At 37.3% G+C, this 72,089-nt stretch overlaps 1 protein-coding gene across 1 annotated transcript; it reads right to left on the reverse strand.

Moving 5' to 3' along the window:
* Positions 1-8,967: 8,967 nt before the first annotated feature.
* Positions 8,968-56,940, reverse strand: LOC114080725 (G2/mitotic-specific cyclin-B3-like). Its single transcript, XM_071606521.1, has 12 exons — positions 56,870-56,940; positions 52,320-52,431; positions 49,850-49,936; positions 43,985-44,115; positions 30,115-33,121; positions 28,766-28,861; positions 27,299-27,391; positions 16,216-16,353; positions 13,695-13,850; positions 12,794-12,943; positions 9,517-9,647; positions 8,968-9,288 (listed from the first exon to the last, which is right to left on the reverse strand). Exons 2-12 carry the CDS (start codon positions 52,413-52,415, stop codon positions 9,219-9,221), a joined length of 4,155 nt encoding a protein of 1,384 aa, XP_071462622.1. The 5' UTR covers positions 52,416-52,431; positions 56,870-56,940; the 3' UTR covers positions 8,968-9,218.
* Between the last annotated feature and the right edge of the window lie 15,149 nt (positions 56,941-72,089).

The following is a 72,089-nucleotide window of genomic DNA, read 5'->3' on the forward strand; positions in this document are numbered from 1 at the left end:
TGTATAATTGTGGCACTAACAATTACTGGCTTCTTTTGTATATTAGATGTATTGTTCTTCTAGTATAAAAGTCGTTGAAAATATAAAGCTTAGGAGAGCACATTACCAAGCTCTGGTATTCTCCAAACTAAACTTGTCTGTATTAGTATCTCTTTTAGACTTATAAAAATACTTCAAAATACAAATTTTATTGGGGATTGATTGATTGATTGATTTTTGGTACTGGGGATTGAACTCAGCGGCACTCAACCACTGAGCCACATCCCCAGCCCTATTTTGTATTTTATTTAGAGACAGGGTCTCACTGAGTTGCTTAGCGCCTCATTGTTGCTGAGGCTGGCTTTAAACTCATGATCCTCCTGCCTCAGCCTCCCTAGCCACTGGGATTACAAGGGTGTGCCACCATGACTGGCTGGGGATTTATTTATGCCATGTAATGTTCTGTAACTGGATAAAAGTAACCTGTTATCAATTATAACAATGTTATTTTTTACACTGGGATGGAAATTTAAATGTATTTTTGAAAGATAATAAGGAAAGCCTGATCTCTTTAAGGTTGCATGGAAGCATTTTGCCACTTTTTCCCAAAAAAAAAGAAAGTTAAAAGTTCTCTTAGTTTTTGTTTAACTCATGTTTCAGAAGTAATATTGTATTTTTTGTTGTTGTTTCTGTCAAGAGATTTGCCTTACGTGAGATAAGGCTCTGCCTCTCACCTTATTACATGTCAGGATGGCTCAAAAATAACTTAGGCCTAAGCTCATTTAAAGTTATGCTCAAAGGATGGATTTTTATTATAAAGATTATTGTGAGCTCAATATAAACAAGGAATATAATACATAACTAAGTAAAGGTTTAAGATTATAAAAATGCTTCTTGAATCATAGCTATTATACATAACTGAATATGTTTTTGCTACTGTTTGTTTCATTTTTATTTTCCTTGTAAACTTTATTTTTTAATATTTATTTATTTTTTTAGTTATAGGTGGACACAATATCTTTATTTTAGTTTTATGTGGTGCTGAGGATCGAACCCAGTGCCTCACACATGGTTGGCAAGCACTCTACCTCTGAGCCACAACCCCAGCCCCTCTTTGTAAACTTTATAACTGTTGCCTGTTAGTGTTTTGCAGGGGTATTCCTACTAATAGAACAACTGAGTTAATTTGAGATAATAAGCCATCACGTACAGGACAGACAAGGTATAAGGCTGAATTCCAGTACTAATGCTGACCCCAATGGAAGAGGTAACCATAAAATTATAAACATGGAAGTCAAAACCCATTATTCTTACTTCAACACTGGTAAAACTGGTCTGCTTGATTTTTTTTTTTTGTAATGAAAGAAATATGTATCTTTATTGGGTGGGGTGTTCTTTTTAGTTATACATGTAGTAGAGTGTATTTTGCAGATTATACATACATAGAGTATAACTTATTCTATTTAGGATCCCCCTCTTGTGGTTGTACATGATGTGGACTTACTCTGGTTGTGAATACAAATGCAAGACTAGGAAAGTTATGTCCAATTAATTCTACTGTCTTTCCTTTTCCCCACCCCCTCCCTTCCCTTCATTTCCCTTTGTCTAATCCAAAGGATTTCTATTATGCCCCTTCCCAACCTCACTTGCTTTGGGTTAGCATCCACAAATCAGAGAGAACATTTAGCCTTTGGTTTTTTGGGGATTGACTTATTTCATATTAGCATGATATTCTCCAGTTCCATCTATTTACCAGTAAATGCTATAATTTCATTCTTCTTTATGGCTGAGTAATATTCCATTGTGTATATACCCCACATTCTCTTTATCCATTCATCCATTGAAAGACACCTAGGTTGTTTCCATAGCTTGGCTATTGTGAGTTGAATTACTATAAACATGGATGTGACCGTATCATTGTAGCATGCTGTTCTTTGGGTATATACCGAGGAGTGAGATTACTGGGTCAAATGGTGGTTCTAGTCCAAGTTTTTTAAGGAATCTCCATACTGCTTTCCAGAGGAGTTGCACCATTTAGCAGTCCCACCAGCAATGTATGAGAGTACCTTTCTCCCCATATCCTCCCCAACATTTATTGTTACTTGTTTTCTTTATAATTGCCATTCTGACTGGAGTAAGATGGAATCTCAGTAGTTTTAAATTACATTTCTCTAATTGCTAGAGATGTTTAAAACCAAAAAAATCAGAGACTAAAGTCAAGGAAGTAAAAGAGTCAAGAAGAAAGCAGCCAATATTTGGCGGTTGCCCTCTAGGGTCAGCCAGGATCCAGGAAATGACAGGAACCCTCTCTAGGGATCAAGAGGACCCTAGTGAACAGGAAGCCAACAGTGTACTTCTGCAAAGAGGAAAAGCATTGGACAGGGAATGTCCCTGATGATTCTGAAGTAAGCAACATATGGACATAAAAACTCTGACCTATCCTAGCAGATGGCACAATTGGTAGATGAAGGCTATAGGAACCAAGAGCCTTTTCACATGTTCCCAAGAATGACCTGTTGAGGAATCTCAGATGACCTTTAACAGTAGATAGGACCAAGGTCACTTTTTACCAACTTTGTCTTAAACACTCAACAAGAGAATATAACCAAAGAACCAGCCCTACGTGAACATTTAGGAGAGACAATGGCTCTTCTAGTATCATTTGAGATGTACACTTGTGTAAGCCACACCAAAAGTAAATAAAGCTGGAAGCTATAAAGGAAGGATTCTTATGTGGGAGTGCCTAGTAATAACTATCACAAAAGAACTCTAGAGTCACAAGTTTGTCCTGAATTTCATAGACTGGCTAAACTACTTTTGTGTTAATTGTTTACAAAAATGTAATACTTTGCTGTCTCATTCATTGTTGTCCTAGCATGATCCCTTCCCTATGTATGCCTTGTCCTGTCACCTGCTAACTGATATCATGGACCTCTGGACTGCCCTGATGCTAAATACCCTTAACTGTCCATACCCCACCTGACAAAGAACAACCCTTCCAGCAACTTCACCCTCTCCTAGCAGGAAGCAGTTTGAAGTTGTTGTTTCTCATTTTTCCATAGAAATGGAATGTAAAAATTGACAATGGGGGAAATGTAACAGTGGTTTACCAAATGCTTCAAATATAACACTTGCTGTTTTGTCAATGAAGTTTATTTTAAAGGGGACATGTCTTTTTCTCTCTCTTTTCCCTCTCCCTTTCCCTAAAAAGATTAGGGAGACAGGGTTATCTTTTCTTCCCCATCTTAGGCTTAGTTATCTGTCCTTGAGAACATACCCACCCCAGGAAGGCGATATCCCCAAAAGATGTAGGAGGTGACTATCTCCCAAATTAACAGGTGAATTTCAACATACCATTGGGGCGTAGGTGGGATCCCTGCTCCGGGCCTGCAGGGCACACCTGAAATTATAGCTTTTGAATCCTCTTTAAAAAGCCTTCTGCTGTCCCTGATGGGCAGAATCACAGCCTCTAGGACAGGAATCCCCTGTGCTTCTTCTTTGCCAGCAAGCAATAAAATTTCTTTTTTTCCTTTTTTTTCAAAATTGTGTCCTCATTAAATTGGCATCCAGGTCAAGGACCAGGTTTTCAGTAACAAGAGTATTAGAAATATCCAGTGGCCCAGAAACTAAGAGATTAGAAAATGCCAAGAAGATACAAAAAGATATTGGTGTCAAATGTAGCAAAAAAAAAGAGGCCCAAGTGAGATTAAGAGCTGAAAGCTATCTGTTGGATTTGACAATTAGAATGTTATCAGTAGACTCAGCAAAAGGTATGTCAATGAAGTGGTGGGAGGCAAAAATGACTAAATAGAACATAAGTAGAGAATGTGAGTCTGTATACCTTTAAACAAAGTTCAGTAACAAGAGATGTAATGGACAGAAGATAGGAAAGGGATGAAAATAAAGTTTTATTTTGTCAACAATAAATGTTGCTGATTCACAGGGAAAAATACACTTTAACATTGTTGGCAGAAGTGTGAATTAATACAATCATTATGGAAATCAGTATGGAGATTCCTCAAGAATAGGAATGGATATGCCATATGACCCAGCTATTCCATTCCTCGGTATTTATCCCCCCCCAAAAAAAACTAAAATCAGCATACTATGGTGTTACATGCATTCCCAGGCTTATAGCAGCAGAATGCACAATAGGCACGTTATGGAACCAACCCATCAACAGATGAACAGATAAAGAAAATGCAGTATATATAGACAATTGAGTTTTACTGGGGTCATAAAGGATGAAATTATGTTATTTGATGGTAAATGGAAAGGACTGGAAGACATCATGCTAAGTTAAATAGGCCAGACTAACAAAGTCAATGGTCAAATATTTTCTCTCATATGTGGAAGGTAGAGAGAGGAAAAAATAAAGGAATAAAAAGGTATCTCACAAAAGCAGAAGGAAGACCAACAGAGTAGAGGAAAGGGATCTAGAGGGAGGGAAGAGGGGAAGGCAAGGAGAGATATTGGGAAACTAAATCAACCAAATTATGCTATATCCATGTACAAATATACCAAAAATGAATCCCACTTTGTGTATAATTATAATGAACTAATTAAAAGAATAATGGAATGGAGCCCAGTAGAGTAGTAGGAGGCATGGGGGAGGGAAGAAAGAAGAGAAGGGGGAAGTTACAGGGAATGAAATTGATCAAATAATGTTGTGTGCATGTATGAATATGTCACAATGAATCCCACTATTATTTACAATTATAATGCATCAATAAAAACATAAAAAGATAGTTTTGCTTTTCATTGTGTATGTGTGTACAGAGATTATAATTAAGCTAGGCGAGGAAACTAGAAAAAGAGAATGAAAGTACAGAAAATGGTGGCAGAAAAAAGCAGGAAGAAGGCTGAGAAAAGTGAGGAAAATTGATGTAGAAAAGTCCCAAGATAAATAGGATGCCTTGAACAGGAGGTGAGTCAACCCAAGACAGAAAATGAAGATACTTCAAATAGGTTCAGAGGTAAATATGTTTGGGGGGAATGAAGTAAGAAATTAAAAATGACATGAGACCGATGGCTCTATCACAAAACAAAATACTTAGGAATAAATGTAGTATAAAACTTATATTTTGAAAACCACAAAGCGTTGCTGAAAAGAATTAAAGACGACCTAAACAGAAGGAAAGATAGATAGGCAATATTCTTAGATTATAAAATTTGATATGGTTAAGATGATAATACTTTTCAATGACCTACACATTTCATGAAATCCTTAACACAATCACTATTGACTTCTTTTCAGAAATTGACAAGATGATACTAAAATTCAGAAGAAAACATAAAGTACCCAGAATAGTCAAAATTATCTTGAGAGGGAGAAAAAAATAGAGGACTCACATTTCCCAATTTCAGAACTTTCTACAAAGCTAGAGTAATGCAAATTTATATACCAATTTAAAAAATCTTTCTAAAAACATGTGGTACTGGCAAAAGGATAGGTGTTAGGAGTAGTGATTTGAATTACGGTCTCTTACTGTCCTATGGCAGGAGCTGAGTACCTGTGCTAGGTACTTCTTGTGCAAAGGCACAGGTCAAGACTGCCCAGTCGCTATGGTAACACCCTACTTAAAGGAGGTTCTGTGTTAGGTACAACACTATCAGTCTTGACCCTAAGTTCAGACACTAGCTCCTGGGGGTAGAGAATTATGAGTGCAAAAAAGACAATTATAATTGACTGTCCATTACTTTGTCCTTCAGCCTGCCTGCTTTGAAGAGATTTTCTCACAGAAAACACTTTTGATGATAATATCTATATAATAAACATGCTGAGCTAGCTCTGGGTCATTGTTCTCTATATGGGTATGATGTCCCACCTGGTCTCAGCTTTCTCTCTCTCTCTTTGTCTGTCTTTTCTAATCTCCCCTGACTCCTCACCTGTCGGTTGTGGCAGACAGGCATAACACAGGTAAAAGATACAGAATTGAGAATCCAAAAATCTCATATTTATAGTTAATTTTCTACACAGATGCCAAAACAAGTAAGTGGGGGGAAATATACTTTTTTTCAACAAATGCTGCTTGGCCAAACAACTGAATATCCACATGCAAAAGAATGAAGTTGGGCCCCTTACCTCATACCACATACCAAAATCAACCCAAAATGGATTTGAAATTAAATATAAGACCAAAAAAATCTTTGAAGAAAACATTAAAAATTTCAAAGATAGTGTCTATGTTGCCATATAGAGAATGTGTGGGCTCAAGTGATCCACCCACGTCAGCCTCCTGAGTAGCTGAAACTACAGACATGTGTAACCATGTCTAGCTTCTGCATAAATTATTATAAACTTGGATTGTGTGATGGTGTCTCAGCTATGGCATCAAAATAAAAATGTCAAAAAACAGGTAAAATTGGGCCTTATCAAAATGAAAAACTTTATGTTTCAAAAAACACTATGAGGAAAGAGAAAAGATAATCTATATTATCAGGAAAATATTTATAAATCATATGTATGATCTAGAATATCTAAAGAACTCTTACCATTCAATAATAAAGAGATAAATTACCCACTTAAAATATGCCAAAAATTGGAATATACATTTCTCCAAAGAGGATACACAAAAGGCCAATGAGCATATGAAAACAGATTCAACATCATTATCCATCAGGGAAATGCAAACCAAAACCACAATAAGACTCCACTTCAGGGCTGCAGGTATAGCTCAGTTGGTAGAGTGCTTGCCTCACATGCACAAGGCCCTGGGTTCAATCCCCAGCACCACACACATAAAAAAGATCCCACTTCATACCTACTAGGATGGCTATAATCAAAATTAATAAGTGTTGGAGAGGATGTGGAGAAATTGGAACCTGAATTGTACAGTCTGTAAATTTTATCTTGATAAAACTGTTAAAAACACACACAGCTACAAAGAAAATCAGTTATATTGAACTAGAGTCATCAAAATATGGAAACAATTACTTGATAAAGAAATATATGTGCTTCTTTAATAAGACAAAAAATAACAAGATACAGTTCTAATAGCTATCTTAATTTTGAAGTAGTGATGAGTGTAAAATAAATTTTGATGCATTTGCAATAACAACAAAAATGACTGATGTTTTCCAACCTCTAAAGAACAGGGATGGAAGGCATGGTAACATACACTTATAATCTCAGCAGGTTGGGAGGCTGAGGCAGGAGGATCACAGGTTTGAAGCCAGCCTCAGCAACTTTGCAAAGCTCTAAGCAACTTAGCGAGACGCTGTCTCAAAATATAAAATTAAAATGGCTGGGGAAGTGGCTGAGTGGTGGTTAAGCACCACTGGGGTCAATCCCTGGTACTAAAAATAAATAGATAGATAGATAGACAGACAGATAGATAGATAGATAGCAGGGTTGGAAAAGGGGGGGGGGAGTAATTCAATTAGTTAATTGTTTCCCTGATATGAAGCTCCAGAATTAAAAATCAAGTAAAAGATACCTTCTTTTTAGTGAGGATGGAGATGTTCAAGTTGGCTTATAGTCCAGTGCTTTTGGGACATTTACGCAAAATTAATTATGTTAGCAGACTGAACTACCAAATGGCTTGGTCCTATCTGAATAAACCCTTTAGTCATCCTGAAATGTAGTGAAATTTGGCAGGAGGGAAATAATTGATGCCTGGTTTCTAAGGCAAAGCAAGTTGGGAGGGGGAATGGGAAACAGATTCAAAGGGGGGAAAAAAGGCAGGGAGATACCTAAGGGCTTGTCATGCTCACACTCCTGTCCCCAATCCATCAGAAAAGGTGATGTGATCAGAATAGCACAGGAAGTCTCAGATCAGAATCGAGGAAGCATTTTCCCCATAACATCTTCATTGATTGTCCCTTCCATCAAATGTCTACCCCAGGACTGATATTCAAAATATCTGACAAGTGGTAACAAATGGCCACAGATCATTTAGGGCAGTTGCCTGCCACAATACTAAAATAGAGTTCTGGATGTCTGCTAATGTAGCAGACATTACTTGTAAGATTACAGGGAGGCCCTAGACGTGGAATTGAACAAAAGTTCTTGGACAATTGTCTCAGAAGATGCTCAACAACTCTAATAACACATGAAACAACTTCCCAGTACACATTACCCCAAAGATAGGATACAGAGAGGAAGAGAACAAAAGTTAGTAAGGTTTGATGAATGAAACATTGGGCAAGTGGTTGATACTGCATTCATCTTACTGATTTTGCAGCTAGAAATTTCTTCTCTTGGCAGATTAGAGTCAAAAAAGATTTCAATGGGGGCTGGGGTTAGAGCTCAGTGGTAGTGCACTTGCCTGACCTGTGTGGGGCACTGGGTTCTATTCTCAGCATTGCACATAAAATAAATAAAATCAAGGTCTATTAACAACTAAGAAAAAAATATTTAAAACAAAAGATTTCAATGTACCACTTCAAGCAGTATCTTTTCATGTTTACACTCTGAAGAGCTACCTTACTATGAAAATAGGGCTATATTTGGGTTAAAAGTCTTATCCCTACCTTTTCATCATTTAAGAAGCAGCAAATATTGGGCTGGGGATGTGGCTCAAGCGGTAGCGTGCTCACTTAGCATGCGTGGGGCGCTGAGTTTGATCCTCAGCACCACATAAAAGTAAAATAAAGATGCTGTGTCCACCAAAAACTAAAAAATAAATATTAAAAAAATTTTCTCTCTCTCTCTCTCTAAAAAAAAAAAAAGCAGCAAATAAAGCAAGGAATTTGAGATTGGGACCAAAGGCTATTAGCCTGCACTATCGGCTGCCCCAGCTCTGAATATTGAGGTCTGCCTGGGGGATAAGGGACTTTCTCATTCATGTGGGCACCACTCCCCAGTTTCTTCCTTCCTATACACCCATCCCATCAGTTCACAATTCCTTTTCACATGAGGAGAAAACCTTCTAAGAGAGGAAGAAACTGATTAAGCTAGATGCTGAGACACAGCCTTTACTAGGCAGGAAAGAAAATGTCTTGGGCTCTGCATGGAGCTTCTGAGAGAAGAAGGGAGGTAAGCCATTTGAACAACAACCATTAATTTTTTATTAAGTTTCTTGTTAAATATAACAATAATTTCTTCTCTTTCATAAAAACAACTTAAATTTTTACAACATTATCAGTTTGGAAAAAGACGAACAAAGAGAAGTAAAGAATGAAGAAAAGTAACCAAAAGACAAATTCAAGCACAGAATAAATACAGCCTATTTTCTTTTCATGCTTTCTTAGCCCTTGTGGCTACTGCCAGAGTGCCAGACCCCTCAGCCTCATAATTAAGAGCCCAAAATCTCCTCCAGCTTCGACGTGTCCAAGGGTGGAATTTTGGCGACTTCAAAGAAGATCCTGCAAAAGGAAGAGTGGGTCTGCTCAGTGTAAAATAGGTCAAAGCCAAACAGACTCCATGGAACAAATAGGACTTAAGGCCCTTAGTTTTCTCTTACTTTTTAACCATAGAGTAGAAAGGAATATGAAATGTGTCTGAATTCTTTTTTCTTTTAAGTGAGACTAGTCTGGGCCTGGCATTTTAATGTGTCCCCATGAATGAACACGAGCCCAATATCAGTTACTTACTGGTGAGAATACTTGGAATACACAGTCTTGAGCCTATTGTAAGAACTGAAAGTCAGCATGAAGTTCAGCCGCCTAACCAGGGGGTGGAGCTCAGAGGACTCGTAGCCACTGTAATACTCCAAGATAGGAATCTAGAAGAAGAAGCACGAACAGTTGACTTTTACCACAAGAAGCATAACCTTCCTCCATCCCTCCTACCCTAAATCCAAACTCTCCATCTATCATTTAGGCAGGAATAATATTCAAAGATTTATACAGTACAGTCACCAACCAATAATTATAGGGTACTATCTAGAAGAAAAGTTTTCATACACAAAGTTCTAGGATGGCCATATTTACATGTACCTCTTAGATGTTAGCCCTGGTCACAGGCATTCACATAAGCTGAAAACCTCCAAAGTCATAAGGAATAAGACTGATTTTGTAATTTACTATGAGGCCCAGAGCCAATGGCCAAGTAAAACCCCAAACAAAATCTGACTCCCAACCCACCAGCCAACAGGAACATAACATTGTTTCTCATCTCTGGCTCTAATAACTGTCATTCCATATATTCATTTTCTCACTTGACTTTAAGAATCCTCTGGCCAAAGCAATATGGCAATGTTTAAGAGCAAAGGTACTGGAGACAGTACCTGTTTAAATTCCAGCTCCATTAACAGCATGGCCTAGAGAGTTCTTTAACTTCATCATGGCTCAGTTTCTCAGTCTGTCAAATGGAGATTTTTATAGTACTTTTATTACAGGATTAAATGAATGTGTAAACACAAAGAGGGAGGGAAGGAAGAAAGGAGGGGGAGGGAGAGGGAAAGGGAGTGAGGGAGAGAGAGAGAAAATAGAGTCTAACACATAGGAGATGCCCATATAATGCTAGCTAGGATTAATATTATCAAGCCCCATGTAAGATGCTGGTAATACCAAGATGAATAAGGGACCCATCTCCCTTGATGAGTTTAGTTTAGAGAAAGAGACAAACATGCAAACAGAGAGTTGCAAAATGTATGCTAAGTGCTATGATGGAAGTGAGTACAGGACACTGGAGGAACAGAGCAGCAGAACCCATGAACTCCAACTCAGAGAGTCACAGAAAACTTCACAGAGGAGGGCACATCTGCAGTGCATGCTGAAAGTCAAGCAAGAGCTCAACAGGCAGAGAAAGGAAGAGGATTTATCTGTAAGCTGGTGGTTTTCTAAAAATATCTTCAAGTATTTGACATGAACTCCTTTGTTCCACAAATAGCTTACCTGGAAGCCCATATTTGGGGTTACCAGGAAGTCAGGGTGGGGTTAAGAAACCTATCAATTTAGAACCCTTTACCATTTACATGGTCCCTTAGATACTTCTGCTAGAAACCCAGGAGTCCCCTGAGTACTATCTGGAAACCACTGCCACAGACAAAAGGTAATCACGAAAGGTGCCAATCAAGGGACTAACACAATATTTGGGCATGTTAAATAAGATTAGAAAGTTGGACTTGGGTTGTGGCTCAGTGGCACAGCACTTGCCTGGCACATATGAAGCACTGTGTTCAATCCTCAGCACATAAAAATAAATTAAAAAATAAAGGTTTTGTGTCCATCTACAACTAAAAAATATTTTTAAAAATTACATAGTGCCACTGCCACTGTCAGTTCAGGCCCTGGATTCTTCCCCTTGACTATTACAACACCCTACTCACTGGTATTCCCACCTTTATAGTCTCCCTCACTAGTATTCCTTCTATACTGCCATACAAGGATTGTTTCCAAAACACACAAACAAGAGTATGTTATTTCCCTAAAAAATCCTTCAATGCCTTAATAAGAATTGGGTCTCTTAGGCTGGAGATATAGCTCAGTGGTAGTGCATTTGCTTATCATGCCCAAGGTCCAGGGTTCAATACCCAGTACTACACACACACACGTCAAGTGGGTTCCCTGAGCATGGCATTTATGACCACAACTTACCAACCTACCATTCTGGTCTCACCTTTCACCATTCCCTTTTAACACACCCTTTGCTGTATTCACAGGGGATGTCTTATTCAGACCTAAGCATATCACACTCCTTCCTTAGCACCTTCACATTTTTTCCATTATTTCTCCCTCCACCTTGAATGTCTCCTATCACAAGTTTCCACTCATCTTTCAAGACACAACTCAAAAGTCACCTCTTCTGTACTGCATTCCTTTTCTGTAGGAGAGGCAGTGTATATAAAACAGGATTATGAAGATTGTAGTCCTCAGCTGATGCTCATTGGTTTAGCCACCAAGTATGAAAACACCAAAATATTTCTAGCCTAGTTGGTACACAGTTTGCTACCCTGAAACCCCTCAATTGCCCCCTTTAAGAACTATGAACTTCAGCAGGATCCATGGATCAAAGTCTGGCTCAACAGGGGCCTCCAGGACCACAGTTCCAGAGCTATGGCTAATACCCATGCTGATTATATAGTAGATTTAGATTTTTAACCCCCTGCTAGACATTATTATTGCTTATTATTTTTCATCATGATCACTTTATTAAATACATTCTCTATCCTCCCAAAATGTCCCCCATTTCATTATGACTTATCTGGGATTACACAATTGTTGTGCAGTTCTTTCTCAGCACTCAGAAGTTTCCCCATCAGTCGTGGCTCAGGATTTCTACATAAGAGGGACTTAGAGGTGACTGAACTGACAGTGGGTGCTTTATTTGTAAGCATAATCTCTCTATGAATTGCATGTAACACAGCAGTAAGAATTTAAAGCTCTCTAAAGCTGTCTTTATCTACAACATTTTATAATATTGAAAAAGCATCAATTATGAGTTTTACTTGTATGGGGGTAGATGGCTTTGAGGGCCTTCCTCTTTTGAAGACCACACTGCTGATATGCCTCTGAGTACCCTGTTATACACACAGTTACTTTCACTACTCTATATTCTCTGGGCCAGGGCTTTTCAAGTCCTATTCTAACAAATTCCCTCAGGGGCCAGCTTTGCTGAGGGGACTGCAAAGAACAGGGTTGGAATAGGGTCAGGGATAAGAAGTGGGCCCACCCCAACCCCTACGACAACCTGAATAACTTCTCATTACTCTGTTTTGTAATACCAGAATTTTAAGGAAGCTTTCTTTGTAATAAGGGGTACTATGACTAAGAAAAAGGAAACAAGTATTTCAAAACCCATGTCCCTAGGTTGTACAGGTATGAAATAAATCAAAACTATGGATACATGGCAGCTTTGTCACCAAGAGTTTCCCACAGCCCTAATTTTCACTCCCCCCTACCCCCAACCCCCATCACAAATATTTACACAGTGTTCAAGCTTCTTCATGTAGAGGGCCAGGAGGAAGGAGCCAGCTGCTAGTTTGGAAGCTCTCTCTTGGACATAGTCATATTCCTGCAGGGTCATCTCACAGATGAAGCGAGACAAGGTCAGTGTCTTCATGCTGGCATGGACACACTAAAGACAGCAAGAAGACTGGTTCAACAATCAATTCAGAAAACAGTACCAGGTGGAAGACCTCCTTTCCAGTTATCCTATCCCCAGTCCAAATAGCTTTCTGCTTGAGCAATGTATCTCTCCTGCCATCATGGCTCACCCTAAAGTTGTACACTTACAAAAGCACAGGGCCAGCAGTCTGTGTCTGCAAAAGCAGACTTTTTACAGGGAAATTCTGAAATTGGCAGTGCAATTTGCTACCTTTAGGATTTTAAATGAAATTATCAATTGTGGGTTCTCCCTCCTCCCCTTTCTGTGGGAGTCATCCTCCAAAGAGTCAGTCTCACAACTACAACTATGCACCTGGTTCTACCCTAGAAGATGTCCCACTCTCCCAAATAGCCCCTTCCCTTTTTTTATTTGAAAAAAACCCAATAATCTATAACACAGAGATAAAAGTGCAGAACACACACTTGTAGGATACAATGAATAATTATAAAATGGCCTCCTCTGTAACCAAAACTCAAGAAAGAAAACATTGCCCACATTCCCCCAAAATGTCTCAGGTGTCCCTTTCTGATCAAATCCCCTGATTCTATCCTCATTTCAAATCTTATAGGTACATTGGGTTAATCTGCAACTTGCCCCCCACCCCAACTCCCTCATAAAGATTACCAAACTTTAAGCCAAGAAGTTGTCAGCCAGCCACTCTGCTTATAGAGTGGCTATAACCCAGAAGTGGAGGAACAAAGATGTTCCTCCTCCCTCTTACCCTAGCATATCTGCGCAGAAAATGATAAGCAATGGGAATGTTGATGTCAAAGTTGAGGGCTTGCAGGATACTGATTTCCATGGCATGCAGTTCATCTCGCTTGTAAATATCATCACAGATGTACAGGAAGTCATCTACACAAGGAGGGCTGGGTTCCTGTGGGTGGAGAGGACAGTCAGTCACAACCAGACAGATATCCCTCTCCTCTCTGCTTATAAATGAAGGCAAAGGGGAAGAAGGGTGAAGGGTAGGAGGCAACCTATCCTTCATGTTAGTCTTTTTAAATTTTGTTTATTCGAATTTATTAGTTTTATGAAACCTTAGGGTTTGGGAGCAGAGAAGTAGCAACTTTCATTAAGGAGTTCAAAGAACTTTATAACTATGGATTGCTACAAAAATCACACAGCACAATGCTGGCTCCCTCACTCCCTTCCCAGTTCCTGTCTCCTGGCAGAGTTCTTACTACCTCCTTCTCTTCTTGCTCCCTTCCCTCTCCTCCCTTCTCTCTCACTTCCCCTCCTTCTCTGGTCATGCCCCTTTCCTGCTTACCCTCAGAGATACCCTACACCTTAGCTTCATTTGGGCCCTGGCCAACAAAGAGGAAGGGAGAGCAGAGGAGGAAAAGAGGAGGAACGGGAAAGGGAGGGGCACCTCTTAGCAAATCTTAGAGCCAAGAACACCCATCCTCTGGTGGCCAGGACAGAGAGTCCCTACTAAGTGCTATGGAGGAGGGATATCTTTTCCTCACAGAATTGAAAAGTACAAAAGGACTTTTGTGAGGAGACCTGTGGAGATGGGATGATGAGAGAAGAAAGAAAGCAGCAGTGTGAGAACCTGAACAAGTCACTTCCACTCTCTGGGTCTTAGCTTCCTTTTCTCTAATACTATAGGATTGGTCCAATCTGTGATCTGCAAACAGGGAAGGGGAGGGAGGGAGGGAGGGAAGAAGAGGAAAGAGAGACAAAGAGAGCGAGAGTTGTAGGAAGAAGGCTGGGGTAGGCAGTAACTGCCTGGTAAGAAAAAGAGTTAAGAGCCTTTCTGCCTCCTCCTGATCTTCCTATGATCAAGTTCAGGCTCCAGAGGATAGGGGATAATAGGGAGCACCCAGGACAGTAGTTCTTCTAATCCTTAGCCCCTTTGTCCAGCTTCATCCAGTACATTCTCCTCACCTCTATCTCCCCTTTCTGTGGCCTCCTTCCCTCCCTTACCCTGACAAGGCCTTAGATTTCCTATGCCTGGTTCTCACTCATCAGGACAGTAGATCACTGCTCTCAGTCCCTATGCCTTGTGATGGTGCTTCTGGCACTGTAAAAATCCACCCCAAAAGGTCCTATCTTCCTTCTGGTGGTAATACACTTTTGTAAATAGGCCTCTCTCCTCTCAGCTCTCTGGTTTTGTTTTTCTGTGGAGGAACTCAAATCAAACAGAATCTGGTGGCTCTCAGAGCAACTCTGAAGGTCTGTGCCAGGAAGTACCCCTTTTATTCCACTACCATCCCTTTTTCTTTTAGCCAAGGCCCAAACAGAAGCTAAGGTGTAAGGTATCTCTTGGGGTAAGCAGGAAAGGAGGGGGCATGACCAAAGTAGGAGGGGAAGAGATAGAGAAGGGAGGGAGCAGGTAGAAAGGGAAGTAGTGAGGATTCTGATAGGAAGTAGGAACTGGGGAGGGAGTAAGGGAGCCAGCATAAAAACAAATCCATATTTCTAAAGTTCTTTGAATTTCTTAATAAAAGTTACTTCCTCTCTGCTGCCAAACCTTAAGGTATTATATAATTAAGATGACTGCTAGCATAAATAAAGGAGAAATAACAGTTAAACAAGTTAAACAAGTTCAGTTGGCACCCAGGAAAGGAGAAAGCATCAGAGATGTAGCTAGGAGGATTACAGTCAGTCTCTCTCTCTCTCTCTCTCTCTCTCTCTCTCTCTCTCTCTCTCTCTCACACACACACACACACACACACACACACACAAAGACCAGAAACTCACTTCAGTGCAACTTCAAAAATGACTACTTTACTTGGAGCATTTAGACTCACTACCTTCTATATCAAGCCATTTTCTCTTAAATAGCTCCAAGCATCCTGGTTTGGAAAAATTTTGTTCTATATGCAGATCAAGACTCTAGTAGATGGGGATAGAGTTGGAAGAACAGAAAAGGCTGGAAAGCAGAGAATCATGGACCAGAAAGAAGTTTTAAAAAGAACCACCCATTTAATTAGGCACATGCATACATAACATCTTCAAAGAGGAAATGGAAGAACCTTGCTGATTCCAGGAAACCAATAGAGCACCATAGCCAATAAGCATCAGTTTTCCTGCTTTAGGAAGACAGATAAAAAATTGATGGGAAAAATTATTTGTATGCAAGTATGTAATTGGGAACACATGGATAGATACACGCACACAAGTGTATGCATAAGTTTGTGTACATATGTGTATATGCATGCCTAACTACACATACGTGTTCATTCACTATTTTAGGTAGAAATCAGATTAGTTCTCTCTTAGGGACTCATGCTCACCTCAAATTTTGCTGCAGTCAGAAAGGCAGTTGAACCAAGGAGTTGTAGCTTGTCTTTCTGGCATACTACCTTCATCAGGTAGTGATCCACCAGCTTTACTGCCAAGTACAAGGTCTCATGACAAATCTCAAAGGTCATCTGGAGGAATACACAAACAGGACAAGAATCAACACATCTTACAGATCCATAAAAATCTCCATACTGATCTAGATTCCTGGACTATCTGTAACATCATGGATAGTCCTGGCCAGTTGGGACTGTGCTAGGAATGCAGAAAACTACTTCAGTAAGGTACCTGCATAAATCTCCCATGCCTTTAAGGACCCCGGTATTATCTGCCCTCACATATTTGAATAGGTAAATAGTCTTTCAAGCCAGAGAGAGAGAGAGAGAGATAAGCTGTTTTGCCTTCTCTGGGGGCACCTTGAGTGGATATACACTCTCTCTCTCTCTTTGATCTCTGATACTGAGGTTCTTGCTTTCCGCATTTGTTACCAACTTGTAAACTACATGAAGAGATCACGTTTATTTAGTTGAAATACAGAGTCTATTAACTGATTTATTATTAGTTTCTTTTCTCAACTAGCTATGCTATTAGAATATATTGATTGGGAGCAAGTATCAATAGCACAATTTGGAAGAGAACTAAGAGATACGGGGAGCCAGAGTGAAATTAAATCATTAGCAGTATAACTCCCCTTCCTTTCTTTTTCTTAGTTATCATTATCTTTCCTTCACCAACTCCAAGAAATCTTCTCCTATAACCCCAGTCTCAGAATGTATGCTGGCCCATGCAGTACCTTTGTGGAAATTAGAAGAAAAAAAAGAGGTGGCTTCTTTGGGCAAATAAAGCCCTTCAGATAGAAATCAATTACATAATATCTTTATATGAATCAGCAAAGGTACACAGCAGCCCTATAGCCAGAATGCATGGCTTGGCAAGCAGTATGAATTCAATTTCACTGGCTGCTTTTGCCTTGGCTAAAGCCCTTGTATAAACACAATTTACACAACTGTACACAGAGGGCCCACCAACCATCAGTGATACTTCTTCTCCATAACTCCCAGGTTCCAAGGATTCAAGAACAACAAAAATCTTTCCTAGCATAACACCTAACTAATAGCCCCCTCCCAACATCTCCACAAGATAGCTATTCAGTTCCTGCCTTCCAAATCTTCAAATACAGACTAATCCCTCTTTGAATGGTTTTAACAGAAAATTCTCCCTTATCTTAAGTGAAATCACCCTCCCTGTAAGCTTCACTTCCTTGGGCCTTCTTTTGTACAGGCTAATCTTGTGGCCAGGAACCCAGATGACCAAAAAGCAGGCGAATGAGAAGCATTGGAGAAATGGATGTATATATTACATAAGCAAATGATTATCAGAAAATGGCTGAATACAACAATTCAGCAATACACATAGTAAGTTATGATCATGGAAATACCAAGAAGCAGTTCTAAACTGTTCCATGAATATGGCTTTGAATTTTCTCAGAAATCTGTATTGGTTTCCTATTACTGCTGTAATTAAATTGCCAACAACTCAATAACTTAAACAACACAAATTCATTATATTAGGGATCTGAATGTCAGAAGTCCAAAATAGGTCCTCTTGAACTAAAATTCAAGGTGTCAGCAGGTATGTGTTCCTTTCTGGAGGTTCTACTACAGAATCCATCGTCTTGCTTTTTCTAGCATCTAGAGGAAGCCCATATTCCTTGGTTTATGGCTCCTTCCTCATTCAAAATCAGCTAAGTCTCACATTAAATCACAATCCACTTCCCTCTCCCACATTTAAGGACTTTTGTGATTACAATGGACCCACTCACTCAGACAACCCAGGATAATTCCTCTTTCTTGAGTCTATTTTGTTTTTGTTGTTGTTGTCGTTGTTGTTTGGGGGCACTCGACCACTGAGCCACATCCCCAGCCCTATTTTGTATTTTATTTAGACAGAAGGTCTCACTGAGTCGCTTAGGGCCTCACTTTTGCTGAGGCTGGTTTTGAACTTAGATCCTCTTGCCTCAGCCTCCCAAGTTGTTGGGATTACAAGTGTGCGCCACAGCTACAGGCAATATTTCCCCTTTCTTAAATTCCGTTCATTAGTGACTTTAATTCAACTTTACTGTGTAAGGTAATGTATTCACAGGTTCTGGGGATTAGGACATGAATATTTTATTCTGTCTACCACACTGCCCAAAGAAATAAGATGGGAAGAAAAGGATGGGAAGAGTTTATGTAGATGAAAGATAATGACTATCACCATAAATATCAAGAAATCAAGGTTCAGGTAATTATAAAAAATAAAGATAAAAGAGGGTAGGAATGGAAAGCAGCAGTCATCTGAGGATAATGCTTGTGAACAAACACAGCCATTATTTACATAAATTCCTTCTAGTCCCTTACATAGGCCCTTAGCTGCCCATATATACATGTGGGTATCAGATGGTAGCATCTAAGTGTGTGGGTAATATCTGAATGAATGGTCAAAATTTAGAGACAATAAGTATTTAACTTTGCTGGTTGTGGTGGTGCATTCCTGTAATCTCTGCAGCTCAGGAAGCTGAGGCAGAGGGATTGTGAGTTCAGTGCCAGCATCAGGAATTTAGCAAGGCCCTGAGCAACTTAAGCAAGACCCTGTCTCAAAATAAAACATGAGGATGTGGCTCAATGGTCAAGCACCCTTGGGTTCAATCCCCTGTATCAAAAAAGTTTAAATTAGCTGTGTCCATTATAGTAATACCTCTTCTTGAATGTTAGGCAATATCTTTCTAATGTTATTCTACCACTTGAAACTATGTGAAAGAAGTCTAATCCTTCTTGTGACAGCTCTTCAGCTATTGAAGACGGTTATCATAACTCCCATAAATCTTCCCCATTCAAGACCAAGCAACTTGACTTCCTTTATTCTTTACATTATATGGTTTTCTGTTCCCTCAGTGTCAGGTTCCAAATGAAAGTCTTTGTGCTGGTTAGAGAAGAAGGGGTGATATTCTAGGTAATTTCAAGCAGCTCCAACAAATGTGACAAGAAGCCCTTCAACACAGTACTAATATTCTCTCCCTCACTTTACAACAGCCTCTGGCTAGAGTACTCTTCCAATTCTCAATAAATAACTATTATTCTTAGTGGAAATAGGTAAGAGAAAATGAAAAGGAAGCAATAGATAAATCAAAACTAGTAATAAAAGATACACTATGTCATGAACTAGAAGACAAATTGGTCAAAATCCATCTCAAATTCCAAAACTCAAAGAACTTCTTCTATAAAGAGGAATAAACAGAAAAACATCAACCAGACATATGAAAAGGAACAAGTAATTTTAAAAAGAGAAACATTTTTAGGAATCAGCAAGCATCTACCTAAAAAACCTTTTCATTCTCAAGAACAGAATGAAATTTTAAAAAGTAATATTCTTAACAAGATCTGAAAGGACCCTGAACCTATGAAAATAGAAATTCTGGGACCAAGGAAGACTATAGTTTATGGTGCTGGTATTGTGACTCAGTGGTAGAGCATTCGCCTAGCACGTGTGAGGCATGGGGTTTGATCCTCAGCACCACATAAAACATAAATAAGTAAAATAAAGGTATTGTGTCCATTTACAATTTTTTTAAAAGACTGGTTTATGATATAACATGGTTACTTAGTTTTAAAAAAATTTGTAACAGTAAACAGGATGTTAGATAATGCCAAAAAAACAAATCAACATTCCAAAGACTACTTTAAGAAATTCTCTTGAAACTGAGAGATAAAAGATAATAAATGAAAACTTCAGAGACATAGAGAATAGATCCTGGAGATACATACAAACTATCTCCTATGCTCTCTTCAAAAGGAAGGGCAAAGATCAGAATTCTTCCAGGCAAAATACAGAGCAACAGGGCTAGGACTGTAGCTCAGTGTTAGAGCGCTTGCCTAGCACATGTGAGGCACTAGGTTTGATCCTTAGCACCACATAAAAATAAATAAATAAAAGAAAGGTATTGTGTGTATCTACAAATAAAAATATTTTTTAAAAAAACAAAGTACAGGGTAGGACCAACGGAGGTTCAGTTAGCCTGGGGCAGTGGGCCCTGCGTGTGTTTACGTGAGCCATGTTCCTAGGGAATATGGTGGTAAACCACTTATAGACAACCTGCTTCTGGGTCAAGATTTCATAGGTGGCAAAGCAGCTCCCACTCTGCTAACTATTGAAAGTCAGCCACAGGCACAAAGTTTGTAAAAAAAAAAAAAAATAGAAAAAGAAAAAATGAGAGAAAAAGTAGAAGGGTAAAATTATCAAAGAAAGTGTAGATACAAATTTCTTTCTTGGGCAAAGAAAGACTGGACCTTTAGGTTAAAAGAACTTACAATATAACAGAAAAAAATAAGAGAAAAAAGGCCCACATCTAGAAATGTCAAAATAATTATTCATAGGGAACATAATGTATTAAACATTGATGATTTGTATTTAAAAGTCTAGCTTATTTTAAAAAGCAGATAAAGAAATGAACTAAAATGTGCAAATTATTTCATCTTGCTCGAGGGGAAATTAATAAATTCTATCAAAGGGGTTGCTTAAATAAAGATCATAGCCATTTAAGAGAATTATAAAGCAGCTTAAGAGAATGTAGTGTAACTACACTTATATTGAAAGACTACTAAGATTTATTATTAAAACAGCAAGTTGCAGATCAATGAATACAGCATGATCTATTCATATAACAAAAATATTGTGAAATACATACCGATTTAAAAAGCTATATCTCTATAAGGTCATACATGAGTATATACGTATGTATTAATATATTACTCATATAATTTAAGATTTTTAAAGAAAGGACAGTTAAAACTTTATGATAAGACACACAAAAAATGAACTGGATGGATACACTCTAAATGTTTATATTATTATCCCCAGAGAGTAAGAAAAGGAGTGTTGAAGCAAAATAAATTTGGCCTAAACTAGCCTCTGTATTTGAGGGATAATTTTGGCCTAAAGCATGCTTTTGTGAATTACAACCTAGCTTGATATGCAAGCAGGTGGTAACCTAAACAAGAGTATATCCCTGTAACTAAGCAACTGAGTCTTAGCCAATCACAGAGGCTGAACTTCCAGCCAATCTGAGATTGAAAACTGACAAAACATGACCACATAAAGCAAATGCAAGTGCAGTCAATCAGGCTGCTTGTGTATGTCACTTACTTGTCTCCAGCTATAGGTATAACCTGCTTATGTAGTGGTCTGAACACCTTTGGTCTAGAATGTTCTAGGAACATTTTCATGATCAAGTAAACTGTTAAATTGAACTTGTATGATGTTCCTTTACATAGGAGGAAAGGGTGGTTGATTTTATGCATACATACAAAAATATACACGAATACATATCCATATACATATTATAAACATATATTAATTGTGCACTTTTAAAAAATGTAAGAGGCAGGGCAGCTAAGGTGGTATGAAAGAGTTGAGTGAATGCCAGTAGAAATTAAGAAAATAACAATTGTGGGTAATTATCACAATGTTCTCAGACTTCAGTATATTAAGAAAAACATAAATTGGCATATAAATTATATAATTATTAGGCCTCTGTACCCTATGGAAAATACAGTTCTTCAGTGAGTTATTCATAAAAAAACTTGTTATATCTGAAGAAAACCTCATTAGCTTTTAAAAAGCAGAAATTATAATTTGGGTCACATTGTTTATGCACAATATAACAAATCTAGACACTGATAGTAAACCAAACAAAATAAAGAAAAGGAAAGTATTTGAAACAAAAAGGTAAGCAGTGGTTTAAAGAAAACAATGACAGGTTGGAGATATAGCTCAGTTGGTAGAGTGCTTGCCTCGCATACATAAGGCCCTGGGTTCAATCCCTAGCACCACAAAAAAAAAAAAAAAAAGAAAACAATGACAACAGAAACTAAACCTGGGTCAAAAATTAAATAAAAACTATAATTTCAGATAATTGAGAAAAATCAAAACAGGTTATCTTTCAAAACTAATGGGGTAAGGGCTGGGGATACAGCTCAGTTGGTAAAGTGCTTGCCTCACATGCATAAGGATCCTGAGCTCAATCCCAGCACCACCAAAAAAAAAAACTAATGGGGTAAGTTAGAACCATATGTAGAAGAAAATGTGTAGCAAAGTCAGAAATAACTAAAATAGACTAAGTATTTAATTTAAGAAGCTAGGGAAATGAAATACAATTTCATAAGAAAAAAATAATATTGATGATGAACTTAAAAACCAGAAAAAGTTATATATTTTTCCCCGAAATTGTTTTCTGAAAATGACTAGAGGACTGGAAAAAAATCTCTTCTAAGGAAAAGACACAACGTACATTGTACACAGCACCTGGGAGAAGGATAACATAGCACATTCATTATGAATGTGAAAAACAATCATTTCAAGGATTATGCAAGAATGCCATGAATAATCTATGATAACTGTGAAAATATCCTTGAAATAGATAGTTTAAGAAAAGAAAACCTACAAAAATGAGTCTAGGAGAGTAGGCCAATAATCATTGATGTTATCAGAAAAAATTCTCAAAGAATCACACACATAAATGGTACCATGAATTAGTGAGATCATAGGCAAGCTCTTCAAGGAAAATATAACTCTTGCATTAAATTAATATTATGGGAACTTTTCCCTAATTGTATTAACTTGCTAAAGCACTAAACACGGGCTGGGGATGTGGCTCAAGCGGTAGCGCGCTCGCCTGGCATGCGTGCGGCCCGGGTTCGATCCTCAGCACCACATACAAACAAAGATGTTTGTCCACCGAAAACTAAAAAACAATAAATATTATTTTAATAAAAAAAAAGCACTAAACACAGTTTAGAAGTGATAGTACCCTTCACCAAAAACTTACAAAAGAATCTTATTTATGAATAGAGATGCAGAAATTCCAAATAAGGTATAAGAGTAAATTAAATAAATTATTACTAAATTCAGCAAAGTGGATGAGCACACAATAAATATAAAAAATTATTAATTGCTTTCTTAATATACAAGCAATACATTTAAAAGAAAAAAGGATGATATTCATAACATTCTAAAAATGTTCAATACCCAGAAAAAACATTTTTAAGTCAGTAGGACCAATATTAAGATGATTTTTTAAATTAAAATGGTAAAAAAAAAGATCTAATAACTAAACAGATATGGCATAATTGGCTTGGAAATTTCAGTATTGTAAATATGTGAATTTTCCCTGAATTAATCCCAGTGGACTATTTTTGAAAACTTGACAAAAGTATTCTACCTGAAAGAAATACTATATAAAGAACAACAAGGGATATTTTGTAAAAGAAAAGTAAAGAGGCAATAAAATGTATTACAGAGCCATAATAATAAAAACAATATATTACTGGTGTTAGAACAGGCAATCAGAGCAACAGAATGGAATTGGAAATACCATAAATAAACTCAAGCATATAGGCTAAAGATAGCATTTCAAAGCAGTGCACAATGAAACCAATAAATGGGGTTAGGATAAATGGATAATCACTGGGTATATGTATTTAGAGGCTGACATAAAACCAAAATAAATTCCAGACTAAGGGTTTAAAGTGAAGATGAAATTATAAATGTTCTAGAAAAAATTCAGAGAAATATTTATGTAATTTTGAACTGAAAAAGACCTTTCTAAACCAAAAAGGAAAAGAACTGATATAGAATTGATTACTTAAAATGCCAATACAGGGCTGAGGCAGTAGCTCAGTGGCAGAGCACTTGCCTAGCATGTGTGAGGCACTGGGTTTGATCCTTAGCACCATATAAAAATAAAACAAATAAAATAAAGGCATTCTGTCCATCTACTACTACAATTTTTTTAAAATGCCAATACATCTGTGCATCAAACTAAAATACACAGGAAGGTATAAAACTCACAGGTAAGAGTAAATATGCAAAAAATTTCAGAATATATATATATATATATATATATATATATATATATATATATATATAATATGTAAACCATTCATATCTTTAATATTAAGAAACAATTAAAAATAATAGCTACCTTAATATATGTTAAGAGATAGGCAACATAGAAAAATATAAAATGGAAAATAAAATTTTCAAAATATGGGGAGGAATGAAACACAACTGTAGAGTTTTCTTATTAACATATTTTCTGCTTTTGTTTCTGTTCTTTATGATCATGTTAAACAAATATTATTTCACAATAGCTTGTTATGATCAAAAGATGGGTTTTTAAGCCTCGTGGTAAGCATAAAGCAAAAATCTATAATAGACAAACTAAAAATAATAAGCAAGGAATCAAAACATAGTACTAGAGTAATTCACTTAAGCACCAAGGAAGACTGTTAAGAGGAGGAGAAAAAAGGAACTACACAAAATTAGAAAATAAGTTACATAATGGCTGAAATTAAGACCTTATCTATCAACAATCACATCAAATTTAAATGGATTGAATTCTCCAATGAAAAGACACAGTGACTGAAAAGAGTTTAAAAAAAAGCAAGACCCACCTATATGTTGCTTACAAGAAACTCACTTCACCCCTAAGGAAACACATAGAATGAAAGTAAAAAGTAAGGAATAAAATATTCCATGCAAAATGGAATAAAAAAGAGAGTATAAGTGCCCATTCTTCCTTCAAATAAAATAGACTTTAAATGAAAAACAGTAAAAAAGAGACTAGAGGCTATTATATAATGATTGATAAAAAAATTCTAAATATATATGCACCCAAATATTGGAACAATATACAAGATAATATTAGTAGACTTAAAGTGAAAGAGAGACTTCAATACAAAAATGGTTGAGGAATCGGGCACAGTGGTGCATGCCTGTAACCCCAGCTGCTCTGGAGACTGATACAGGAGGATTGTGAGTTCAAAGCCAGCCTCAGCAACTGAGAGGCACTAAGCAACTCATTGAGTCCCTGTCTCTAAATAAAATACAAAATAGGGCTGGGGATGTGGCTCAGTGGCAGTGGTTAAGCACCCCTGGGTTCAACCCCCAGTATGAAAACAAAAAAGAAGAAAAAAATGAAGGAAAGAAGAAAGATCTCAAACTTATCATTATACCTAGGGGCTGTGGCTCTGGCTCAGTAGTACACACTTGCCTGGTGTATGTGAGGCACTGGGTTCGATTCTCAGCACCGCATATAAATAAATAAAATAAAGGTCTATCAACAACTAAAAAAATATATTAAAAAACTTATCATTGCACCTCAAGGAACTTGAAAAACAAGAGCAAACCAAACCCATAATTAAAACAAATAAATGAATTCAGCAAAGTTGTACAATACAAAATCAACATATAAAATATGAGACATTGGAATAGGCAAGTATTTTTTTGGTCGAGATCCCCAAAGCACAGAAAATGGAAGCATTAAAAAACAGGCAAATGGGATTACATCAAATTAAAAAGCTTCTATACATCAAAGGAAACAATGAACAGTGAAGAGATAACCAACAGAATGAACAAAATATTTGCAAACGATAAATCTGACAAGAGGTTAATATTCAAAATATATAAAGAGCTTCAAATCTCAATAAGAAAAAAACATTAAAAATGGACAATAGATCTAAATAGACATTTCTCAAAGACATACAAATGACCAACAGGTGCATGACAAAATGTTCAACATCAGTAATTATAAGGGAAATGCAAATCAAAACCACAATGAGACATCACTTCACTCTAGTAAGAATGGTTGTTATAAAAAAAATTAAAGATAACAAGTGTTGGTGATGAAGGGAAGAAAAAGAATCCTTGCACACCACTGGAAGGAATGTAAATTAGTACAGCTACTATGGAAAACTGTATGGGGATTCCTCCAAAAACTAAAAATAGAAAATAAAATAAAATCTCATTCCAAAAGAAATGAAATCAGCATTTCAAAGAGCAGTCTGCATTCCCATGTTTATTACAGCACTATTAACAATAGCCAAGAAATGGAAAGTTAAGTGTCCATCAAGAGATAAATGAATAAAGAAAGTGCAGTACGTATACACCATGGAATATAATTCACCCACAGAAAGAATGAAACCTGCCAGGTACAGTGGTGCACACCTATAATCCCAGCAGCACAGGAGGCTGAGGCAGGAGGATCACAAGTCCAAACCCAGCCTCAGCAACGTAGGGAGGCCCTAAACAACTCAGCAAGACCGTTTCTCAAAATAAAAAAATGCAATAACAATAGAAAAGGCCTCTTTAAATTTCAGAGTCCAATGGCAATTCACTAGAAATTTCTAACTTGGTAATGATCAGAAACTTTGGGGTTCTATTTCATCTACTTAAGATCTACTCAATTTCTACTCTTAAACTAATTTACTAGTAATGTCCATAAGAGGAGAGACATTTTCATGCTTTGTTGATGTCAAAATATACTGTATCTACCACATTTCCCTTGTTTGCCACACCAAAGCGAGCCTAAATCACTTTTCTGGCACTTAATCAAGCTTAGAAAACTCTACTACTTTTTCTTCTCAATTATATAGTAAAACTGTGCTCAGAATATACTGACTATGCCTTATATTTCCTTGCAAATTTTATAGCAATTCATTCCATACATTTGACAAATATTTATTGACTCCCTACTATGTGCCAGGTAGTATTCTGGGCTCTCCTTCCTTAGTATAAAATAATAAAGTATCCATAGTGGAATTTCCTCAATCCCTCAACAGACATCTGCCTATCATGTCTGTTGCCATATTGCCCTCTCTATCACCCATTCCACTCAAACTTGGAAGACTTTTTCAATGACCCCAAATTCAAATCACTAGATACACTTTTATAAGACTTTGAGAATGATAGAACCAACATATCATCACTGTCTCTTTTAGAAAGTCTCTCCTCATAATAGGTTCTCACAGTATTTTATTTATAACATACTTAGAGTACTTAGTATATTCTACTTTGTATTATACTTATGTGTCTGCATATTTTATCTTGCCCCCCTAAATCATAAGCTCCTTTAGAGCAGGAATTATAGTTTCTTCAGCTCTGGGGATCCAGTAAAATTTTACCATGTTTTGGCTGGTACTGTGGAACGAATAACCAAAGAAAGAGACAGAAGCTCCTTAAGGCAGCAGTTTTCAGGCTTACCTGTACCTCCACCAACCAGTCGACAAGAATGGCCCTCATATCACTGTTGATGTCAGTCTGTTTGTCCATGTATTTAATAAGTATGAAGTTTTCCTAGTATCAATGAGAAAGAAATGTTATAAACTCTCATTTTAGTTCCAAATTATAACTCAATTAACTTCTCTCTCACCAGTTCTAACTCATTATTTTCGACTGGTATCAGATAGGGGCAGCTCAAAATAATTTTTTTCTAGATAAGTTCCAGTTATGCTTGGAAAATGGACACTTATTAAAGTGTTAGAAAAAGTATTGAGTAATCCAGGATGAATAAGGACTATTATTCCACCTGTGGCTATAGATGAATGCTAAAAAGAGTCTGTCCCTTTTTGCAAGCCAGTCTAAATCATAATACCATGCTACGTAGAACAGTATGTCTCAAAATTTTATATATGCACTACTTGAGGATCTGGAAGAACTTCAGATTCTGATTTAGAAGGTCTGGGGTGGGGCTAAGTTTCTGCATTTATAACAAGATTCAAGATTCCAAGTGAAACTGATACTTCTGAGCCAAGGTTCACATGTTTAGAAAAGCAAAATTGTCTCTTACTTTCCCTAAGGTATAGATAGTTCCTGACTACCAGTGGTTAACTTAATAAATTTCAATTTGATGATGGTCACCAGGGGAAATAATCTATACTCCATAGAGATCTGTATGTCTCAGCTAGGATGCTTCAATTCATGATGGGTTTATCTGGATATAACCCCCCTCATGATTCAAGGAGTATGAGATATATTAGAAAAAGCATGGATTCTGAAGTCAGATAATTAATTGTTCTCTACCTATAGAGAAGATAAGATATTCACCTACTAAAAATTCTAGGTGGTTAATAATCTTGATCTTGTCCAGTCCCTTGAGAGAGACAGAAGAAATCTGGAATTGATAAATATTAGTAGTAAAGGAGACTGGCAGATTTCAAAAGAAAAAGAAAACTGCACCAGATTAGAGAGCTACAAAAAGCTGTGATCTAAACAAACCAAAAAAAAGTTGTATTCTTAAATTCAATGCCAGAAACATACACAGAAGAAGGAGATTTCTAAAAGCAACTACCCAGAAATAAACTACTTGATCAATTTTGTGTCTGAGAATATCTCCTTCATACCTAGAACAGCATGATTATGGTCTTCAAGGTAATCAGACTTTAGTCCCTGTCCCAGCTCTACTACAAGCTAATAGTAAGACTCTGGGCAGTTTCCTCTAAATGTAAAAGGGAGATAGTAATACCATCTATCATGAAATTAATGGGAGAATTAAACAAGATAATGTCTATAAATCTCTAAACACAGTTTCCAACTCATAGTAAGCTACCAATAGATACTACTTGCTATTATTGTTGTTTTCATCATTATTATTCCCTTCCCTGTCAACTTGTAGGCTAAAGGAGGAAATGAGGACTAGAAATCATTGCCCACCCCCAGATACCTACATACCTCTCTCTTTTTCAAGTAACTGAAGATATCCTTGGCATATATTGAATTGAAACATGGATCGCTGTGGTCCTTGTCAATATCTTCTGGTATGGTCATCTATTTAGAAATCACCAAAAGGATATATTGGAAGAAGAAGAGAAAGTCCAAGAAAATCTTAGCTCATACACATCAAGGATGACTCCTTTCTCCCCACTGACTTCTTATGCTAAGTTCCTCAAGCCTCATGTATCCTGGGCTATAACAGAGAACCTCTTGGCCCCCTAATACTCATACTGTCCAGTGATCCAGAAATGCCTAATATACGAATATCATGCCCTAGGAACAAGGTATGCTTTTTACAAGAATACTCAATTCTCTAATAAAGGCATCTTATTTTATTATTTTAGCTATATCACCTGCCTTCTTAAGTTCCTTTTATGGCCAATTATTCTTAGTAGCCTTTTCCTTCCTTCTACATATTTTCCCAGAATGTTTTGCCCATATGAGGGTTATTTCTCCTACTGGATGCTAAATCTCATCGCTTCATTCTTCTACTTTACAACATGGAGACCACCTTCCTTGGGATATGTCCCTGTGAATTCTGCTCATATTTGACTGAAGTCCACTGTAATGCTGATTAAAATTACTAAGAAAGGTAATTTCCTGAATGAAATTGGCTAAACACTATTGCAAAGTCCAAATATATAGGACAATATTCCAGATGATTTTGGATTTAAATACTTTCTGATTGCCTAGGTCTATCACTATGACAATCAGAAGTCAAGATATTCTACAAGGCCGTGGTGGCACATGCCTGTAATCCCAGTAGCTTGGAGACTGAGGCAGGAGAATTATGAGTTCAAAGCCAGCCTCAACAATTTAACGAGGTCCTGAGCAACTTGTTGAAACCCTGTCTTAAATTTAAAATATATATGTATAAAGGGCTGGGAATATGGCTCAGTTGTTAAGTGCCCCTGTGTTCAATCCCTGGTACAAAACAAAATATTCTAGCTATAAGGCCAGCAACAAAAGAAAAATATCAAAGAGCCTAGTAACTTCAAGCTATGAAAAATAAGGTGATTCTGCATCACCTATCATTAAATAAAACTAGAAGTAAACTCCCAAAATATCCCCCTCTCCCAAAGTAGAAGGTGCTCCTATAAATTACTACATACAGTTCAATTCCTTAGGAAAGCAAATAAGAAGAAACCTCTTTGGGGCTATGGGTATAGCTCCTTGCAGAACACATTCTTTGCATATGCAAGGCTCTGTTTCAATCTCCCCAGCAGCAAATTCAACAAAAATCTCTTTTCTAGGAGCTACAAAAATACAGAGAACACATCATCGAATTTAAGAAGAAAGATAAATACCTCCTTTTCTATGCTCTCACTCTGAGATGAAAAAGGTCCTTTGGAATCAGGTTCACATTCACTGGACTGGCTGGTGGTACTGTACTGTGCATTGCACATGTTGGCAGCACTGGATTTGTCTGTACTGGATTCAAGGGTAGTGCTAGATACACACGGGTCGTTCTTAATATCAAGGGTCAAGAATGTTTTGGAAAAAGTGTCTTCCTTGTGAGTAGGATTTTCTTCCAAAGCCAAAGGATCTTTAAAGGAGAACTCCTTCCCAGTGATGGGTTTCTCATCCCAGTCTAATATCTCCTTGAAAAGGAATATCTCCTTTGTGGTAGTTTTCTCCTGCATGGCTAATGGCTCTTTCTCCACGTTGGACTTCTCCTGAATGACTAATGTCTCTTCAGGTATGGTCACCTTCTGAATGTTGAGCTTCTCCTGCAAGGCCCAGAGCTCTTTCAGGGTAGCCTCCATCTCAGCACTGGGATTCTCCTGCAAGGCCAATGGTTCCATGAAAAGGCCTCCCCCACCAACTGTGGGTTTCTGTTGCTCCTCGATGCTGGGTTTCTCGTGGAAAGCCAAAGCTTCCTTGAAGTGAGCTCCTGTGTCCATGGTATTCTGCTTCTTAATGGTGGAATTCCTCGGCAAGATCAATGGCTTCTTGAGTACAGTCTCCTTCTCAATGCTGGGATTCTCCTGTATGACCAAGGGCTCCTCCAAGAGGATCTCTTTCTCTATGTTCAGAAACTCCTGCAAGATCATTGGCTGATTAATAATGAACTTCTCATCACTAGTAATGTTCTCATGCAAAACCAACTGCCCCTGAGCATCAAGCTTCATTAAAGATAATTGCCCCTCTATGCTTGGTACTTCCTCAGTGGAGGGCTCTTTCTCCAAATTGGAGAGCTTATTGAAAAGGGACTTCTCTTCACTGATGCTTTTTTCCTGCAAAGCCAACAGCTTCTCTGGGGAGTCTTCTTTGGTACTGGTCTTCTCTTGCAAAACCAAAGCTTTCTGAAAAAGGGACTCATCTTCATTGGTAGGCTTAAAATGCAAAGAATGTGGCTCCTGAAAGAGGAATTTCTTCTCAGTGATAAGCTTCTCCTTCAAAGTTGCTGGATCCTTACTATCTGATTTTTCTTCAGTGGTGATCTCCTGAAAGAATGATGGTTGTTTTAAGAGGGACACTTCCTGCTGAGTGGTATGCTTCTTTTTCAGTGAAGATGGCTCCTTGGAGAACTTCTCTTCAGTTGTAGGCTTCTTCTTTAAAGGCAACAGCTTCTTATAGAGTGATGACTTTTCAGATGTGGTCTTCTGCAAGACCAATGGATTCTTTACCAGGAACACCTTCCCATGAGTGGTTTCCTTCTTTTTTAAAGACAATGGTATCTTAGAAAGGACTGTCTCTTCAGTTGTAGGCTTCTTCCTAAGTGACACTGGCTTCACATAGAAGGAATTACTTTCTTTATCAATTATATCCTGCCAGTCTGACAGTTCTTTCCAGAAGGGCACTGAGTAAGTGGTACCCTTTTTTTTCTCTAAAGACACATTTTCTTCTTTAAAGGACAATAGCTCCTTAACCAGAGACTTCTCTTCAGAAGTAACCATTTGCAATACTAGTGGCTTCTTCATGTGGGACACTGTCCCTTGAGTGGTGGGCTGCTGCTTCTTTAAAGACAAAGGATTTTTGGAAAGGGTTGCTTTCTCAATGGTATGTTCCTTTGGAAAACCCACAGCTTCCTCAAGAAGTGATTCCTCCTTAGTGGGAGACTTTTGGGGAGTCAATGGCTCCTTAGTGAGTGACTTCCTCCCCAAGGTTACTGTCTGAGGCTTCAAGCAGGAGATCACCCCCTGAGTATTAAACTTCTTATTCAAAGGTGATGGCTTTTTTGTGTATGTTGTCTGCTTAATAATATGCTTCTTCTTATAAGAAACTAGCTCCATAAAAGATTTATCTTCATGGTTCCTATTCTCCTGCAATGCCCGTGGCTTCTTCAAGAATCCCACCACCTCTTGAGTCGTGTGCTTCTCCTGCAGCGTAGATGACTCCCAGGAGAGAGACTCCTGTTCAGTGGTAGGCATCTTTCTAAAGGGCGATGGCTTTGTGATGAGTGACTTCTCTCCAGAGGTGACCTTCTGCAGTACTAATGGTTTCTTCGAATATGATATCTTCCCTTGAGTAATGCATTTCCTGTTTGAAAAAGTCTCCTCAGTGGTAGGCTTCTCCTTAAAAGTTGATGACTCCTTGAAGAAGGACTCTTCTTCCAAGTCTATCTTCTCCCACAAGGTCAATGATGTCTTCGAGATGGACACCTCTCGTTCGGTGGCAGGCTTTTCTTGCAGTGTAGATGACTTCCAAAAAACAGACACCTTCTCAGAAGCAGACTTTCTCTTAAAGGACAGTGGCTCCTTAGAGAGTGACTTCTCTTCAGAGGTGACCTTCTGCAAAACTACTGGCTTCATCACATTGGAGATCCTCCCCTTTGTGGCATGCTGCTGCTTCTTTAGGGTTAATTGCTTCTTAGTGGGAGATGACTTCTCAGTTTTAGGTTTCTTCCGAAAACTTACTGGCTCCATATCAAAAACTTTGTCATCATCATTGTTGTCCTGGGAAGTCCACAACTCCTCCCAATAAGACTTCTTCCCCTGATGTGTGCATGTCTTCTTCTTTAAGGATAATGTCTTCTCACTGATGGCAGTCTCTTCAACTTTATGCTTCTTCCCCAAAGTCACTGTCTCTATAACAAACTCATCATCACTGTCAGTCTGCTCCTGCAAGGATAGTGACTGCTTTAATAGAGGCATCTCCTCATGATTTCTGCACTTCTTCATTGACATCTTGTTGATGTTTGTCTCCTCAGTAGTTGTTTCCTCTTTTAAAACTAATGACTTATTGATGAGGGATGCCTCTTCGGTAGCTGGTGTTTTGAAGTTGGAGGATATGTCTACAATGAGTGTTTTCTCCATAATATTTGGCACTGAGGTGGTAGAAGCTGTTACTGGTGAGATTTCCAACTTATACCTGCAAAGCAAACAATGTCTGAGTAAGAAGAATATAGTTCTTGCAGTCCTCACCTACCATCTCATTTTGTTGCTACATGAATTAAGGTCTGGAAGAAGAAAGGGCTTCAATCCCGAGAGACAAAGTAGAGGGTAAAAAATAATGGGAACCATATTAAATCAAGTAAGCAGCATACTATATAGTTTCTATGCCTAGGTCCCTACACTTTTTTACAATTTCCCCCTGAAATCCATTTTATGCTGTCTCTCATATGATTTATTACTTTTATTTTATACAACGACTTTTGTTATAATACTTATCACATTGTATGAGTTATCTGCTTATGTATCAGTCTTCCTCACCAGCTGCAATTATTTGTCTTTGTCTATTAGCACTGAACATCTGGTAAAACACAGGCTCAAATTAATATTGTTTGGAGGCTAATGAGAGAGGCAGGGTTGTAATTAATTTTGGTGGGATCTAATCACATTCCCTTCACCTTGGGTTATTCAAAAGACACTTTCCCAATGAAAGTAATAAAAAGAGACCAAAATAGAAATTTGTCACATGTGTCAGTGCAAAGCTTTGTTCTGAATAGCATTTTATGACCAATTAGAGTGCCTAACCTAGTGTGACCAAATCACTGGAAGACTAGAAATCAGAATAAAAAAGAGTGATAATTAAAGGTAAATAAAATCTCTGAGCAGGGGGAATATCTGCCTCTAAAGATTAAATCTCATATAACTCCACTTATATGAAATATTCAGAATAAATACATCCATAAATATATATCAATAACAGAAAGTAGATTAATGGTTACTGAGGCTGGGATCAGGAGGAGTTGGAGAGGGGGACTGGAAAAGGAAAGGGACTCTTAATAGGGTTGGGGTATTTTTGATGGTAATAAAATACAAAATCAGATAGTGGTAATAGCTATAGAACTCCAGAAATGTAATTTAAAAACACTGTATTGTAAAAATTAATTGAGCAATTTAAATAAAATTGCCTCAAAAGTTTTACCAGACAAGACAGGTTCCAGGTCCTTCCTAATGAGAACTTTTAGAGGCAATATTCAAATAGTCTAGCTATGATAGGAACATCCATGCTTATTGGAAACAGATTGCCTGAATTCAAATCCTGGCTCCTCCACTTATGACCTGGGTTACACTGGGCAAGTTTAACTCTCTGTATTTCAGTTTTTCCACCTATAAAATGGGGATCATAATAATGTCCCCCTCATAGACTTGTTGTGACTATCTGACAAATTAATATGCTTAAAACACTTACAGAAATGATATAAATAATTTCATGCCAATAAGTGAGATAATTTAGATGAAATGGACAAATTCCTAGGAAGATGCAAACTACCAAATCCTATTAAGGAAGAAATTTAAAAATCTGAATAGACCTGTAATAAGTAAAAACACTGAATAATAATCAAAAACCTATCCTCAAAGAAAACTCCAGGAATTCAATGGTGAATTCTATAAAATATTTAAAGAATTAATACCAGTTCTTCATGAAGATACCCTAAACCACACAGATATCACAAGAAAACTAAAGATCAATACCTCTTATGACTAGAGATGTAGAAATCCACAACAAAATACTAACAAGTCAAACCCAGCAATGTACAAAGGGTTAAGAAACCTTAATCCAGTAGGACTTAACCCAGGAATACAAGCTTAGTTTAACATCCAAAATTCAATTCATGTACTATAATACACCAATGGAATTAAAAAAAAAATTTGATCATTATCATTACATTAAGAAAAATCATGACAAAATCCCAGCCTTTCATAATAAAAAGCACCCAACAAACTAGGATTAGGAAGGAAATTCCATAAACTAATAAAGGCATATACAAAAAAATACAAAAGATAACATCATGGTTAATGGTGATACAATATCCCCCCCCCATGATGAGGAAAAAGATAAGGAGGCCCAACTCTGACACTCTTTTATTCAGCACTGTACCAAAGGTTCTAACTAGGGCAATAAGGCAAGAAAGCTGGGAGCAGTGGCACACACCTGTAATCCCAGTGACTTTGGTGGTCAGATAGGAGGATCACAAGTTCAAGGCCAGCCTTAACATTTTAATGAGACTCTAAGCAACTTAAAGAGACCCTATCACAAAATATAAATAAATAAATAGAGTTAGGGATATTCTTCATTGGTAAAGTACCCCTGGGTTAAATTCCCAGTACCATTTTTTTATACCCAGGATTGAACCCAGAGGCACTTAACCATTGAACTACATTCCCAGCCCTTTTTATTTTTTATTTAGATACAGGATCTCACTAAGTTGCTTAGGGCCTCACCAAGTTGCTGAGGCTGGCTTTGAACTTGCAATCTTCCTGCCTCAGTGTTCTGAACCAGTGGGATTATAGGTGTGCACCACCATAGCTGGCTCCAAATTTTTTTTTAATAAATGAGGCAACAAAATTCTACACAAAGACATCCCTATTGGAAATGAATAAGTAAAATTGTCTGTGTCAGCAAATGACAATGATTTTATATAGAGAAAAGCCTAAGGAACTCCTCCACACACACAAAACTATTAGAATAAATAATTTAATCAATAATCTGTGTGTCACCATACTTGTAATGATCTGTCTGAAAATGAAATTAAAGGAAAAAATCCAATTATGGTAATATCAATAATAATGAAATGCTAGAAACAAATTTAATAAAACATATGTAAAACTTACACTCTGAAAACTATTTAAAATGTTGGAATAAAGATCTAGATAAATAGAAAGACATTATATGTTCATGGATTAGAAGACTTAGAATTGTTAAGATGGCAGTATTTGGAGTCTCTCTCGCTTTGTCGTCGAGCCAGAGGGGAGGAGCGGGGCCGCCGCCCGCGCCCGCAAGGTAGGCAGACCTGCGACCAACCTGCAGATCAGGCCCAGCGGTCTGCAGGCGTGGTAGGAGGGGCAGGGCAGAGCCGCCGCCCGCGCCGGCAAGGTAAGCAGACCTGTGACAGACCGGCGGATCAGGCCCAGCGGCCTGCCAGCGTGGTACACACTTCACCCCAACTGGAGTAGGGGCAGAGCAGAGCCTTCGCCCGCGCCCAGATCAGGCCCAGCGGCCCGCCTGTGTGGTGGTCAAGTGACCCCAATTGGAGTGGGGGCGGAGCGGAACTGACACCCGTGCCCGCAAGGTGGGCAGACCAGCGACCAACCTGCAGATCAGGCCTAGCGGTCCCCGGGCGTGGTAGGAGGGGCAGGGCAGAGCCTTCGCCCCCACCTGCAAGGTAGGCAGACCTGCGACAGAACGGCGGATCAGGCCCAGGGGTCCGCAGGCGTGGTAGATACCTCACACCAATTGGAGGAGGGGCAGAGCAGAACCCCCGCCCGCACCTGCAAGGGAGACTTTTCAACTATACAAGAGCAATATAAATATATAGGGGGGGGGGGAAATTTCAAAAACACAACAGTTTCACCAAGAAGAAAGAAACGCAAGCAGTATGAAAAGACAAGGAAAGAAAGGACTACAAGCAATGCAGGTCAACTCAACTTTAGAAGAGGTAACAGCTGCAGCAGATGGAATATCAGATAAAGAATTCAGGATATATATGCTTCAGATGATCTGGAGTATCAAGGAAGACATTAGACAGCAAAATCAGACAATGAAAGATCACTTCGACAAGGAATTACACAAACAAATCCAGGAAGCAAAGGATCAACTATACAGGGAGATAGAGGTTATAAAAAACAAACAAACAGAAATCCTAGAAATGCAGGAAGCAATAAACCAACTTAAAAACTCAATTGAGAATACTACCAGCAGAGTAGAACACTTAGAAGATAGAACATCAGACAATGCAGACAAAGTATTTCAACTTGAAAAGAACATAGACAGCTCAGCAAGACTGTTAAGAAACCATGAGCAGAACATCCAAGAAATATGGGATAACATTAAGAGACCAAACTTAAGAGTCATTGGGATACAGGAAGGTATAGAACTCCATACCAAAGGAATGAGCAATTTATTCAAGGAAATAATACGAGAAAACTTCCCAGACTTGAAGAATGAGACAGAATCCCAAATTCTAGAAGCCTACAGGACGCCGAATGTGCAAAATTATAAGAGATCCACACCTAGACACATTATAATGAAGATGCCCAACATACAGAATAAGGAGAGAATTTTAAAAGCTACAAGAGAAAGGAAGCAGATTACATTTAGGGGCAAGCCAATCAGGATAACAGCTGATCTTTCAACACAGACTTTGAAAGCTAGAAGATCCTGGAATAACATATTTCAAACACTGAAAGAAAATGGGTTCCAACCAAGAATTGTGTATCCAGCGAAATTAAGCTTCAGGATGGAAGATGAAATTAAAACCTTCCACGACAAACAAAAGTTAAAAGAATATGCAGCTAGAAAACCATCTCTTCAAAACATCCTTGGCAAAACATTACAGGAAGAGGAAATGGAAAATAACAATGAAAACCAACAGTGGGAGGTAGGACAGTAAAGGGGGGGGAATAATCAAACAGGAAAACAAACCATGTTTAGTAACATAAATAAACAAATATGGCTGGAACAACAACCCATATCTCAATAATAACCCTAAATGTTAATGGCTTAAACTCACCAATTAAGAGACACAGGCTAGTAGAATGGATCTCAAAACAAGACCCAACAATATGCTGCCTACAGGAGACGCATTTGATAGGAAAAGACATACATAGGCTGAAGGTGAAAGGTTGGGAAAAATCATATCACTCATATGGACTTCGGAAACAAGCAGGAGTGTCCATACTCATATCAAATAAAATAGATTTCAAGCCAAAGTTAATCAAAAGGGATAAAGAGGGACACTACATACTGCTTAAGGGAACCATACACCAACAAGACATAACAATCATAAATACATATGCCCCAAACAATGGTGCAGCTATGTTCATCAAACAAACTCTTCTCAAGTTCAAGAGTCTAATAGACCACCATACAATAATCATGGGAGACTTCAACACACCTCTCTCGCCACTGGACAGATCTTCCAAACAAAAGTTGAATAAGGAAACTATAGAACTCAATAACACAATTAATAACCTAGACTTAATTGACATATATAGAATATACCACCCAACATCAAGCAGTTACACTTTTTTCTCAGCAGCACATGGATCCTTCTCAAAAATAGATCATATATTATGTCACAGGGCAACTCTTAGACAATATAAAGGAGTAGAGATAATACCATGCATCCTATCTGATCATAATGGAATGAAACTGAAAATCAACAATAAAAGAAGGAAGGAAAAAGCATACATCACTTGGAGAATGAACAATAGGTTACTGAATGATCAATGGGTTATAGAAGACATCAAGGAGGAAATTAAAAAATTCTTAGAGATTAATGAAAACACAGACACAACATATCGGAATCTATGGGACACATTGAAAGCAGTTCTAAGAGGAAAATTCATTGCTTGGAGTTCATTCCTTAAAAAAAGAAAAAACCAACAAATAAATGATCTCATACTTCATCTCAAAATCCTTGAAAAAGAAGAGCAAAACAACAGCAAAAGAAGTAGAAGGCAAGAAATAATTAAAATCAGAGCTGAAATTAATGAAATCGAAACAAAAGAAACAATTGAAAAAATTGACAAAACTAAAAGTTGGTTCTTTGAAAAAATAAACAAAATCGACAGACCCTTAGCGATGCTAGCGAAGAGAAGAAGAGAGAGAACTCAAATTACTAGCATACGAGATGAAAAAGGCAATATCACAACAGACACTTCAGAAATACAGAAGATAATCAAAAATTATTTTGAATCCTTATACTCCAATAAATTAGAAGATAGTGAAGGCATAGATAAATTTCTTAAGTCATATGATCTGCCCAGATTGAGTCAGGAGGATACAGACAACCTAAACAGACCAATATCAATCGAGGAAATAGAAGAAACCATCAAAAGACTACCAACTAAGAAAAGCCCAGGACCGGATGGGTATACAGCAGAATTTTACAAAACCTTTGAAGAGGAACTAACACCAATACTTTTCAAGCTACTTCAGGAAATAGAAAAAGAGGGAGAACTTCCAAATTCATTCTACGAGGCCAACATCACCCTGATACCTAAACCAGACAAAGACACTTCAAAGAAAGAAAACTTCAGACCAATATCTCTAATGAACCTAGATGCAAAAATCCTCAATAAAATTCTGGCGAATCGGATACAAAAACATATCAAAAACATTGTGCACCATGATCAAGTAGGATTCATCCCTGGGATGCAAGGCTGGTTCAATATACGGAAATCAATAAATGTTATTCACCACATCAATAGACTTAAAAATAAGAACCATATGATAATCTCGATAGAGGCGGAAAAAGCATTCGACAAAGTACAGCATCCCTTTATGTTCAAAACTCTAGAAAAACTAGGGATAACAGGAACATACCTCAATATTGTAAAAGCAATCTATGCTAAGCCTCAGGCTAGCATCATTCTGAATGGAGAAAAATTGAAGGTATTCCCTCTAAAATCTGGAACAAGACAGGGATGCCCTCTTTCACCACTTCTGTTCAACATAGTTCTCGAAACGCTGGCCAGAGCAATTAGACAGACGAAAGAAATTAAAGGCATAAAAATAGGAAAAGAAGAACTTAAATTATCACTATTTGCAGATGATATGATTCTATACCTAGCAGACCCAAAAGGCTCTACAAAGAAACTATTAGAGCTAATAAATGAATTCAGCAAAGTGGCAGGATATAAAATCAACACGCATAAATCAAAGGCATTCCTGTATATCAGCGACAAATCCTCTGAAATGGAAATGAGGACAACCACTCCATTCACAATATCTTCAAAAAAAATTAAATACTTGGGAATCAACCTAACAAAAGAGGTGAAAGACTTATACAATGAAAACTACAGAACCCTAAAGAGAGAAATAGAAGAAGATCTTAGAAGATGGAAAAATATACCCTGTTCATGGATAGGCAGAACTAACATCATCAAAATGGCGATATTACCAAAAGTTCTCTATAGGTTTAATGCAATGCCAATCAAAATCCCAATGGCATTTCTTGTAGAAATAGAGAAAGCAATCATGAAATTCATATGGAAAAATAAAAGACCCAGAATAGCAAAAACAATGCTAAGCAGGAAGTGTGAATCAGGCGGTATAGCGATACCAGACTTCAAACTATACTACACAGCAATAGTAACAAAAACAGCATGGTACTGGTACCAAAACAGGCAGGTGGACCAATGGTACAGAATAGAGGACACAGAAACCAATCCACAAAACTACAACTATCTTATATTTGATAAAGGGGCTAAAAGCATGCAATGGAGGAAGGATAGCATCTTCAACAAATGGTGCTGGGAAAACTGGAAATCCATATGCAACAAAATGAAACTGAATCCCTTTCTCTCGCCATGCACAAAAGTTAATTCAAAATGGATCAAGGAGCTTGATATCAAATCAGAGACACGCCGTCTGATAGAAGAAAAAGTTGGCTACGATCTACACACTGTGGGGTCGGGCTCCAAATTCCTCAATAGAACACCCATAGCACAAAAGTTAATAACTAGAATCAACAAATGGGACTTACTCAAACTAAAAAGTTTTTTCTCAGCTAAAGAAACAATAAGAGAGGTAAATAGAGAGCCTACATCCTGGGAACAAATCTTTACTCCTCACACTTCAGATAGAGCCCTAATATCCAGAGTATACAAAGAACTCCAAAAATTAGACAGTAAGATAACAAACAACCCAATCAACAAATGGGCCAAGGACCTGAACAGACACTTCTCAGAGGAGGACATACAATCAATCAACAAGTACATGAAAAAATGCTCACCATCTCTAGCAGTCAGAGAAATGCAAATCAAAACCACCCTAAGATACCATCTCACTCCAGTAAGATTGGCAGCCATTAGGAAGTCAAACAACAACAAGTGCTGGCGAGGATGTGGGGAAAAGGGTACACTTGTACATTGCTGGTGGGACTGCAAATTGGTGCAGCCAATTTGGAAAGAAGTATGGAGATTTCTTGGAAAGCTGGGAATGGAGCCACCATTTGACCCAGCTATTCCCCTTCTTGGTCTATTCCCTAAAGACCTAAAGAGAGCATGCTACAGGGACACTGCTACATCGATGTTCATAGCAGCTCAATTCACAATAGCAAGACTGTGGAACCAACGCAGATGCCCTTCAATAGAGGAATGGATTTAAAAAGTGTGGCATTTATACACAATGGAGTATTACTCTGCATTAAAAAATGACAAAATCATAGAATTTGCAGGGAAATGGATGGCACTAGAGCAGATTATGCTAAGTGAAGCTAGCCAATCCCTAAAAAACAAATGCCAAATGTCTTCTTTGATATAAGGAGAGTAACTAAGAACAGAGTAGGGACGAAGAGCATGAGAAGAAGATTAACATTAAACAGAGATGAGAGGTGGGAGGGAAAGGGAGAGAAAAGGGAAATTGCATGGAAATGGAAGGAGACCCTCAGGCTTATACAAAAGAACATACAAGAGGAAAGGAGGGGAAAGGGAAAAATAATACAAGGGGGAGAAATGAAGGTCAGTAGAGGGGGTAGAGAGAGAAGAGGGGAGGGGAGGGGAGGGGAGGGGAGGGGAGGGGGGATAGTAGAGGATAGGAAAGGTAGCAGAACACGACAGGCACTAGTATGGCAATATGTAAATCAATGGATGTGTAATTGATGTGATTCTGCAATCTGTATATGGGCTAAAAATGGGAGTTCATAACCCACTTGAAGCAAAGTGTGAAAGATGATATATCAAGAACTATGTAATGTTTTGAACAACCAACAATAAAAAAAAAAGATGGCAGTATTTGCCAAGTTGATTTACAGATATAAGGCAATTTCTACAAGAATCCTAGCTGACTTATTTGTAGAATTTGACAGGCTGAACCTAAAATTTATGTGGAATTGCTAGGCACTCAGAATGGTGAAAACAATCTTTAAAAAGAAAAAGGTTTGGAGGATGTGTTAGTCAGTTTTTCGTCATTGTGACCAAAATACCTGACAAGAACAACTTGGAGAAGGAAAAGTTTTATTTTGGGTTCACAGCTTCAGAAGTTCAGTTGATGTTAGGTGACTCTATCACTCTGGGTATGAGGTGAGGCAGAACATCATGAAAGAAGGGCATTGTAGATGAAAGCTGCTCAGCTTATGGCAGCCTGGGAGGAGAGAGAGAGAGGAAGGGGCTAAGGACATATATAGTCCAAATCTGCACCCCCAGCCTAGTTCCTCCAGCCACACCCCACCTGCCTATAGTTACCATTCAATAGCCCATTCAGCTATCAATAGATTAATCTAGTGATAAGATCAGAGCCCTAATCATATCCTAATAGCTCCATCTCTAAACCTTGTTGCACTGAGAATTATGCTTTCAACACACAAGCTTCTGGGGGGACATTTCAGATCCAAGCCATAACACAGGATTCACAATTCCCAATTTCAAAATGTACTACAAAGGTACAGTTATCCAGACAGTGTGGTACTGGCATAATGATAGGTAATGACAGACATATAGGTCAGTGGAATAAAACTGAGAGTCCAGATATAAACCCTTATATTTATATTGAATTGTTTTGACAAGTATGCCAATACAAGAGGAAAAAGATTAATCTTCTCAAGACTGGGTAAAGTAAATATCTCCATGCAAAATAATGAAGTTAGACCCCTAACCAACAACAAAGATTAACTAAAAATAAATCAAATATCCAATTAAGAGCCAGCATCAGGTCAAATATACATGTAAACCCAACCTCAGAATTACATTTCAGCAGGAAACCAAGTAGGTATAAATGCTAATTTTCTGGTTTGATTTCTTTCTGCTGGGCAATTAGCAAAGAGTTCTATGCACACAGCAAGTTAATTTTTTGGAGTTCCTAACCTTTTCTTTTTTGTTTTTTGTAGAGTACTAGGGATTGAACTCAGAGGTGTACTTTATCATTGAGCCATATCCCCAAGCCCTTTTTATATTTTATTTTGAGGCAGGGTCTTGCTAAATTGCTTAGGCCCTCACTAAGTGCTAAGACTGACCTTGGACTTGAGATTCTACTGTCTCAGCCTCTTAAGTCTCTAGATTACAGCTGTGCACCACCACACTCAGCTCCCAACCTTTATATCCTACTCACAGGAACCTATGCATAGCCCTGCATAGTCATTTACCTAATCTATTCAAATGCAGATTGGAATAAGAAATTCTAAAGAAGTAATTCCCACTAGAATAAAGAGAGAATACAGAAAGGTGTCACTCTCTACTTTCTAAGTCTTTTTCCAGTAAGAGTGGGCTGGGGATATGGCTCAGTTTTGGAGTGTTGCTTAGCATTCATAAGGCCCTGGGTTTGATCCCCAGCACCACAAAGAAAAGTTTTCTCAGAAGCAAATTATTTTTCCCATCTTAGATGGGCAATGCTCATCTCTGCTTGTCCAGCATGTAAACAGTTATCTGTAACAGTTGGAAGACACATGGATTTGGCCCATGGAGATAGTAATTCCTCTTAAGTGACAAGGGGCAAAGCTTCTGATGAGATAACTGGTGAACTATCAGTCACATGCTGAGAGTCCCTTGAAATGTTAAGTTGCCTCCACACTCCCTTGCACAGACCAGCTCAAACAGAGACTGAATTACCAAAATAGAGAAAAGATTAACATAAGGTCTTTTGGAAAATTCTCAATAACAACAATGGATCTTTCAAAAGCACACACACCATGAAAGAGGAGAGAGAAGTGGCCTGTAACTCTTCAGCATTCAGGGTAAATGTGCTAGTCACCACTGTGGCTCACTAAACATGTTCTTAGGGAAGACAAAAGGATGTCACACACTTTTCTTTACCATCAAAAACAATACCATCTGAGTCACCTCTTACCTTTTCATTTTCATCTCCTTGTGTTTAGCAGATCCGTAAACACACCTATTCTTGCTTATATTCTTGAAAACATCTTTTACAATCTCCTTATTGGCTTCCTTCTTGGACTGTGCAGGTTGACTTTGAGAAGCCTATAAAAAATGGGAGGAGCAGACCAGAAATTGAAGAGAACCACGACTTACCCAATAAGTGATTCTTATAAGAAAGTCTGGACCCACATCTCCATCCTGAACAACTGTGTGTTCCCAGGAGTGATAATCCAAATATCTTACAACCGATAACAGTGGAAGCCAGCAGGAAAAAAAATCAGTATAAAGTACTAGTATATATTAGCTAAGTAGAACCCTAAATGCTGCTATTCCATGGAATATGAGATATAATTTTGATCACCATGCCAGGCATACTGACTGGCAAATAACTGAAAAAAATTTTTGTTAATATCACATTCTACTTTGACCTGAAAAGATGTTCAAAGGAGAAAAATGGCTTTTCTGTCTGGATATGCCAAGACCAACGAATTTGGGGGGATAGATCTCTAACACAACACTACCTGTGATAAAACTATCCTGTCTCATTTAGTGACGTTTATTTAACATGGGATTCACAAGAGTTTGACCAGACTCTAATCCTGACAAACTCTATTAAACAATATGAAAAATTATGGAATTACGAATAATGTCAGGAAAAATAAACTTAAAAATTACAGTTTTGAAATGAAATAAATGAACTTAATTTGAATAAATACTATAATCACATTAAAGGAAAAAGGAAGAGAAAATCAAAGTCAAGAAAAAAACAATTCAACTATATACCCTCAAAGTATATATTCTCAGTCAGGATGGTTTGTGGAGAATGGATATAACAAATAAATCTGAAACTTTTCAGTGGGCTATCTTTATTACAGAGGTATAAATGAAATAATGTTGAAACTCTTGGTTATATTACAGTATTGATTAAACATGTTGATATTCTTAGAAACTCAGGTTACTGTAAAAGAAGGAATATACAAATATGAATCAGGGAATACAAAAATCTGTGTATTAGAATTAGAGTTGTGAAAATTCATGAATTCTCAAAGTAAGTATGTGTCTGTATATTGGTCGTATATCTGTATATATATATAGCTATACATGTGCTTAAATACACTTATTTGTGGGTTTGTGTGTTATTTCAGTTTTTTCACCTCTGTGACCAAAAGACCTGACAAGAATAACAAACAGAAGGAAAAGTTAATTTACGGCCCATATTTTCAGAGGTCTCCTCAGTTCCACAAAAGTTTGACTGTGTTACTCTGGGCCCAAGGTAAAGCAGAACATCATGGCAGAAAGGTGTGGAAGAGAAGAGCAGCTCAGGACATGACAATCAGGAAGCAGATAGAAAGCTCTGCTCACCAGGGACAAACTATAACCCCCAAAGGCATGCCCCCAGTGACCTACCTCCTCTACCAACACCTTTCTTGCCTATAGTTACAGCCCAATTAATCCATATCAGTAGATTAATGCACTGATTAAGTTAAAGCTCTCATGACTCAATCATTTTACCTATAAACTTCCTTGCATTGTCTCACAATGAGCTTTTAGGGGACACCATATATCCAAACCATAACATGTGTACAGAAATTTCTTACCTCTGTCTTCTGGAAGAGCAGAAAAAGCAAATATCCCAGTAACACACGTAGTACTGAGACCTTGGTATCTAATACCACTTCCATTGAGAGAAACCAGAACTCTTTGGAGAAATGGTTTGCCATAGGGCTGGGGACAGAGTTGGAGTAAGATGAGCTTGGAACATCTTGTTTATGTTAGAAAGAAAATGCTCAAAAAATATTGAAAGCATGTCACAAGGACAGAGTAATAAAATTGCAAGGACTCCTACTGGAAAAATCTAAAACAATTTGAGCACTAAAATAAAGTATAGTGAACAATGAACCACTGAAAACAACAGGAATTGATGAGCCCACACCAATAATTACAGGGGAGAAGGGAAGGCTCAAGCTTGTAGCAGAATGCCAGGGAAAGACTGGTAAATGAGGAGTGAGTGCTGGAGTAAGAAAAATCATAATAAAGATTAATTTAGGCAGAAATCATCAAGGATGGTGTCCCACCTAGGGGACATTTTGATGAAGAGCAGATTATTTGCAAGCTCTTAAGAATATGTCCTACAGACTACTTATTAGTTGCAAGAGGAAAAAAATAAACAATAATTATGCAGGGGAGAAATCAGGCAACAGCTTAACCAGGTGATCAAAATAACATTAGCAGCTGGTCACAGTAGCACATGCCTAGAATTGCAGCTACCCGGAAGTATAAGGCAGGGGAATTACAAGTTTGAGGCCAACCTCAGCAATGTAGAAAGACCCTATCTCAAATAAAAAAAGGGGGCTTGGGATGTAGCTCAATTGGTAGAGCACCCCTGGGTCCAATTCCCAATACCACAAAAATAAATAAATAAGTAAATAAATAACATTACCAATGAAAGGCCAATAGGCAGCATGTGCTTAAGATGTGATTCTACGAGGACAGTACATCACCTGCACAACATTTTAGCCAACAATGTATAACATCAATCTAATCACAAGAAAAATAATCTGACAAATACAAAATGAGGACTGCTCTTTTTTTGAAGAGGGGAGTTGGGTGTGACTGTATCTTTCATAAGTGGTAATATTATTAAAGAACAAGGCTATGGAAATGTCCCAGATAAGAGGCTAAAAACACAAAGTAATGTAATATGTGATCCTAGACTGGATCCTTTACTGGAGGGGGAAAATGTCATCAAGGATATTTATAGGCCAACTGACAAAACTGGAATATGGATGACTGATTACATAAAAGTGCTGTATCATGTAAATGTATAACTATAGTGCTATTCAATATGAATATAAATTTATCAATATGAATTGATAACTGTTCTGTGGTTGTATAAGACAATTTACCTATTCTTAGGAAATAAAGACTTAAGTCATTAGGGATAAAGGGCCTTGTTCCCCACTCTGCCTCCTACAAGGAAGTCCTAGAGTGTATAGGGTAATGTATAGGGATGTTTGTTGCACTATTTTTTTATTTCTACAACACTGTAAATTTAAATTTATTTCCAAATGAACAGTAGAAAAAAAGAGTGCCTCTGTATGATTAGATCATAATAAGCAACTACAAATCAGTAGGAAATTCTTTCTTAATACCTCAGGTTATCCACCTCTGGCTTCATTTCCCACTGACAAATACAAAATGAGGACTGCTCTTTTTTTGAAGAGGGGAGTTTTCATTTAATTTCACCTAGAGTTTTCCAAAGTACTCATATGTGCAATCAAGATTCAGAATGGGATAGTAGGTGCATTTTTGGCAGAAGAGAGGTGGAGACCCTAACCCCCAAGGTGGAACCCTTCTATCTGCCATATGTGCAGATTCAAAGCATTGTTACTTTCAGACCTAAGCTTAAGGGGACCTTTACCTATACTTCTTCATAATATGAAACGAGAGAATAGAGATGAAAATCCTATTGTCACAAAACCATTTAGGCAAATGGTTTATAGATATAGGCCCCATCTCCTTGTCTACTAGCTTAGCACCAGTTCTAACGTATCAAAAATTCTTCCCATGCTAAAAATGATAAAGGAGATGGAAAGAAAAACTCAGTTTATTAAAGAATCAAAACAGATCAATTCTAGTTGTCAGGCAAGGACCTGACTATAGCAAATGTTGAAAAGATGACAGAGATAGGGACATGGAAATCTAGTACTATTGAAAGGAAGAAGCAAATTACCAGATAGGGAATCCCTAAAACTCACAGCCCTCAAACCTAAAATTGATAAGTTCAGACATCTGTAGACTCTAGACCCTAGGAATAGCTTAGGTACATTATATTGGTGGAACTTTCTGTGGAAAGCACCAAAGATCATTCAAGGTGACCAAAACAATCTTTAGAACTTTAGCCAGGTGTGGTGGCACATGATAGAAGAGAAATGGGCTTACTGAGCTTCTGGAAAGCTACAGGCAGAGATGCTGCTTTGGGATGCCTTGTTCCCCACTTTCTGCCCCCTATAAGGAAGTCCTGCATATCTACATGGATTTCCTATTATTGGTACAATTCGTTTGTGTCTGTTATTTCTGAATGGTGAAATAAACGTCATGGGAAAAAGGACTGAGACTTGGCAAGAATGTTGGTCTCTCACATGCTTTGAGACTACTATGATCTGAATAGCTGTGCCTGCACCTCAACTCATATGTTGAAACCTAATCCCCAATGTGGTAATATTAGGAGATGGGGCCTTTTGGGCAGTGATTAAGTCATGAGAGGAGAGCTCTCATGAATGGGACTAGTATCCTTATAAAAGAGGCCTAAAGAAGCTTGATTTCCCCACTGGCTTGTGAGGACAGAGCTAGAAAACATCGATCATGAAAAATGAATACTTTATCAGATAACAAATTCACCAGCACCCTGAGTTTGGATTTCCCAGTCTCTAAAACTGTGAGCAATAAATTTTTGTTGTATAAACAACAGGTTACCCAGCTTAAGGTATTTTGTTATAGTAGCCTAAATGGACAAAGACACCTTGGACAGTTCCACTGCATTCCTCCATGGGCTCTGCAGGTAAACGAAAGTTACAAAAAAGATGGACTGCATCTGTGGCTACCTTATTTCAATCAAGTTTCTAGATGTGTGGTTAAATAAGCCATGAAAGAACCTAAATTATAGGTATATGTATGTAAGGGAGCTCTTTCTACCAACTGATAGCAAATCTGAAATTACACAGAAAGCTAACATACATGCTGAAATCTGCAGAGAAAAGACACTGCATTAGTAGAAAGGTGATCACACTGATTCTAAATAGCAGGGATCCAAAGAAAAGAACCTTGCTAAAGCTTATCCTGTCTTGCCCAGTGAGTTAAAGCATCACCTGGTAGATACAGGTATTTTGGCAGCCATAAAAGCACTCTATTATAAGAGGCAAGAATAGTTCACCAGGTTTCTCTATAGCCTGGATGAAATAGACTTCAATGTCAATAATGATAAAGTCCTCATCTGTAAAATAGAGATAATTACAGTATCTACCTCATAGAGTTATATTTAAGTAAGTGGATATAGGAAAAAAGTACTTAAATTATTGCCTAATAAGCACATAGTAAGCATTCAGTAGGCATCAGTTATTACTATTTTCTATGACCAAAGACTATCATTTGTCCTGATTTTATATTCAACTAACAATAGTCTATTAATCATTATTTTTGCTGGTACCTTAATAATACCAGAAGGTAGGTGACTTGGAGGTATACTCAAGAATTCAAATCAAAATTGAGATTCTAGATTTTCATAGTTGAAGACCAGATCTTTGAACTTTGGTTCTCAATGGTTCTGTGGATTCAGGAGGTATTTTTGATTGTCACTATGACTGGGATGATGCTGGAATATAATATCTGGGAGACAGATACGCTGGTTGAGGTCCAGCCTAAACAATAAAAAAAAATTGTCCTGCCCAAAATATCCATAGTGCTTGAATCGATAAATACTACCATAGAATACAATGATTACACCAAAATACTTATCTCCAGAGCCTAGGAAGACAGCTGAGCCACCTCTGGACCTGAGGAAAACACAATATCCCATTGTTTTCATAGTGATCCACAATTTCATATCTGCTAATCACACTATCTGCCACGCCCAGAGAATCCTACCAATTGACCCAAATGGTTTGTATCAGTAGAAGAGCCCCTGCAGTTTGTGAAATTAGGTCATTGATTCCAAATAAAACCCGCTCTTACCATTCCAAAGAGGGTCAGTGTCTAGTAACTGGAAAGATCCTTCAAGGAAGAGGTTATATAAGGCTTGTGCAAAAATCACAGCAAAGAATTGAACTAGTATACTCACATTGGTAAGATCTTCAAAAGCTGATCTCTTTTTGACCATCCCCTGAGGTGAAAATGGAGATATTTTTGCTTGGTGATTCTCCCCCTTCTGAAAAAGAAGAGGTAAATGACATATCCAATTATGAACAGTCTCTTCAGGGACTATGGGTCATCTTCAAGGCTTAGAAAAACTCCAGAATTTCCAAGTAACTAGGGATACATATGATAAGCTGCATAAACTACAGCAAAAGAAAATTTCAGTCCTCAGAGATGCTAGTAGAATCCCAGAAGATAACTGTCACTGATGATGGAGACAAGACTGTGAAGAGACAAGGTAACCTTCAGAGTAACTCTCAGAATGAGGAAATAGCTTGATGAAGCTCATTTTTCCTCTTACTCTTTTCATAATTATGGATATCCTATCCAAGATTAACCACCACCACTCCTAGTCGTTGCTTTAATATTGGTGCTTCCTGGTAACTTAGTTCAATAATCTAACAAATATTTATGTTAAAGTAGCTGATCTAAGACATTTCTAATAAGGATAATAGTGTACATACCTAAATCCTGATTCAGAATCAGCTCTTTACTAACTGCTGACCATAGACAAATCACTTAATCTCTGAGCCTCAATTTTCTTATCAGTAAAATTAGAATGATAACCTACTTGACTAAGTACTTAAGGATCAAAAAAAGAGAATACAGTTTTTTTTAAGTTTGTATAAAGGGCTGGGGGTGTAGCTCAATGGTAGGGTGTTTTCCTAGCGTGCATACGTTCAATCCCCAGCACCATCAAAAATATTTATATAAACTATAAATGAACATAAATAGCATTTGGGGGGTTATCAGGAATTGAATTCAGGGGCACTTGACCACTGAGCCACATCCCCAGTCCTATAAAAATATGCTGTTGGGGCTGGGGATATAGCTCAGTTGGTAGAGTGTTTGCCTCACATGTACAAGGCCTTGGGTTCAATCCCCAGCACCACAAAAAAAGTATGCTGTCCAATATGATTATAAACCTCACATGGAAAGATTTATAATTTTAAGAAGAGTTTGGTTAATCAGATTAATCTTTAATAATTGTTAGTGAATATAAGGGAGAAGAAGAAGAGTGACTATTCTAGAGCAGAGGGAGTTTTCTTCCTAGGTATCTATGCAAGAAGTCAGGGCAAGCCATACTACAGGGCTCTTCTATTCCTTAACAGCTTTTGTTTAGTTAATGTCTCCTAGGTCTTAGATTTCCTTTATGAAACTCTGAGAACAACCCTACCTTCTACCTATATGAGACAGTTCTTACAATGTGAAACAGGACCCTAGGATCTGACTCATTTGCTCTGTTCTCCAGGTATGCCAGTAACCATCAGTACATGGCATAGTAAGTGATCAGAAATTTAAAGAATTGGATTCATGATACAACAAACTATTCCAGCACAATGTAACATTCCTTGAAGATCTGAGAAAAATTACTTTTGTTTTCTAACTGATTAAGCTGAGAAATAAGTAAAGTATTAGTCTTTTATCTTATTCATGATAAATAATCTTAGTAGAAATTATTAGCAAAAAAACTAAATATTATTTTCTCACAAATTAGATGAGAAATAAAATGTCAGGCTATTATCCAATTCCTACTTAGTATTACTGGTAGAAATAATCAGTACAACAGTAGAAACTGAGCCTAATAGAACTTAGATTTGCAAAAATGTGCTCCAAGAAAGTTTGGTTTGGAGAAATAACTGCCACAAAAGAAACTTAAAATGGCAGATATCCTATAAGAAAAATGGATATAGACAAAATCTTGACCAATATAACAAATCTTTCCTGATAAATTTACATGGAATAAAACTGAACCCTCTGTGAAAATCATTTTAATAAGAAAAGTGAAAATGATTAGCAAATGTTTATGTGCACTGAGAGAAATCAATCAAGAAAATTAAATTGGCCTAATTATGTTTGCTCTAGGAAATATTCTCTTGATGACAGTTCATCAGTGTCAATATAATTCTGATTAAAATATATGTGATGATGAACATAGAACATATCAGGGTCAGAATAACAATGTCAGACTATCTTAAATGTCAAAACATCAGAGTTAAACTGTACCCACATTCTTCAAATGTGATGCTCAACCTGTTTCTATAAAAAGCATGGTAACACATTTGCTGATATAATCTTCATACTCTTTCCAGGATGTACAGCCTCCTGGCAAGTTGCTTAGAACTTCTCAGAGAAAGAGTATAGACAACTTCACTAATGAGAAATGAATATTGTTTGGTTTTGAAAATTGTGGAGTGAGGCCTTCATGTGAATCATATATTTATGAGAAAGAACTTTCTCCCCAGGTTCTAACTTGCTGGTATTATCCAACTTTTAAGGGCTTCCAACCCTCACCACTTTCTCAGATTAATCAGAAATATTCTAAAAGATTTGGGGTAAAAATAGTACTGAGCTAATACAAAGACTATGTGAGAAAAAAAATGACTTGTTCTAACCTTGTTGGAGAGGTCATTATCACAGGGCACAATTTTGCCAGACTGAAATTTCTTTGTTTCAGGTTTGGAGCTTTGTCGTAGTAGTGGCAGTGGCATCTTGTACAAGACAGGGCTGTAATCAGAAAGGGATTCTTTAAATCACCATTCACCAGAAACATCACAGAATTCTCTGGAAACTCTTTAAAAAACTCAGTCTCTCTATAGCATCGCGAGGAGAAAACATACTTTGAAGTTGCTTAGATCTGGGATTAAATCTTGGTTCGATCACAATTAAGCTTGGGTAAGCTACTTAAAACTCCCTGGGTTTCACTGACCTCATCTATAAAATGAAAATATGCATATCTACCTCTAAAGCGTTGTTCAAATTAAATGAGATACTCTATATAAAAAGCCCAGCATAATGTCTCCCATCCTCTGGAGGCACTCAGCCTATGACTTCGCCCATCATACAGGCTTATAAATACTGGGAATAAATTATATGAGAGTTTTGAGTTGAAAACAATCAAGTCCAAAGTAGCTCATATGGTCTGGAGATAAGCTGATAGATTTAATGTTCTTTAATAAGTCATGGGGTCCTGGCCACAACAGTTAATAGAGAAGTCAAGCCGATGTCCACACACATTATGCATGACAGAGCAGACAGTATTCAGAGGCTGCATTTAATCAGAAGAAACTCTTATCCAATCCTAGACACCTGGTAGGAAAAAAAATTCAAAAGATGAGATAGCAAAAGAAGTGAAATTATTGAAAATCATTTCTCATAAGAATTTAACAGTCATTATAACCCAGAGGAGAGTCCTTTTCCCATCTCAGTATGAGACCCCACTTTATCTCCTTAAAGGTTCTTTTAGTTTGTGAGTCCTCAATAATGAGAGAGAGAGAGAGAGAGAGAGAGAGAGAGAGAGAGAGAGAGAGAGAGAGAGAAACAAGTAAATACATTATTATTAAAAGCAATCATTGTTTGGATACACAAGAGACCATTTCTGCTTAGATACAAATGTCCTTGCAATTCCACCCACATTCAATTTCCAAGTTCATTTAACAAAAAATAAACTTTCCTAAGAAAGACCCCCAAAGGCAATGCAACAAACTTACCACTATGTAACAGTAGCTTTAGGAAAGAGATGCAAACAGAAATAAATTGTGCAATTTACCCTTGAGGTATTTACATGCACAACTCTTAACATTAGCATAAAAATGTAGCAAATGATTTAATAAAGGCAGTTACTTCTTATGGACTGAATGCTTGTCTGCCCCCTCCAAAAAATTCATATTGATATTCTAACCACCCCCCATTTGATGGTATTAGATGGGACCTGTAGGAGGTGATTAGTTGATATGTTTATTGTTGAAGCTGTTCAGTCTGTGCATTTTGTCATGGCAGCCTGAACAAACACAGTACTATAAATAGGTAATGGAAAGTCAGGAGATGGGGAAGGCTTCATGGAGGAGATAACAGTTGATCTGGACTTAAATGACAAAGAGGTTCCCAAGTAGACTTCCAGGCAAAAAAAGCTCAAGCCCAGCAGAGCTGTTGAATATGCAGAGTTCAGTGACATCTCACTTGTCTCAGAGTACTGAATATAAAGAGTATGTTAGGGGAGGGGGACTTAGGGATGTAGCTCAGTGGTAGAACACCTGCCCAACATGTGCAAGACCTGAATTCAATCCTCGGTACCTTAAAAAAATAGGAAAAGAAAGAATATGTTGGGGCCTGGTTAGAATGAAATTGATATGCTAGGTGAGGGCCAAGCTAGTTAAGAAAGGAAGCAGTTAATAAGTGAAGTCAGCTAATCCCCGCAAAAAACAAATGCCAAATGTTTTCTCTGATATAAAGAGGTTAACTCATAGTGGGGTAGGGAGGGAGAGCATGGGAGGAATAGATGAATTCTAGATAGGGAAGAGGGGTGGGAGGGGAAGGGAGGGGGCAAGGGATTAGCAAGGATGGTGGAATGTGATGGACATCTTTATACAAAGTACATGTATGAAGACTTGAATTGGGTGTCAACATACTTTATATACAGAGATAGAAAACTTGTGGTATATATGTGTATTAAGAATTGTAACACCAATTCTTAAGAATTAAGAATTGTAACAATTCTTGTACAATTAAGAATTGTAACACCAATTGTACATGTATAAAGGCATAAATTGGCGTGAACATACTTTATATACAGAGATATGAAAAATTATGTCCTATATGTGTAATAAGAATTGTAATGCATTCCACTGCTGTCATGTAGTTAAAAAAAATTTAAAAAAGAAAGGAAGCAGTTAAGACTATAGCTTGGGAGGAAACCTAAGAAAGGATGAAGGCTGATTTGGGTTTTGCTTTGGATGGAGAATATTAAATATTTTGTAGGTGAGGAAAGGCCAACACAAGTATGCCTTGACATTTTATTTCAGTTAAACATAATAAAACAATGAGATTAAGCAGAGCAGGTACAACTCTCCACTTTATAGCCCCAGATAAGTTACGTGGCTTATTACCCAAGACAAACTATTAAGCAGTATAAATTATTCAGCTCCTTCTAGGGCTCTTTGTAAAATACCATGAAGTCTCTCAGATCACATTAAAAACATTCCAAAAAAGCTAAAGGCTGTAGTGATGGGAAGTAAAACTGGCACAGGTTTTGGAGTCTGAGCAATATAACTTCTACATCAGCTAACTTAACATCTCTGATTCCTCATTTGCAAGACAACTATAATACCACTTAAAGAGGAGGCATACAGATCAAATATAAATCTGTATTACAAAGCACACATGGTAGGTATGTAATAAATAGAGCATCTTACTCTCCTATTGCCTTGGATCCAAATCTATTTTCCATCTCATCCCTCAAAACTCAGCCAAGCAACAATAAAGCAAAATTGGGTGCACCCACGCTTAACTACACTTTATGAAAACCACGATTATTATTCATGCCTTATACATTTTTTTTATGGATGACCAAAAACTCATGCTCTGAAACCTTTATCTTTCCAGGGGAAAGAATAAATCTGGAATCAACAGGCTAGAAAAACCTCAGCTGATATTACAGACTGAACCTCAGAGAAAATAAGGATATTCAGATAATGGTCAAATGCTACATTCATTGTCCTGAACTCTAATAACTTGAAGATAAATACAATGACCTATAAACTAACTTCCCTGCCATTAAGGGTAAAGAGAGGAGGAGGGGAGGACTAATACCACCAAAAACATTCTTTTATAAAAGGACATTTTCCACTTGCACCACAAACATAATCCTGAGCTTTACTTGGTCAAGAAAATTAGAATCCTTTCCCCTTTTCAGACTTTCCATCTCCCCTATATACACACTGATAATTGTTAGAGACAGTGTTGGGCATCCTAGGGCTGGTGCTGAAACCTACACAAGGCAGCAGTGAAGTTGAGCAAAATAGTCTCAAGGAAGGAGTAGCAGCTTCATTTTACATGTAAAGGCAGGTTACATACAGCAAGGCACTGGAGAGAGAACACAGCAAGGTTTCAATGAAAACAGCTGAAAGGCCAAGTGCAGAGGTGCACACCTATAATCCCAGCAGCTTTGAGGCTGAGGCAGGAGGATCACAAGTTCAAAGCCAGCCTCAGCAACTTAGCAAGAACCTGTCACAAAATAAAAAATAAAAAGGGCTGGGGATATGGCTCTGTGGTTAGGCCACCCCTCCCCAGTTTAAAAAAAAAGTCAGCTGAAAAGAGCACTGGGCTAGGAAGGATGCATAGGGTCTAGTTCTAGCTGGGTGGCACTGGGCAACGTGGGCCTCAATTTCCTCACCTAATAAAATCAGGCAATGGGACCAGAGCTTCTTCCATATTCAAAGTGTGGTCAATGGATGAGCAACATTAGCATCACCTGGGAACCTGTCAGCAATTTAAAATTTAAAACCTCAGGCCCCAAGCTAAACCTTCCAAATCCCAAATTAACAATATGCCCAGGTGATCTGCATACTACTTAAAGTTTAAGAGGTAATGGTTTAAGGGTCCACCTCAGACGTTCTAGAATTCTAAATGGACCTTAGTGGAAGGGGCAGGGGGTGGGCAGGCAAGCCAGAACTTAAGTGTGTTGGAGACAGGATAGAAAAGAGCCAGTGGAAATAAAAGGTATAACAGAGAGGGCATGTTTCTATCCTCTCTTCATGTCCTTCAACCTGTAGTTTAAAAGACATCCTTAAAGTAATATTCTCCAAGTTAAAAATGCATCTGATCCCACAAGCACTTGTGAAATGAAATTGATCCTGCACACTTTCACTTGTGAAAGATGTTTTGTAAAAAGTACTCTGGTTCAGGCATGTATACTGGTCACTCCATCTAAAAGCTGGGACCCAGACTCCCTTGCTTTGTCATCTTACCCCCTTGTCCACACTCCTTGCCCAACCTTGTAGTAGTTTTTCAGACTGCTGAGTGATGGGAGGAGACTTTTTGTTGCTGGGACGCTGCATATCCCAGCACATGTAACAAGGGGGTGGAGTGACGCCCAAGGATCCACCGGCAGGAGTCAGGAGACAAAGTCAGACACTCCAGCTGGCAGTACAATCCCAAAGGTGCCTACCTCACACCGCGACTGAGGACAGAACAGGAGAGGCGAGGGAAATATACAGAGGTCCGTGTCTTACCGGCACAAGTCCATCTCAGCCTGGCCTGTGCTCTTTCCAATTGGCCCACAGATTTTGAAAACTGTAGCCCAAGGAGGAAGCACAGTTGTGATTGGCCAGCAGGGGGCCAATCAGCGTGCACAGCTAAGATGCTCCCTCCCACTAGCAAGGAACGGGTGGGGGCCGAGTATTTTTCAATGGAACTCCGGAGCTAAAGGACTTCGTGTTGGGGTGTGGTTTCCAGTGTAATTAGTCAGTCCAGCTAGGCTTGCAGGCGGGGAGTAATGGGTTTCATTTAAATAATCCTCTCCGAGGAAGGCGAGAGGAGAGCAGCCAGATGGTGTCGTTTCAAACAAACTAAAATATGAATATTAATAACCCCTTACAGAGTCAAACATTAACTCCTGCAGGCTTCAGAAATGGCCTTATAAAAGAAGCAAGTCAGAAGTTATTGCCCCTATTTTATAAACGGACACTCCAAGTGCAGGGAGCTAATGAAGTTAAGATTAATTCAGGAGTAGCTCTGTGGTAATTGCTGTAAACATTTTATTGCTTTAAATTCTGTCCAGAAAAGATAGGTACTTTTTAAGTTGCCAATTTACATATGATAAAATTGTAGCTTGTTAACTGCCCGATATCACAAAGCTGCATTGTGGCAGGGCAGCTACTATAACCCAGATATTCTTTTTTTTTTTTAAATTTATACATTAATTTAGTTGTTTAAAAAATATTTAATGAGCACCTACTTTGTGCCAGGAACTAGAAGATTATATGAGGAACAGACTATAGGGTATTGATTTAACATTTGAGCTAGCACCCCCAGAGCCTATCCCATAGCGCCACAGCTACAACCCCTACTCCTACCCGACAGAAGCTGACAGAGCTCTGACAAATAAGCTCTTGTGTGAATCTCTGCCTGGTCTGGTTATAATGGTCTTTCGTTTCTCCCTCATCTGTCTCCTGGTTCCTCCCTTTCCTTTCACTGACAAAAGACTTGCAGAATTTATAATGCTGCCCTTCCTCTGTGGAGGCAAAAAGAAAGTGTAGATGCTAGGGATAAAATCTAGGATTTCCTGCATATGTAGCAGGCACTCTACCACTGAACTACATCCCTAACTTTATTATTAGCCCATTCTCTTTTTAATCTCTTATAGCATCCACATTAAAGATATTCATAGCATCCCAGGCCCTCTTCTTTTTAAAAATCTCCCTGGGTTATCTCATTGAGATCCATGACTTAAAACAGCATCTAAAAGTTGGCCCTAAACTTCAGGCTCACAAATCCAATGACTATTCCACATCTCCACTTGGACATGTAAGAGAAACTTCAAACACCACATGTTCACATTAGAACTCATAATTATCAATCCTCTCCCCAAACCTAATCCTTCCCCCAACGTCCCTATTTCAAAAATTGATACCACATCAAAAACTGCTACTCAGTCATAAAGAACCATTCAAATAAAAATTAATAGATAAGCGAAAGGAAATCTTGTAGAGGAAGGAGAAGGAGGGGGAGGGCAGCAGGGAAAGAGGGGACCAGCAACTGAAATACATTTCCATGCATGTATGAGTCTCTTGAAATGAACCAACTACTGTGTATAACCATAAAACACTAATAAAAAATTAAAAATTTAAAAAAGGGAAAAATTTTTTAAAAATAAAATGAAGACTGTATTAAATAATATAAGAAAAGCAAAAAAAAAAAAAAAAAACCTATTGACTTCAACTCAAACTTGTTTCCATCCCCTTACACTCCTATTCATAAATCCTTCACCAAGTCCAGTTGATTCTACCTCAAAATACATCTTATACCCATCTATTTCTTTCCATCTCCATTACCACTGAGTCTCTCATTTGTCTGTCAACAACCTCCCAACTGCTCTCTGTGTTTCTCTAATACAAAAGCAACGTAATAACAAGAGCAACTTTTGAGAAAAAGAAAAATAGTTCCATGTCCCTCCTTTACTTCTGTGTGGCTTCCCACAGAACTTAAAACCCAAACTCCTTCTCCTGGTCTACAAGGTTCCTCCCTACTACATGAACCTCATCTCATAACACTTCCTTTCTCATTTCACTCCACTTTGGTTATAATGATCTTCTTTCAAAGTTTTTAGTATACCAAACTCCCTCTCCTTGGGCTCTTTGCATATGATGTTCCTCCTGCCTGGAATATTTTCTCTCCATTTTTTATTTTATTATTTTTTTTAAATTTTTTTAATATTTATTTTTTAGTTGTAACTGGACACGATATCTTCATTTTACTTATTTATTTTTATGTGGTGCTTAGGATTGAACCCAGGGCCTCACACATGCTAGACGAGCACTCTACCACTGAGATACAACCCCAGCCCCTCCATTTTTAAAACCACTAGCTTTTTCTCAAGGTTCTACTCTCAGCTTTAAACATTCCCTCTTCAGAGATGCCTTCCCTGACCATGTTATCTAAAAGAAGATTCTCCTCCCACTGTGTTGTGATACTCTATCTCAGTCCCTTAACTTTTTTAGAGTAATCATTACTTTTATTTATATTTTTAAATCTATCTCCTCACTCAAGAATGCAAAGTCCAAAATGGCACAGACCATATGTATTGTGCCAATGATTAGCACTAATGAGTTGCTAATTTTATTCTTAACACTATTCTAATACACTGAGCAATTCTATGAGGTATTAATATCCCTATTTTGTAGATGAAGAACATGAAGCACAGAAAAGTTTAGTAACTTGCCCAAGATCACACAGCCAGTAAGTGATTGGTTTAGGATTTAAAAACAAGCTGTCTTATTCCAGAGACCAAACACATAATAACCATGACCCCTATACCTTCATCCTTAATATATACTTGGAAAATTTTGTAAACTAAGTAAATATGTGCCTCAAAACTGTGGACCAGTGTTCCAATGGGATGCACTATAAAGGCAAAGCAAGTTTAATATAAATTCACTATAAGTCTTCTTCTCTAGTCAAGAGAGGGAAAGGTTCATCCAGCAACCAAAAGCAATACAAAAATCACCAAAAAAGTAATTTCATTTTCCTATTACTTCCTAGCTTTTTATAAAAACAAAAATGTTACTGAGTAAAAGTGGTGATTTTCCACAACTTTTTAAATTTATTTTTCCCTCAGCCTTCACACCTCCAGTTGCCTTAACCTTTCCTTTATGTAGCATCCAAAAAGAACACTGAGAAAAGAGGAGACAGCCACTTGACTCCACCATTTTCCAGTATCTCCCTCTTTCCAGGTATACAACATTCTTATAAACTTCCCTTTCTCTTCTTCCGTATATCCCTATACCAAAATCTGATTTTAAAAAAAAATCAATTAGGGCTGGAGTTGTAGCTCAGTGATAGAGCACCTGCCCCGAATGAGGCCCTGGGTTCGATCCTCAACATAATAATAAATAAATAAATAAATAAATAAATAAATAAATAAAAATAAAGATAAAATCTATTATTATCTATTTCACTTTGACATGAAAATATATTCCAGATGGATACAAAACTTAAATGGGAAAATGAAACCTTGGAAATACTAGACAAAATATAAAATAATGCCAGGCAAAGTAGCACACATCTATAATCCCAGCCACTTGGGAGGCTAATGCAGGAGAACGGCAAGATCAAGGTCAGCCTCAGTAACTCAGCAAGACCCTGCCTGGAATTTAAAAATAAAAAGTAGTGGAGATGTAGCTCACTGGCAGAACACTCCTGGATTCAATCCCAAGTACCAAAAATTAATTAATTAATTATATTTGTATAATCTCAAGGGAAAGCCCTTTCTAAATTTACAGAATGAAGATTTCAGTATATTAAAATTTTTAAATTTCTGTTTGGTAAAAAAAATGTTTAAAAATCTAACAAGAAACTGGAAAATACATTGGCAATATAAATGACAAAAGAATAATTTTCAAAATGTACAATGAGAACTCTATGTTCAATAAGAAAAAGATGAACTAACTACCCATCAAAAGAATTGGTATGAGGGCTGGGGTTGTGGCTTAGTGGTAGACCACTTGCCTAAGTACATATGAGACACTGGGTTTGATATGCAGCACTACATAATAAATAAAGTTATTATGACCATCTACAACTAAAAATAGTAAAAAAAAGAAAGAAAGAAAGAAAAGAAAAAAGAAGTGGCACGAGACAATGTGGTGGTGTGTGCCTGTAATCCCAGTGACTCACGAGGCTGAGGCACAAGGATCTCAAGTTTGAGACCAGCCTCAGCAACTTAGCCAGGCCCTAAGTAACTTAGCAAGACCCCATCTCAAAATAAAAAATAAAAAGGGCTGGGGATGTGGCATCATGGTTAAGTGCCTCTGTGTTCAATCCCTGGTACCAAAAAAAAAAAAAAATAGTTAGCATGAAAATTAACAATTAATTAGAGAAAAAATGCAGCAATTAATTGTTTTTGGTTTAATAACATTGAAAATGGTTTCATAGATTAATAACTTCTGTTGGTGAGGGTGTGGATAAACAGATACACTTTTGTTCATTGTTAATGGGAATAAAATCTGCCATAAACTTTGGGAGAGTTGTTAGAAACTACCTAATGAATATTAAATGTCTGTAGCCTTTTATCAAGAGATTCTAATTTTGGTAATCTTTTCTAAAAATACTTATTCCAAGAAATAAGATTTAAACATTCCCAAATTTGGAAGAGACAAACCTATTCGAGAAGTTAAATGAAACCATAAACAGGATAAAACTAAAGAAATTCACACAAAACACATCATAATAAAACATCTGAAAATTATCAACAAAGGAAAAAAAAACCTTGAAAGTAGCAAGAGAGGAATTTTTACTCCTTCCTAATGGGAATAAAAAAAATTGAATGACAATAAACCTCTCATCAGAAACCAAGTTGAAAAAAGGAAGTGACACATAATTTCTAAGAAATAAAACAAAAGTGCTGTCAACTTAGAAATCTATATCAAGGGATAATATCCTTCAGGGATGATGGAGAAAACAAGAAATTCCCAGATAAAGGAAAACTAAGAATTTGTCACCAGCAAACCTAACCTAAAAGAATAGAAAGTTCACAAAATGAAAGAAAAAGCTGATAATAGTGAAGAAACTTGAAATACCAGGAAGGATAGTGGAAAGAACAAAAGTGTGAAAAAATACAATAGACTTGCCTTCTGATCCTGAGTATTCTCCATTATGTTTAAAAGGTATGGCAAAAATTCAAATATTGTCTGAGGTGATTTCCAATGTACACAGAAGATAAATGTATAACAATAATATAAGTAGAGAAGAGCAAAGAGATGTAAATGTAGCAAAGATTTCTATACCCCTCTCAAAGTGGGAAAATGTCAACTCAAGTAGAATATTATAAGCTACACATAATATACATAAAATTTATATATTAAATATATGTAAAACAACCACTGGAATTGTTATACAAAGACAGACAATCAAAAAAAGAACTTTAGATACATCAGAATTGAATTCTGAAAAATACTCAAGCAAGTTTGGCATGGTGGTTCACACCTGCAATATCAGCAACTCAGGAGGCTGAGGCAGGAGGATCGCAAATTCAAGGCCAGCCTCAGCAACTTAGCAAGGCCCTAAGCAATTTAGTTACACCTTGTCTCAAAAAAATAAAAAATAAAAAGGACTGGGGATATAGCTCAATGGTACAGTGCCCTTGGATTCCATCTCCACTACCAAAAAAAAGTTAATTGCAAAGCATGAAAGGGGAAACATAAAAATGAAAAACAGAAGAAATAAACAGAATGGCAGGCCTAAACCATAACATATCAAAAATAACAGTGAATCATCAGAGCAATTAAAAGACAAAGATTGGGAAATTGGATTTAAAAGGCAATCCCAACAATACACCACCACCAAGAAACCCACTACAAATATATTAAGTAGGTTAAAAGTTAATATGTGGAAATATATTTTATACATACACTAATTTTAAAAAGCAAGAGTACCTATACTAATGTCTGATGAATGAATTTCAGAGAAAAATAAACTATAAGGGACCGAGAGGAACATTATATAATGATAAAAAGTGCTAATCCACCAAGAAGATATAGCAATCCTAAATATGTATGTACCAACCAACAGTAAAATATATAAACACTAATAGGACTGAAAGAAGAAATAGACAAATCCATTTTTATAGAGATTTTAATTTCCCTATTTCAATAACTGCTGAAACAACTAGATTAAAAAATCAGCTGGGCGCGGTAGCACATGCCTGTAATCCCAGTGGCCTGGGAAGCTGACAGGAGAATCATGAGTTCAAAGGCAGCCTTAGCAATTGCGAGGCACTAAGCAACTCACTGAGACCCTGTCTCTAAATAAAATACAAAATAGGGCTGAAGATGTGCCTCAGTTGGTTGAGTTCCCCTGAGTTCAATCCCCAGTACCAAAAAAAAAAAAAAAAAAAAAATCAGCAAGGATATAGAAGAATCAACAACAAACAATCTAAATCACATTTACAAACACCCCTCCTAATAAGAGAAGAATGCACATTCCTTTCAAGCACCCATGGGACACTTACCAAGATAGATCATACTCTCAGTCAAAAAACAAACCTCAGCAAAAATAAAAGAACTGAAATTAGCTGGGCATGGTGGCCACACACCTGTAATCCCAGCAGCTCTATAGGCTGAGACCAGGAGGATTGAAAGTTCAAAGTCAAATTGCAGAATCACATCGGTTACACACTCACATTTTTACATAATGGCATATTAGTGACTGTTGTATTCTGCTATTCTGCCGCAGTCTGGCTGGGCACAATCAGGAGCCACTTGTCAAAAGAAACTAACTTTATTTTTAGAACCAAACACGCCAAACAAACAGCCTCTCAGGAAAAACCCCTCAGAGCCTCAACTGCCACCACCGGCTTTCCACAAGCCTGTCTCTCCCCCCAACAAGCTTCTTCTCCACCTCCCACAAACCTCCTGCTCTTGAGGCCGATTGGCTGGGTCACGTGGGCGGAGCCAAAAAAGTCCCCCAATGAGCAGCTCCGTGGTCTGAAAGGGCAGGGAAACAGTCCAATGAGCATCACCGCAGAGGAGCCAATCAGCTAGATGTTGCTGGGGCCGAGGAGCCAATCAGCTAGATGTTGCTGGGGCCGCTGTGAGCCAATCATCAGCCGGCAGCTGGAAGTTTGCTGGGGCCCCTTCGGCTGTGGCTCTCAACATCTCCCCCTCTCTGTTTAAACAACAAGCATGTGATTTAGGGACCGTGCCTGTTAGGCAGTCCAATTCAACATATGGTCCTTACCCGTCATCGGATGAACTGACCTCTAGGCGTCAGCCTCCTGTCTTAGGTTGGTACCACTGCAATTGGATCATACCCGTCACTGACTACCGGTCCAGCATACAGCTATACTTGTGGATAGGCCTTTGCACCAGTGGGGGGGTGAGGTTCTTTGCCTCACCTCTGTTGGCCCCCAAATTTTAGACCATCACTAGTAGAGGAGGATGCAAAAATGCCATGACATTAAGCCAATTGAGGGCTCCTTTGAAAAATTGTACCACCGGTGACATCATCAGCAAAAATACCCCAACACTACCACAAGTCGCTGCACCAACAGATAGTTCACAATGCATACAGGTGAGCTCATAATGTGTCCAGGCAAGTTCTGCAAGCAGTTCAGTGATGGCTATTGTAGAGGCTGTAGATTGGTTTTATCTTTGACTTCACCAGCACTGGGATGAAGATAGGAATTCTGGCAATAATGGCTAAAGAAAAAATTATGTAACATTACAGAAGGCACTAAAAGAAAACAATTTTCTTAACAATTTACATTATCTTTAAGAGAATTATTAAATATAATGAAAAGGAAAGGTGAAAGTAAACAAACAGATCTGTTAACCTTCTTTGTTGTTTACATATTAAAACAATCCTCAACAGTTGTTTACCCAATTTAAATTAAACCATATAAATCATGTGAAAAAAAAATTATTTGGATCCATTTTATCATGAGCGCTCATCATATATGATATATGGACATACGTACATTCAAACATATAACACAAAACACAAGTGTGCACACATAATATAATACATACAACACATAACATTATAGTAAAGGCCTTATAACTTTTTACAGGTGAAATCTCCATTGCAATGTTTAAAAACTCTATAGTCAAAAAATAGAACTGATCAGCAAAACATTAACCTAGGTCTGTATGAGCTCAAAAAACAAAATAGAACTTCATGATATGGCAAAGGGCAATAATAAAATAGATATTGAAAAAAGCATCCTGGTTCTGTTGCAGATGTAAGAATAGCCAAACTGGAGTTTTGGATATCAGTTGTTATGGATTTGAGCCAAATCATCTTCTTTTTGGTCTGTAGAAATCGCTTTAGTTCTAGCAATGTGTTTTTATCTTTGTGTGCTAATAATACATCATCCATATAGTGAAATATTTGTAGTTCAGGATTTTGATTTCTAAGTGGCTGGATTGCTTTGTTAACATAAATTTGACACATAGTTGGGCTGTTAGCCATCCCTTGAGGGAGTACTTTCCATTCATATCTCTGATCAGGACCTTCATGATTCAGTGCAGGGATAGTAAATGCAAAACGTGGACTATCCTCAGGATGAATTGGAATTGAAAAAAAACAATCTTTAATATCTATAACTAAAACATACCAGGTTTTTGGCAAAGCAGACAATTGAGGAATCCCTGATTGAGCAGGTCCCATAATAACCATCTCATTATTAATGGCTCTTAAATCTTGCAATAATCTCCATTTACCAGATTTCTTTTTGATGACAAAAATGGGAGTATTATGGGGAGATACAGAAGGTTGTATATGTCCTTCCGCTAATTGTTGTTTGACCAGGTCATGGGCTGCTTGTATCTTTTCTTTAGTCAGGGGCCACTGAGGAACCCATACTGGTCTTTCTGATTTCCAAGTAATTTTTATTGTCTCAGTGGCCCTTTCTGAAAATCCAACCCATGTCTGTCTGTTCCTTGATCTATTTGTATTGGTGCTGCTATACCTTGTTCTTGTTTTTCTAATCTTTTTCCTTTCCTAAAACCTTGTCTAGTCATAATAGTGGGTGCATTTTGGTTGATGTTATTTGTTAATGTCAAACCTAATTGATCTAGGACATCTCGTCCCCATAAATTTACGGGAAGATGATCCAATACATATGGCTGTATAGTTCCTTCACATCCTTCAGGATCCTTCCAATCTAATACCATTGCACTTCTATGGGGATTTGTCGCCACTCCTAGGCCTCGAAGCGTTTGAGTGGCTTGTTGTAATGGCCAATGTTTTGGCCATTCTTGACGAGAGATGATGCTAAGATCTGCACCTGTATCCAGTAGCCCATTAAATTCATGTCCTTGAATATTTAGTTTTAGCATGGGGCGAGAATCTAAATTTAAAGAAAGCATAGCCCAATCTACACCTGTGGAGCCTAATCCCTTGGAACCTCTTTCTACAGTACGACTGGAAAATTTATCATGTAGGCTGGGTATTATTAGTAACTGTGCTATTCTATCTCCTGGTGAAATTACTGATATACCCTTTGGAGAACTGGCTATAATTTTTATTTCACCTTCATAATCGGGATCAATTACCCCAGGACTTATCATAAGTCCTTTTAGAGTAGAAGAGCTGCGTCCCAATAATAAGCCTACTGTTCCTTTGGGAAGAGGTCCTTTCACCCCTGTGGGAATGATTTGAACTCCCATCTCTGGAGTTAGTACTGCTCTGGCGGAGGCGCAGATGTCCAACCCTGCGCTCCCTCTGGTTTGTCTGATGAGGGATCTGATGGACAATGTGTCCTGGGCACTACCCTGATGGGGTTGCTGGGTTCCTCCAGTGCTCCGTATATTTGTGGTTTTGGGCCCCGGAGCATTGGGCCCCCTTGTCCATTTTTTGGCAATGGAGCCTGATGCCTTTCTCCACGATATCGTGGATAAACACCTGGTCCTTGTTCGTTTTTTGATAATGGAGTACCCTCTATGGTGGTTTGAGAACGGCATTCATTAGCCCAATGTCTCCCTCTACGGCATCGTGGGCAAATACCTGGTATTCTACTCCTTTGATACCTAGTTTTGTTAAACCCTCCTCCAATGGGGCAATTCCTTTTAAAATGTCCTGTTTGTTCACAATTGTAGCATGTTCTTGGCCTGGCATCTAAAGCCTGTTTTACTGCAGCTGCCACAATTTGCCCTTGTTCATTAATGTCTCTGACATCTAAAGCCTGTTTTACTGCAGCTGCCACGACTTGCTCTTGTTCATTAATGTCTCTACATAATTTAATATATGTGTTTAAATCTTCATGTTTCCATGGTCTAATGATATCTCTGCACCAACGATTCGCTTGCTCATAAGCCAGGTGTTTTAGTAATGGCATTGCTTGTTCTGTATTCCCCAAAACTCTGGTAGCTGTTTGAATAAGCCTATCTACAAATTCAGCATAAGGTTCATTAGCTCCTTGTATTACCTTAGATAATTGACCTTGTAAACCTCCATGTCCTTGTAAAGTCTTCCATGCCTTAATTGCATCTGCAGCAATTTGTGCGTATACGCCAGGATCATATGCAATTTGTTGCTGCTGATCCTCATAAGGTCCCTTTCCTAACAACATATCTAGATTTCTCTGAGGATAACCAGCTGCTGCATTTGCACCCTTCGGCTGTGGCTCTCAACACTATTCTACAATTTTTATTTGGGGTAAAAATGGGAGTTCATAACCCAATTGAGTTAAATGTATGAAAGATGATATATCATGAGCTTTGTAATGTTTTGAACAACCAATAAAAAATATTTTAAAAAAATAAATAAATATTCCTAAATCAAAAAAAAAAGTTAAGGGAATACCATTAATTACTTTTACCAATGAATTTGGCAATTTAGATGAAAAGAAAAAAAAATCGTTGAGATACAATTACCGATAATGATACTAAAAGGAGTTGACAGTTTGAATATCTTTGTTACCAATTGAAGGAATTGAATTTGCTTTATCCATTCATCTGTTGATGGTCACCTAGACTGGTTCCATACTTTGGCTATGGTAATTTGTGTATTTCATCTTAATTTTCAAAAGATATTGTGGTAGATATATAACTCTGGGTTGATCATTTTGTTCTTTCAGAACTTAATTTTATTGCATTGGCTTCTGTTACATTGTGTTTGAAAAGAAATAAATGATCTTTCTTATTATTAAAAAAAAAAAAGAAAGAAAGTTCAAAGTCAGCCTTGGCAACTTAGAGACCCTGTTTTCAATATAAAAAATAAATAAATAAAAATGGCTGGGGAACATTCTACTATCATGTATAACTAATTAGAACAAATTTTAAAATTAAAAAATTGTGGATGTGACTTGGTGGTTAAGTGGCCCCTGGGTTCAATCCCCAGTACCCCCAAAAAAAAAAAACCTGAAGTCATAACTGACCATAATAGACTCAAACTAGAAATCAGTTTAAAAAAATAACAGGAAAATCTCCAAAAAAACTGGAAACTAAACAATACCACCTCATGAATAAAAAATGAAGTGTTAATGCAAATAAAAAATTACACTGAATGAAGAAAAATGCAATGTATCAAAATTTGTGTGAAACAGCTAAAGTAGTGCAGAAAGGGAAATTTACAGCACATTTATATTGGAAAAGAGGAAAAATCTAAAAGTCAATACTCTAAGCTTCCACTTCAGACTATAAAACCAAGAACAAAATAAAACCATGCAAGCATGATGTAGAAAATAATAAAGCAAAAAGCAGAAATCAATGAAATTGAAAACAAAAAAACTAATAATGAAAACCAATGATATAAAAAGCTGTTACTTTGACAGCAATGGAAAGCAAGCGATAAGCAAGTCAGTGAGACCCTGTCTCTAAATAAAATGCAAAATAGGGCTGGGGATGTGGCTCAGTAGTTGAGTGCCCCTGAATTCAATCCCCTGTATACCCCCTCTAAAAAGGCAGTGACTTTCAAAAGATCAAAATCTGACAAATCTCTAGCAAGAGGTGTAGCTCCAGGAGTAGGCATTTAAGATAAATTAATTTACTATAAAATAGAGATAAAATTTTATAAACAGAGATATCCAAAAGGTGTTTCATTTAAAGTATCTCTTCTTATTAAAAGATAATAATTATTTAGATTCTGAGATTTACAGGAATTATTCCAAATATAGCCCAGAAAGAATTATAGAAGGAAAAGAAGATGCTTCAACAGAAAAGAAACACACTTCGGAGAGTCATAAGAGGAAAAAAGAAATTATCTTTTGGTAAAAGAAAAGAATCATTATATGTTTAAGACTTTTATGGTAAAAAAAAGATTTCCCTTAATAAAGGAATCTTTATATGATTATCTAGACAGTGAGATAAAAGTCCAAACTAATTAAAAGTCAGACTTATATGTAGCTGGATTGACTATAAATATATAAGTGATCAGTTTTTATATGTTTCAGATCTTTCCCCCCCCTATTTTATTATACTGATATGAACCAAGATTTTGTCCATATTTTGACATGATAAAAAAACCATTGACATGTTGAGTTATTTTCATTAAATAAGGTCATTGATTACCTAGTAATTCTTACTGTTTAAGACAAGGACCAATTTTTAGTGAATCCAATTCACACATCCTTGATTAAACAATAATTGTTCCAATTTTGAAACTTCCATTTTAAGAATAAGATTTAATTGATTTCAATAATTACTGCTAATTCTTCCATTTGTTATTGTTAAACCATAAAGTTAAAAACTTTATTGGAAATTTGTTTATATCATTTGAGATTCTCTGACTGAACCTATTGTAAGACTTGTATGTCACTTCCTACTCTGGGAAATAAACTTAATTATAATTTTTAAAGACAATTAAGAGACATCTATTTAAAGGACACTATTATAAAGTACAGGGATATTTTGAGACCTTCTCTCAGGAAGAGATTAAAGGTTTCTTTTAAATTGTCCATTTACATACAACATCAAGATGAATCAGCTTAGTCTATATACTGGGAAATTACAAGGATTAATAAAAGGTTATCTTATTTTCATTTATTGTTAAATCTGGCCTCAATCACTCATGAGACAAGGCCTTTAAAAATTGCCTACTGGAAAGTAAGATCAACATGAACCTCTCAGACTTGATATAGACTAAAACAAATTCAGAGAGATTTTTTTAAAAGGCCCAAATACATGTATTGTAGTGTTTCAAAATTTATGTCAAATGTCTGACCTCACCAAAAAAGATATTATACTAGTACTCAGCTAAATTTTAAGGTAAAAGACCACCCAAAAAACAGTTTTGGGGATATTTATCTTAACAATTGTCCCATAGCACAATATAGGGACAAACCTGATAATCTGTCTGGACCACAAAACAGATTAATACCCAACAAATAAACTAAATATTAAAAAAATAATTTTAGTAAGCCTTTTCAAAAATCCTACTGTTTTCATGGAGAGACTCTAAAAGACAGTACATAGCACCCTAAATTTATAGAGGGCCACCCAATTTCAAAGGATTACAGAAATTGGCATAATCCTAGCCAAATTTAACTGTTACCCCACAATTTGTACACAGATCAACTAGAAGAAATAAAAACATTCAAACAGAAATAGATTAAAATGCAATCCTAGCCCCAAGAAAAATAAGCTACCTGGGTAAAAATACTCCTCTTATTTATTTATTTATCTTTTAAGCTATAAAAAAGCTTTAGAAGCCTTTAAACTTTGAAACAGGGCCTTATCTCGAGCCCTTGTTAACAGTTTATCACTGAGAAGTACATCTCTGAAAATGATTGCCCCTGAAATATTGGACAGACAGCTTATGGCAATCAGTTCAACAGCCAGTAGTTTGTCCCAATGGAAAGCTTGAAACGTGACAGGCCCATTCTCTGCCTTAACTAAAAACAAGACAATGCCTACATCACACTTTGATGTTTTTAAAATTGGTGAAGTCATAAATTAAACATAATTAATAGAGCAAATTTTGCTACATTAAATAAAGTTATTAAGGATATTCAAACAACTGTTTCTTTATATGCAAATATTGTTTTGACATAGATCCCTCAAAATGTCATTGGTAGCTCAATGTCATATAAAATTCTAAACTAGATAATTGCCTCAAACCATACTGTTGTTGACTCATTCTTACCCATTAATATTTGATACTAACTCCCCATACTTAGGTCAACACTAAGTGTGATAACAATAATAATAGTTTTTCATAGATTGGTAAATAAAATACTCTTCATTCTTCTATTTCATTCCTTGGTAATGGTTAAAATAAAACAACAAAATATCTTCTCTAGGCTTATTTAACATGTGTACTTCCTATTTTGGATAGATATCTATATTTTTCTCATGCCCCTAGTAAAGACCACCACTGCTAATTTAAAAACTCTGTCTCTCTAGCCTCATCTCAAATTAAGATAATTATTTAAATTAATCTGAAGCTAATTTCAAAGTACAAATTTTCTATACAACTTATTATATTTTCCATTTTTGGTAATTCTATTAAAGTCAAAATCAAGTCATATAATTAATAAAGACTAAGTTTATATTTGCCATAGTCCCTTTAAGTGACCTTTGCAAAGTTTTATGACCAGTTAAAGATAATAGATCCTTTCTTATTATTTAAATATGTCTACTATTATCTATAACTTAAAACTAATGATATTATGACTTATACCAGCCTTTTATTCAATTTATTAAAAAGAGAAAAGGTAAAAACAGGACCCTATATGCACACACTAGATCTTACAAATATTTCAAAAATTTTCTTAAATTGTAATATTGAGAGTCTTACTACTGCTGAACATGATTAAGTAAATTAAATCAGATTTCAAAGGAGAGTTTACACCTGTCATTGTGAAAATGACTGAAAAACCTGGCACAGGAAGGTAAATTTCCAGCTGCAGAGTTTACAGCCATGTAGCTTCACGAGCTTGTCAGGTAAGTAAAATTTATGAAGAGAATTCTGTGGACCCGTCTCTCAGGTCCAACTTTAATATGCCTTTCAGTGTGGACTGGAAAGACCACTCATGAAACCAGATTAATTGTACTGACTATAATGGTCAGTTATATCTATATGTTGATCCTATGGTAAGCAGGCTGACTGGGAGTATATTTTGAGAAAAGACAGCATATGAGAAACCTAAACCAGCCAATCATGCATGTCCTTAGAAATTAAGACTATATATCTGGACAATTGTCAAAATAGAAAGATTGCTGAAATAGAAT

Source organism: Marmota flaviventris, chromosome X, assembly GCF_047511675.1.
Source record: "Marmota flaviventris isolate mMarFla1 chromosome X, mMarFla1.hap1, whole genome shotgun sequence".
In the NCBI taxonomy this organism is placed as follows: domain Eukaryota; kingdom Metazoa; phylum Chordata; class Mammalia; order Rodentia; family Sciuridae; genus Marmota; species Marmota flaviventris.

Coding starts and splice junctions, on each gene's coding strand:
- LOC114080725 (XM_071606521.1), bottom strand. CDS start 52,415: ATGCCACTGCCACTACTACGACAAAGCTCCAAACCTGAAACAAAGAAA. Junction 49,937..52,319: donor ATAATGACCTCTCCAACAAG/GTTAGAACAAGT, acceptor CTTCTTTTTCAG/AAGGGGGAGAATCACCAAGC. Junction 9,289..9,516: donor TATTCCAAGTATTCTCACCA/GTAAGTAACTGA, acceptor TTCCTTTTGCAG/GATCTTCTTTGAAGTCGCCA.